Source organism: Perognathus longimembris, chromosome 17 (genome assembly GCF_023159225.1).
Source record: "Perognathus longimembris pacificus isolate PPM17 chromosome 17, ASM2315922v1, whole genome shotgun sequence".
Lineage (NCBI taxonomy): Eukaryota > Metazoa > Chordata > Mammalia > Rodentia > Heteromyidae > Perognathus > Perognathus longimembris.
Window position 1 is genome coordinate 35,137,726 of NC_063177.1, and position 71,788 is coordinate 35,209,513.

Here is a 71,788-nt window from a genome sequence, read left to right on the forward strand (position 1 = left end):
CCTGAGGTTCAGATAACTGAAACACACTGTGAAAAACTTTACTGAGTTTTACCCATTTGTGTGTGTGGGGGGGGGGGGTTGGCACCCCTCTATTGAGCCATGGCACCAAGCAGACTTTCTGCTGATTATTCTGGATATGGAATCTCACTAACTTTCTACTTAGGCTGGCTTCAAACCATGATCCTCAAGATTTCAGCTTCTTTCACCAGCTAAGAGTATATGATTCAGCTACCTATGTCCAGCTATCCAATTTTCTTCAAAGGAGTGACTCTGCTATGGTATGTCATTGCACAGTGAACAGGGGACTAGATCAGGAGCCTAGAAACCTAGATTCCAGTCTTTGTTCTACCACTACATAACCTGAGGTCCTGGCCAAGTCACACAACCTTTTAGGCCTCAGTAAAATGCATGGGTCAGGCTAGAAAATCTTTATATTATTCCAGCTATAACGATGATCATTTAAGTGAAAGGGGAAATATGAAGTGAAAGAAAAAGTGTTCATTTTAACTGCTGTTCTTTCCATCTAAGAAAATAAGGTAGGGGCTGGGAATATGGCTTAGCGGTAGAGTGCTTGCTTAGCATGCACAAAGTCCTGGGTTCGATTCCTTAGCACCACATAAACAGAAAAAGCCAGAAGTGGTGCTATGGTCAAGTGGTAGAGTGCTAACCTTAAACAAAAAGAAGCCAGGGACAGTGCTTAGGCCCTGAGTCCAAAAGCCCTAAGACTGGCAAAAAAAAAAAAAAGGTAGAAAATAAGGTATAATGGTATTATACTAAAGTACAGACTTATTTATTTTGCAATACCATATTTTAACTCAGGGCCTTGCTTGCTTTTGTTTGGCTGGCACTCTACTAGAGCCACACATCCAGAGTTGCCCTTTACTGTTCTTTCTTCCTTTCACCAGTCCTGGAACTTGAACTCAGGGCTTGGGCACTGTCCCTGAGCTTCTTTTGCTCAAAGCAAACACTGTACCACTTGAGCCACAGCTCTACTTCTGGCTTTTTGGCAGTTTATTGGAAGAAAGAGTCTCATGGACTTTCCTGTCCAGACTGGCTTCGAACTGCAATCCTCATGTCTCAGCTTCCCAAGTAGCTTGGATTCAAGTATATTTTAATGAGATATACCAATATATCTATATCAAGTATAGTTCTTATTAAGTGATAAATTTTGATCAATACTATTTATCTGGGTAGTTAATTCAAGATAAGGTTCTCATGGAGCTGGCTTCAAACTATAATCCTCAGATCTCAGTCTCCTGAGTAGCTAGCTAGGATTACGGCAGTAAGCCACCGGCACCCGGCTTCTTTCTTTTTCCTTTATTTATTTATTTTGGCCAGTCCTGGGCATTGGACTCAGGGCCTGAGCACTGTCCCTGGCTTCCTTTTGCTCAAGGCTAGCACTCTGCCACTTGAGCCACAGCACCACTTCTGGCCATTTTCTGTATATGTGGTGCTGGGGAATCGAACCCAGGGCCTCATGTATACGAGGCAAGCTCTCTTGCCACTAGGCCATATCCCCAGCCCTTTCTTTTTCCTTTATAGTCTCTCTCAGACTTTTTCTGCCTGGGCTGGCTTCCAGCCCTGATCCTCGGGACCTCAGCCTCCTAACAGGTTTGAACCACCAACACCTAGCTTTTTTTTTTTTTTTTTTTTTGAGACAAGGTTTCATTTTTGTATTCCAGTCTGGCCTCAAATTCCAGATTGTACAGCCTCAGCCCTTTATTACCCTCCCAGATGCTAGGATTATAAAGTGCGCACCATACACCTGGCAGTCTTTTTTTTTTTTTTTTTTTTTTTTTGCCAGTACTGGGGTTTGGACTCAGAGCCTGACCACTGTCCTTGGCTTCTTTTTATTCAAGGCTAGCACTCTGCCACTTGAGCCACAGCACCACTTCTGGCCATTTTCTATGTATGTGGCTTCCTGTATACGAGGAAGCACTCTTGCCACTAGGCTATATTCCCAGCCTGGCAGTCATTTTTTTTAAGCTTACCAATAATTTTAGTAAAACAAGGCTAACAAGGTTCCATAAGGTTATTTTAGTAAAACAGGGTAGGGAGAAATGGAGAAGAGAAACGGTTCCTGTTCCCAATGCAAGTGGGGATTATAGACTGCATGCCAATTTTTTAAAACGCCTCCCATATATACTGTATGACTTGAAAACAAGCCACAGGTGCCAGGTAACTCAGGATTATTGACTACCCTTTTGAAGGTCCTTTCTGTTCCACAGCTGTCATGCCTGCTAAAAGATAAAGTTTCAAGTGTCCCTGAAAATACCTGCGAAAGTAAGCTATCTGGGACACTCCTATGTGCTATGTAAGTTACAAAGGGGCTGAGGTGTGGCTCAGCGAGAGGGGGTTCGCCTACTAGGCACTGCAAAACATTACAAAGACCCACTGCTTCATAAAGTCCTTTGTTTTACATGGTTTCCCAAACCCTAAGAGGTGAGAGTTACATTTCTAAATCAGCTCCAACTAAGGCCAATCGTTTTGCATGTGGAGCAAGGAATCTAAGCCATGGGAAGAAGCAGGCATGTGGGTGGGGTGGTCCTCGGGAGTAATGGAGAGGAGAGCCTTAGAGTATTAGCGAACGTAAGAACATTAGAACTCCCGCAGGCCAAGCGGGGGAGGGGCGATGGGCGATCAGGTGTAAAGAAGCGGATCAAATGGAAAGCGGTTCCAGGGATCAAAGGGGCGGGAGGGGCGGGGGGAGAGTAGAGAGACACTGCGACCCAAAGAGAAAGTAACTTTCCCGGGGTGACGTAGGAGGGCCTGCCCGTGTTCGGAAAGCCTACTGCAGCAAGGTCGAGGCCAGGCTAGGGATTTAGAACCTCCACGACCCCGGGTGGAAGGGGAGGCGGGAAGGGGGGCCGGTGAGAGGTGGGGTGACGCCGAGACGCGGCGGGGGGCTGGGACCCCACATCCAGACCCTTGCTCCCGGTCTCTCTCTGGCCCCAGGAGCCTCCCCGCAAAAACGCGGAAGCCCCGGTCCAGCTCAGGATAAAACAGCCTCGGAACAGCCCAAGGCCGAGGTAGGTGCTCCGGGCCTTCCAGGAGGCAACTCCCACGGACTGACGCCCTAGAAGTTGGACTGAGGCGAAAGCCTAAGCCGACCGCATCTTCGCCCGCCCAAAGCAATTTCTCAGGGCAGGAAGCATGAATTTGGGGAGCTCGAAGGCCCAACTGCCCCTTTCCACTCCAGGGACTCACCAGGGGGGGAGCAGCCAGCAGCGCCGCAGCAGCACCAGGGCAGGGAGCGCGGCGGGGGCGGGGCTAAGACCCGGGGGAGCCAGAGTCTGGGCGGAACACGTTCTTAGCGTCATAACGGTCATCTGGCCACGCCCCCTTGCCGTGGGGTCTTCTGGGAGTTGTAGTCCTTGGGTGGGCCAGCTCTAGGGTGGTCAGCTACCCTGTGTGGTTTTCTTGGTCTGGAGTGGTGATCTCACCCCAAAGAGCCTATTTCGTTCCCGTTCCCTTACATCGACGAATTGTTTACTTTCCTTTCAACTTTTTTTTTTCAGTCCTGGCCGAAAAAGCTCCATATCTTCGAAGGACCATTGGAAATTCTTTTTCCTCCAGACCCAAAGGAGCACTTCATTGATTCGTGATCCTATAAATGGGAATCTGGCCTTTAATTTTATTCCTCACATGGTCCATAAAGGAGATCCAAAAATCTTCACAGGTTTCCTAGTTTTATCATTTTTTTTGAGACAGTTTTATTAGTTTACTTAGATTGCCCATTTAATTGGTTGTAGGAAGAATCCTACCTTGATTTCTTTTAAAATTTATTAATTGAACACAAATTTTTTTGACAAGGTGTTGTGCAAAAAGGGTACAGTTACATAGTAGGGCAGTGTGTACATTTCTTGTGCTACCTTGATTTCTGATGTCCTTAGTAATTTTCTATTAATGCCTCATTCTGCTTGTTATAAATCTCCAATTGTTCATATAATATTCAGAAATTAAACACAGTATCTCTGACCTTTGATTTCCCCAGTTCTTGTGTACTTGCCTCACTCCCTTTGGTTTTGAATAAAACTAAATTTTTGCAACAAATGCAAAAATTTTTTTTTTGTGCTTGAACTCAGTTTCTCATTGTGTGTGTGTGTGTGTGTGTGTGTGTGTGTGTTGGTATAGGTACTATGCCTTGAAATTAGTGCTTGGGTACTATCCCTTAGTTGTTTCTCTCAAGGCTGGTGCTCACTTGAGCCACGCTTCCATCTCTGGCTTTTTGGCCATCCTGAACTACATATCAAGACCCTGTCTCAAAAAAAATGAAGTAACACAAAACAAAGCAAAGATTATTTATTTAGGAACATTCTAATAAGGAAGAGAGATTAACTTCAACTCTGAATACATAAAAGATAAGTGAAAATTTGCAGTCTAACAGAATGAGGTGTCAGAGGATGAAAAATTACTAAGAGGAAAGATAAGAGTAGGCTAGGGAAAACATCAAGAGAGAGGAACGAATTTCACCAAATAAAGTGATCAGATGCCACGTTAAGACTTTTTTATATGAACTTGAGATTCTTAGACTGGTAAAGACACAGAAAAATCATGTTTAAGGCCTCCTTGACAAAAGTTCTCAAAGGAGCATAAAGTTTAATAAAAGAGAGAGGCTTTGTCAGAGGTGATAACTTTATTTACTTATTTAGGCCATCCTGGGGTTTGCACTCAGGACCTTGAGTTTGGTAGGCTGATCTGATATCTCTGAGCCAAGCCTACAGACTATTTTACTGGTAATTTTTTAGATGGGCTCTCCTTTCCTACTTAGGTGCATTTCTGAACCATGACTTGCATACTTTAGGCTTACCATGTTGCTGGAATAATAGACATATTCCATCACATCCAACAATCCTTTAGTAGAAATGGAATCTCACAGACTTTTCTGCCCTGGCTGGCCTGCAACCACAGTCCTGTTCTCAGCTTTCCATATAACTTGGAATAACAGGCATATACCACTGTTATCTACTATAGGTTGAGAAGAGATCTAATGAACTTTTCTGTGCCATGTGGCCATGAACTATGATCATCTTGTTCTCAGCCTACCAAGTAACTAGGAGTATTACAGGTGTGAGCTGCCAGCACCCAGCTAGCCACTGAATATTGAAGCAACAGTCTTGGCATGCAGGAAAAAAAGGTGAAAGAGAAATTCAGGTGGTTGGAGGGGGCTGTTGTAAAATTACCTGTGCCTATGGAAATGTTTGAGATCTGTACTATCTGATCCAGTCACCATTAAGTAAATGCTACTGTTGAATACTTGAAATGTGTCTAGTGAGATTGAGGAACTGAATTTTTATGTAACTTATATTACCTATGCAGATCTGCAAATCTGACACAGTTGTGGACTACAGGAAAGAGAAAGTGGGAAGCCAGCCAGAGGCAACTGGACTACTACTGATTGTCTAGTAACAACCAATTTCACCTTTACTTGAGCCCAGAAGCAATTACTCTGACTTTTGGACTCTCAGTTCCATGGGAAAAGAGGTTGAGAGAGAGATTTGTCCCTGAAGCTTGCTATCTCTGTAATAACATAGGCCTTGCAAAGTGCAGATTGTTTTGATACCAAAGTTTGAAGGTGGCTGGGAATATGTCTTGTATACATGAAGCCATGGGTTCGATTCCTCAGCACCACATATATAGAAAATGGCCAGGCATTTGTACTTCCATGTTTATCGTGGCACAATTCACAATAGCCAAAATATGGAAACAACCCAGATGCCCCTCCACAGACGAATGGATCCAAAAAATATGGTACTTATACACAATGGAATACTACATAGCGATTAGGAATGGTGAAATACTGTTATTCGCAGGGAAATGGTCAGAACTTGAACAAATAATGTTGAGTGAGACAAGCCTAGAACACAGAAAACAAAGGGGCATGATCTCCCTGATATATGACTGTTAACAAAGGGAGACGGAGAGACAGTAGAGACCAAGTCTGTGATCACTGTATATGTTCTTGATACATTGTATATTGAATATATGTCAACCTGACCTAGACAAGGGATAGAAAAACAGGTCGTAAGATATCACAAGAAATGTACACACTGCCCTACTATGTAACTGCACCCTTTTTGCACAACACCTTGTAAAAAAATTTATGTCCAATTAATAAAAAAAAAAAAAAAAAACGGCCAGAAGTGGCACTGTGGCTCAAGTGGTAGAGCACTAGCCTTGAGCAAAAAGAAGCCAGGGACAGTGCTCAGGCCCTGAGTTCAAGCCCCAGGACTGGCAAAAAAAAAAGAAAGAAGAACCAAGTTTGAAGGTGACTGGTTATCATAGTAAGAAGAAACATGCCAAATAGAGATGAAGAACAGTAAAGGAGGAGGGAAAGGAGATTTATTATGTGACATGCACCCTAACCCATCTTTAGAGTATATAGACATCAGCATTTGGCTCAAACAAAGAATTAGGGTAGGGGGAAAGAGGTATAAATGTCAAAGAATAGCCTGGTTGAGCATTACCTCAGTTCTGAGGTAAATTACTTCCTATGGGGTGATTACCCCTGCTTCAGGGTACAGCTTACCATCATAGGTAGTTATCTTTGTTTGGTGTGTGTGTGTGTGTGTGTGTGTGTGTGTGTGTGTGTGTGTGTGTGTGTGTGTGTGGTGTCTGTCTGTTGCAGCAATGCTAATCATTTCCTTGGGTGCAGTTTCTGCCCTTATGGTAAAGATGCTACCCATCAGTCCTATCTTTCCTCAATTCCAACATGGCTGCAAGGTGACTTCAGAGAGAAATGCCAAGAGCCATAAACAAAATGGTGTTAAAGATGCCATTTTCTTGCCCTTAGTTTCTTTTGTGTGCTGAAATAGGAAGCTAGTGCTTTTTAGCAAAAGTAGTTTCTAAGCCCTTTACTTTGGTTTTTTGCTGCTACTAGGGCTTGAGTTCAGGGCTTTAAGCTCTGACTTAACTTTTTCCACTCAAGGCTTGTGTTCTACCATTGAAGTCTCAGCTCCATGTCCAGCTTTTCGTGTGTGTGTGTCGTGTGTGTGTGTGCACATGCATGCGCGCATGCACACACGTGTACATAGGAGTCCTGAGGCTTGAACTTAGGGCCTGGGTACTGTCCCTGAGCTTTTGTGCTCAAGGCTAACACTACCACTTGAGCCACAGCTTCACTTCCACTTTTTTGGTAGTTAATTGGAGATGAGTCTCACATACATTCCTGACCAAGCTGGCTTTGAACCAAGATTCTAAGATCTGAGTCTCCTGAGTAGGTAGGATTATAGGTGTTAGTTATCAGTGCCTGGCTTCTTTCTTGTTATAAGTGATTCCACTGTAATTTACTTCACTGTTATCTAACCATGGAATAATTTTAAGTTGTTCCTTAAGTAATTTTCAGAAAGCAGATATTCTGCATGTAGTTAACTGCTTTTGGACACTACTGCAAACTTTTATCATCAGATGAAATGTTACCAATGTGTAAGTAGAAGACTGTACCCTATCAGCTACATATACCAAGTGACATAACAAAATGTTAGTGAAAATGGATGCTACAAACACTTTGAAGAAAAATAAAAGGGCAGCTTTAGAGGGCTGGAGATGTGGCTCAATGGTAGCATACTTGACTTAGGATGAGGCTATGAGTTCCATCTCCAGCTTTGAGAAAAAGAAAAAACAAAAAGGAGGAAAGAAACAGGAAAGAATAAGAAAAATAAGGAATACACTTGCTATTTCTCTTGAAGTATAATTTCTTGTTTGGTTTTGGGTTGTTGTTTTTTTGTTTTGTTTTGTTTTTTTGCCAGTTCTGGAGTGCTGAAGCCTATAGACTTTGGTTGGGTTTGTGTGCTGTTGTATTCTCAGTCACCACCCTAGTCTCCAACACAGAATGGGGACAAATAAGTACTTGTTCAATGAGCAGTGGGACTCTCTACTGTTGAACGGAATTAGTCCCAATGAACTCCCAGATAATCCCTCGATGATGGAGCTGCTTGTGACAGGAAGAGGTCAACTGCCTTTGGAGACAGTCTGTGAAAATGACTCCCTAAGTACCAAGAATAGTCTCAAATGCCACAAGAAGTGAGACTACTGAGCTGATCCTTTAAGGACTGGGGAATTGCCTTTAAAAAAAAAAACCCCATCATAACTAACTGATGTGTCTGTCCACCAGCTTTTTTTTTTTTTTTTTTTTGCCAGTCCTGGAGCTTGAACTCAGGGCCTGAGCACTGTCCCTGGCTTCTTTTTGCTCAAGGCTAACACTCTACCACTTGAGCCACAGCACCACTTCTGGCCGTTTTCTATATATGGGGTGCTGAGGAATTGAACCCAGGGCTTCATGTATACAAGACGAGCACTTTACCACTAGGCCATATTCCCAGCCCTTGAAGTGTAATTTCTATGAGATTGTTTTTAGGCACCATCCTCACCAAGGAAAAGTCACCTTAAGAAATTATGAACAGCTCCTTTCAGGGAAACGTGTTTCCCTAGATGACAAAGGAAGATGGAGAAGACAGGAAAGATGAAGACAGAAGCCTGGAAGCCTGGCTCATGCCTGTCATCCTAACTCCTCAGGAGGCTGAGATCAGAGGACCACCTTCCAAAGCCAGCTGGGGCAAGAAAGTCCAGGACACTCATCTCCAATTAACGACCCAAAAGCCAGAATTGGAGCTGGTAGAGTGCCAGCCTGTATCACATTTTTTTAGCCAGCAAAAAAAGCTAAGGGACAGGTCTGTCACAAAACAAAAACTAAAAAAACAAAAACCACATGCTTCTGACTTAGCAAAGTTCCTGATTCTGTGATTGTACCCATGGCTACAACATCCTCATGTGCATCACAGACTTAAAGAAACAAAATTCTGGAACATGCAAAAATTCATATTTTTTCAGTTTCCTTGCATCATTACTACTCTCTACGCTTAGCCTATCTCCAGAACAAATACCAAGAGTTTAACTGGCATAGGAAGGAAAGGTTTCCAAAATGGAGCTTGTTTCCAAGATGGATCTCTTATAATTACTTAAAAGACTCTCAAGCTGAGAAAAGCACTTGTGTCAACTGCCACACAAACAAGCTTGTGAGGGTGTGTGATTGTCTTGCTATGTACTTATTGAATCAGGTGGGTATATGAGGAACAAAGCAACAGTCTTGGGCCTGATGTCTTTTTTCTTTGCTTTTTTTCCCCTCTATTTTCTCACACATTCTTGCTTGAGTTAAAGCTCAGAGGTGGGGATAAAGTCCAAATATTTTGACAACTGGAAAAGCCTTCTAACACCCTGCTTCATCTTTTCCATGCCAAGCCTCAGAAATTCCCTCCGTGTTTGCCAATTGGGTTTTTCTGTTTTGCTTTGTTTTGTTATAAAGACTTTGCTATGCAAAGCTTGAAACTCTTTATGGGGCTGGCCTGGAACTTTCTATCCTCCTGCCTCAGCTCCCTGAGTGTTGGGAGTACAGGCTTGTCACACCACATCCAGCTGCGTTTTTCTGTCTCTGGTTTGCCTAGTACAAATCTGTTTTCTGATTTCCTGGCTGTTAGTCTCTGGCCCTGAAGGGTGTGCCTGACCATTGAAGCCTGCTTTGGGCTATAGTGACAGGAACTCACCATTCACTTGGTTTGCTCTTGTCATCTTCCCCTCCCCCAAGGACAGCAGTGCCAGGCTGTAGCCTATTAGCTCCGGTTGCACCAACTCTGTCATAAATAGCCAGTTGTCAGGGATTTTAATGGGGACCCTCTGAAAGCTGTAAATCTTGGCTGCTCCCCCCAGCATCCTCTCCCTCATTTCCATCACAATGTCCCTCTAGAGGGACAGAAACTGAAGCGACAGCCTGGTGGAGCAGATTGGTAGTACACTGGGGAAAGAAAGGAGTGTTGGAGGAGGGGAAGAGTGGGACATTTGGTCATAGGGAAGCATCTGCTAGGTGACCAGTTGATAGTGGTCACCTGGGCCTTGAGGGCACTCAAGGGGGGAGGGTGTACAGCCTGGGCCACCTGCAGGGACGAGGATTGGATGGCAGGGAAGTTTTTGGACGAGCAGCAGATGGACTGCCAATTCTACCTTGATCTTCTATTCACTCCGGGATGAAAGCAAGCGGCCTCAGACATAGCCTGTGGCTGTCTGCCAGTGTCCTAAGGGCTATGCCTTTGCCTCTAGTTGCCTGCCTGCATGGATCAGCTGGTGAAGAAGCTGAGCAGTTTCCTTTCTTTGGGAGTAACTTAAATTTTCTAGCTCAGTTAGTGACTATCTCTCTAGACAGCTTTATGGAGGAAGGTTCTGATGAAGCCATTCACACACACACACACACACACACACACACACTTTATTTCTGCAGCTTTTGTGATCAAACCCAGGGCCTATGCACGTAAGTGCTCTGCCACTGAGCTACATCTTAAGTTGGCACAATCTTTGTGTGTGTGTTTCTGGAGGAAATGTGAAAGACTTACCTTCCCTCACAGGGTTTGTTGCAGCTGCTTTATTCAGATGAGGGAAATTCAAGTTAAGATTTCTTTGTGTATCTGCCTGCTGTAGTTCACTTGTTTTCACTTGGTGTCCTCCCCCCAACCCTTCACTTGCCATTTTTTTTCTATTACAGCACAGCATGAAGTCCTGGACACACGTGGGCACAATGTTCTGTTAAGATCCTGCAGGAACCTTAAACTCCTTTAACCTCAACAGACACCAAATTAAGACATGTGGCTACTTAACTGTAGTGAGAAACTCAAAGCCCTGACCTCTGAAGTCTGACTCTTCTGTCAGTTGGACGGCTCAATTTTACCGATCAGTTCAGGGGAAGCTAAAGACCTCCCAAATTCTTGCTGTTTATGATCGCCCAAGGGGCCTAAAATCAAAGTGCTCCGGGACTTAGATGTTCCGACTGCGCCTGCGCCCAGCGACCCAGCTCGAGTCGGGAGGACTTCAGCTTCTTCTGGGGGGCGGAGCGCGGCGAGACGCGGCCAGAGGGCGCGGGCTGGGGACGCAAGTAGGGCGGGGCAGCGCTGCCTGGGGGACGCGGGTAAGGCGGGGCCGGGCGGAGCGGCTAGGCCTGGGGTACTGGGAAAGACCTGGGCGAGCGGTCAGCCGGCCTCGCGCCAGGGAGTGTGTGGCCAGTGCGTCCTACACGTCTCCCAGGACGACCCCTGGCGCTTAGGTCTCGGAGCCCAAGGGCGGTTAGTAAGATTCAAGAGGGAGGGGCCATGGCCTGCGCCGCGGGCCAATCGCAGGCCTGGGAGGCCCTGTATGCAAATGTACGGGGTAGGACGGGCCCAAAGTTGGGAGCAGCGCGGGCGGGACTGTCAGGCAGCCAATGGGAGGTAGGCTCCTCGGTCCTCGTCCGTGGGGGTCCACAGGTGTGGTAGCGAGCGATTGGAGCCGCAGCAGCGTCGGGGCGAGACGGGGCGGTCGGAAGTTCGGGTAAGAACGCGCCCAAGTCCGGTGCTGGCCTCAAAACCGCAGTCTCCAGGTGCTCCCCACACCACCGCCAACCTGACACATCCCCTAGCTCCCCGGGGCCACCCCCACCTGTCATCCCGAAGGGTCCGGAGCTCATTCTCATCCTAACTAGCCCCGGTGACACTCGGGAGCTGTCCCTTAGATACCAGCCATCCCCGGGCCTCAGAACAGCGCTTCACCTTCTTCCCCAGCCTGGCTTCTTCGGTTTACCACTTTTCTTCCTTGGTTGTAAGAAACCTTCCGAAAAAGACACTTTTCGGGTTTTTGCCCTGGGGCTTGAACTCAGGGCCCCTAGCTTTTTGTGCTGAAGGCTGGTGTTCTACCACTTGAGCCACAGCTCCACTTGTTTTTATGGTAGTTAATTGGAGGTAAGAGTCTCGTGAACTTTCCTGATAGGGCTGGCTTCGAACTTGGATCCTCGGATCCTCCTGAGTAGCTAGGATTGTAGGCATGAGTTACCGATGCCTGCCTATTTGTCTTTCATGTCCAAGGTGATCCTGTGTCCCTGCCACATTTCCAGCGTCCTTTACACTTCGATTTCCAGTTTTCATACTTACCGACGCAATACTTACCTAGCTTTGAGAAAAGGGTTGGGACCCTAGAGAAATATATCATTTGGGAATGAAGTGGGAAGGGAGCTTTTATTAAGCACCGGTATGTGCCAGGCACAGCAGAAAATTACATGGTATTTGTACTAATCCTATTACTGTTTATTTCATGGCTCTGTGTATTGAACCCAGGGCATTGGGCAGATATTCTTAACACAAGTCACATCCCCACCCCCTCTAGTCTCAGTTCATAATGTAGCATCTAGGTCGAACCAAGAGCTACTTTAAGAGCATTCGTTTTTTTTTGTTTGTTTTTTGCCCTTTTTTTTTTTTTTTTTTTTTTTTTTTTTGCCAGTCCTGGGGCTTGGACTCAGGGCCTGAGCACTGTCCCTGGCTTCTTTTTTGCTCAAGGCTAGCACTCTGCCACTTGAGCCACAGCGCCACTTCTGGCTTTTTCTATATATGTGGTGCTGAGGAATCGAACCCAGGGCCTTCATGTATATGAGGTGAGTACCTTACCATTAGGTCATATTCCCAGCCCTGCTTTAAGAACATTAGAAATACTAATTCAACCTATAAATGAATACGATTATCCTCATCTGAATGCATAATTAGCACATATCAATCAATATATGCTAATTGGCTGAATGTACAATAATTAACATTTGCTTGCTTAGCATATACTAATTGTACAAAGGAGAGTCATTATATTTCCATATATGCATATGATACACTTTGAGGAACTTTACTTCATTATTCTATTTCGTCCCTTTTTCCCTTTTATCTTTATTTTACCTAAGTTACCCAGACTCACCATCTCAGAAAGTAGCAACAGTGTAGAGTATGGTGTTCTTTACCTGTATTCCCAGCTACTTGAAGGTGAGAAGAGAGGATCACAAGTTCGAGGTCCACGTGGAATACAGAATGAGATCCTGTTGTTAAAAAAAAAGGGGGGGCGGGGAAGGAGTAGGGCTGGAATTTGGATCTAACTTTGTCTTTGCTAGAAGTGCCCTGAATATTGTGGAGGAAATGGCTGAGCTTGAACCTGACTTTAAAATTCAATCTTCCAATCTTGCAGAATTCTTCGATTTCTAGCAGAATCAAGATAGCTTCTGAGTGGGCAAGAATCTATTGTTTTTAATGAACGTGACCTGTCTTTCTTAGCACTTCTTATTGGTAAATACTTGAAGAAATGAAGTGCCCCACTCTTTCTCCCTTGTTAGCCAGTATTTTGCAAAAATTCAAAAGGTATCTCAAATGAAAGGCAAAGAGCCCATAAAGGGCATCTTATTTTATTTTCTAGATCAAAACTCAACGTTTCTGGTGGTTCTGTAACCACAGGAAGTGTAGGGAATGAGGGAATAACAATTCTACATCTCATGCCCTTCTGAATCAGAAGGGCAAAGCTCCATCCAGAGCTCACAGCTCCATTCTGTGTCTCTCACCCATTTTTCTAATAGCTGGCATTGCAGGCTTTCGGAGGAAAGCTTCTCATAGGGAATGTTGGCCAAAAATGAAAGAAGAAGTTCATGAGGGGAAACCTGTTATTTGGGGGGGGGGAAGGAGGAAGTCACAGGCAGCAGAGTAGGAGAGCCTTTGGTGCCGTATATATATTTCTGTAGTCTAGAAGAAAAGTCCAGGCTGGGAAAGGTTGGGAGGAAAATTTTGCTAATCTTTGAATAACCATCCCCTTTCATTCTTATGGCAATCAACCATCAAGTTGTTTTCCTCCCACTTATAGGTCATCTCTATTCCTTCAAGCTTGCAATAGAAAGTACTAAACATTTTCTCACCCACTGGAATACTGCAGGGGAAGGAGGTTTATGGTCCTTTAGAAATGAGACATGAACTCTTCTCTTCTTTCTCCTCACATCGTAGTTGTCAACCTCTTTTGTTCTTTTTGAAACTGTCCTCCACATGCTGGGATTACAGGTGCATACCTAGTCGGACCAGATTTTTTTTCCTAAATAATTTACAATGTATTTGTGTAGAGCAATCATAACACTCATTCTCTCCCTCTAGTGGCCAATAAAGGGCATTGTTATGTCATCTAAGATTTGGTTTGAGCTGAGCACTGGTGGCTCACACCTTTAAATCCTGGCTACTCAGGAGGCTGAGATCTGAGGTTTGAAGCCAGCTGGGGCAGGGAAGTCTGTGAGATTCTTATCTCCAATTAACTACCAGAAAACAGGAAGCGGAGCTGTGGCTCAAAGTAATAGAGCAGTGCCCAGGCCCTGACTACAAGCCCCATGACCACCACCACCACCAAACAACAAACAAGAAAACCTCTTCTCAAAGTAAATGGATAAACTTTGAAGGCATTCTTCAAGGTCCCTTCCATGTAATTATAATACTTAGGAATCCCATAAAAGGTCAGGAAATGTTCTAACACATCCTTAATGAGATAACATGGACCTTGGTGAAGAGAAAGGAAAGAAAGAATTAAGAATAAGTACAACTCAGAAGACAGAGCTGCTCCCAGTTTACAGCAAATCTGAGGAGATCTAAGCCCCTCGTAGGAGGTGGGAATTTAGAAGCTGTTGGCTTTAAGAAAAATGATGTAGGACCAATTATTTTTGTTTTGTTTTTTGCCAGTCCTGGGGTTCGAACTCAGGGACTGAGCACTGCCCTGGCTTCTTTTGCTCAAGGCTAGTGCTCTACCACTTGAGCCACAGTGCCACTACTGGCTATTTCTATAAATATGCTGCTGAGAAATTGAATCCAGGGCTTCATATATACAAGGTGAGCACTTTACCACTAGGCCATATTCCCAGACCCCAATTAATTTATTTTTGTACTGAGAACCCAAGACCTAGCCCTTGCCAGGCTGAACTCCACCACTTGTGGGACTCATCCAGCTTTTCTTTTCCCTTCCTCTTTCCTTTTTTTTTTTTTTTTTTTTTTTTTTGCCTGTTCTGGGGCTTGAACTCACAGCCTGGGCACTCACTGTCCCTGAGCCTTTTTGTGCTCAAGGCTCATGCTCTACCACGCGAGCCACAGCACCACGTGACTTTTTCTGAGTAGTTTATTGGAGATAAGAGTCTCACACACTTTTCTGCCAGGGCTGGCTTCGAACAGCAATCCTCAGACTGCAGCCTCCTAAATAGCTAGGGTTACAGCTGTGAGCCACTGATGTCCAGGGAGCATTGCTTTTACTAGTCAATTGGAGATGGAGTCTAGCACACTTCCTCTGGCTTTGCTATCTTTGAATGGTAATATTCCAGGTCTCAATCTTCTGAGTAGGATTACAGACATGAACTACCAGCACACAATTGGTTGATGTTTTTAAAATCGTTGTATAGTGCTCATAATAATACTATTATTATAGATGAAGAAAAACAGTCTTGGAGGAGCTTAAATTTGTTCATTCTCCCAGTCCATTAATTCAAGAAGCATACAAAGCTAAGCATTAATGGCTCACACCTGTAATTCTAGCTATTCATAAGGCTGAGAGCTGAGGGTTGAGGTTCTATGCCAGTCAGGGAAGACAACTTGAAGAGACTCTTATCTCCAATTAAGTAGTAAAAAGTGGAAGTATGACTCATGTGGTTGAACCCAGCCCTACACAGAAGAGTCAAGCAAGAACTCAAGATCCTGAGCTCAAGCCTCAGTGCTGGTGTGTGTGTGTGTGCATGCGCGTGTGCATGTGTGCACATATACACCAAGAAGCAAAATATCATCTATCTGCCAGACACTGACCTAGTTGCCGAGAATGCACAGATCTGACCTATTCTTTCACATGAGCACCTACTGTGTGTGAACCATAGTTCTAAGAACTTTGTGTTATATTACCGCACATGATAGAAAGTTAATTAAAAAACTTCCCCAAGTCAGTCAACTAGGAAGTGACAGAGCTGTAATTTCAATCCAGGCAGACTCTAGAGTCACTATTTCTAACCATCTCATTGCATCTGCCTTTTTAACAAGTGACTTGAAGTCATCTCTGGACTACTGGGGACAGGGCTGGCTGGGGGTTAATACCATGATGTGGGCTGGGGATATGGCCTAGTGGCAAGAGAGCTTGCCTTGTATACATGAGGCCCTGGGTTCGATTCCCCAGCACCACCTATACAGAAAACGGCCAGAAGTGGCGCTGTGGCTCAAGTGGCAGAGTGCTGGCCTTGAGCAAAAGGAAGCCAGGGACAGTGCTCAGGCCCTGAGTCCAAGGCCCAGGACTGGCCAAAAAAAAAATACCATGATGTGTGTGTACATGTATCTGAGGATGCCTCTGCAGCTCCCAACATTCACGTTCTTAGGCCTTGACCTTTGAATCTATTGCCTCTCATCCTTTTAGTCCTCATGACTACAAGACTGCTTTTGATATTGACACCAACCAAACTGTTAGGTATGGGCTGGGAATATGGCCTAGTGGTAGAGTGTTCGCCTCGTATACACGAAGCCCTAGGTTCAATTCCTCAGTACCACATATATAGAAAAAGCCGGAAGTGGCGCTGTGGCTCAAGTAGTAGAGTGTTAGCCTTGAGCAAAAAGAAGCCAGGGACAGTGCTCAGGCCCTGAGTTCAAGCCCCAGGACTGGCAAGAAACAAAACAAACTGTGAGGTACAACAGTGGGTAAGACCCCCAAGTTCACAGGGAATCTTTGTTGAGGGTGAATGAGAGAAGTCTGTTGTGTCAAATAAAGCCCATTTCTCCAATAATGAGGGGTCTGGCTTCAACTGAGTTGAAGTTTGAATTATTGTTTTGGAAAACAAGGAAATTAAAATGCTATTTGGGGCTGGGTGCCTGTGGCTTATGTTTGATTTGATTATAATCCAAGCTACTCAGGAGGCTGAGATCTGAAAATCAGGATTTGAAACCAGCCTAAGCAGACCAGTTAACCAGCAAAATGCTAAAAATGGAGTGGCTCAAATGGTAGGGCTCCAACCTTGGATGAAAGAGCCAGAATGTGAAACCAAAGCCCTAAGTTCAAGTCCCAGTACTGGCACACATGAAAAAATGCTATTTGGGGACATGGGTGTGGCTTGGGTGTAAGTGCTTGTGTAGCATACTTAAGGTCTGGCTTAAACCCCAACACAATAAAATAAACAAACAAATAAATAAAATTTTAACGTGCTTTTCATTCAGCTCTGGGGAAAACTCAGAAGCTGCTTGCAAAACAATAATAAAAACCTGGGAGGAGGGTATTGAAGATATAACTCAGCAGAAGAGTTTTTGCCTGGTAAGTGCAATGCATAGGAATTGATCCTCAGCTTTATAAAATGAAAGCAAAAATAGAAACCTGTAAGCCACCTACTTGCAGGCCAACAATATACTGAAACAATTTATAAATTGAGATGACTATGGGGTCAAGCAGGTACCACAAATGAGAAGAACAGGCTGGTTAAGAAAGTGTCACTTCTGGGCACTGGTGGCACATGCCCACAATCCAACTATTCAGGAGGCTGAGAGCTGAGGATCGATAAGCCAGTCCAAATAGGAAGTATATAAGACTCTTATCTTCATTTAAACAGCAAAAAACCTAAAAACAAAATTAAAAATTACAAAAAAAACAAAAAACTGGAAGTGGAACTGTAGCTGAAGTAGAAGAGTGCTAGCTTTGAGCAAAACAGCTCAGGGACATCCAGGTCCTGAGTTCAAACCTCAGTACCAGCAAAAAAAGGGGGGTGGTTTAGTGGTACAGTGCTTATCTAGCATGCATGAGCCCTGGGTTCAATTCCTCAGTACCACATAAACAGAAAAAGTCAGAAGTGGCGCTGTGGCTCAAGTGGTAGAGTGCTAGCCTTGAGCAAAAGAAGCTTAAGGACAGTGCCCAGGCCCCGAGTCCAATCCCCAGGACTGGCAAAAAAAAAAAAGAAAGAAAGAAAGAAAGAAAAGGAAAGGTAATATATGTCATTTGTAATCTTAACTACTATGGAGTCAGCGATAGGGAGGATCAAAGTCCAAGGCCAATTTGGACAAATAAGATTAGCGAGATTCCATCTCCATCAATAAAAGCTGGACGTGCTACTGCACATCTGTCATCTTACCTAGCAGGAAGCACAAATGGGTGGATCAAAGTCCAGGCATAAATGCAAAACTCTATGCAAAAATAAAGCAGCTGGGCACCAGTGGCTCATGTCTGTCATCCTAGCTACTCAGGAGGTTGAGATCTGAGGATTGAGGTTCAAAGCCAGCCCAGGCAGGAAAGTTTGTGAGACTCTTAGCTCCATTTAACCACCCAAAAGCCAAAAGTAGAGCTGTAGCTCCAGTGGCAGAGCAGCAGCCTTGAATAATGAAGCTCATGGACAGTGTCTAGACAGATGTACATGTGTGTACACACACACCACACACACAAGTAAAAAGGGCTAGGAGTGTGGTTCAAGTCATAGTCATAGACCTAGCAAGGTCAAGACCCCTGAGTTCAAACCCCAGTAATGGCCGGGTGAGGGGTGGGGAGAGCCCCTTCACTCCTCGCTACTATAAGAAAGAGAATAATACACATTTACTGCTATGTCAGGGTGACCAAAGGGAATGTGAGGGGAAATGTTAAAGAGGAATGGATTACCCAGTTCCATTTGGTAGCTACAATGGAGGAATGGAGACCTACTTTTCCAAAAGAAATGGGAATCTGGGTTTTTATGAGTTGTCTAGTTATTGGCAACTACTTCTATTGAGCAACATGAGTGATGATAACTCAGTACTGTGGGCCAAGGGAGAGTTTCTTTGGGACACATCATGCAAATCCCTGGCAGGCAACCTTTGAACGAAATAGTCTCTTCCAGGAGCCTTTGGAGCTAAGCCAGCAGCATTCAGCCCAGGGGATTAAAACACAAAGCAGGGACTGGGGAGAAAGAAAACCAGGGAATAAATGACAGCCAAAGTTGGCAAGGGATGCTGTCTGCCATCATAGCACCATCCATATAGGCCAGAACATAGGAGATGATACGCTAGGAAGCCATAGTTAGCCAGTTATCCATTCAGATAAGAGCAGACAGAGTTGGACTTTTGGTGTGTGTGCCAGTACTGGGACTTGAACTCAGGGCCATGAGCTATCACGTGGCTCTGCTCCTGACACCCCATAGCTGGTACACTTCTACACTTACACTTCTAGCTTTTTGCTGATAAATTGGAAATATGAGTCTCATGGACTTGTTTGCCCAGGCTGGTTTGAGCTGCTATTGGTGCCAGCTTGACCTTTTTTTTTTTTCTCCTTTCGGTGCCAGTTCTGGGGCTTGAACTCAGGACCCTAGTGCTGTCTGTGAGCTTTTTCACTCAAGGCTGGTGTTCTACCCCTTGAATCACAGATCTACTTTTGGCTTTTGGGTGGTTAATTGGAGATAATAGTCTCACAAACTTTCCTGCCTGGGCTGGCTTTGAATCCTGATCCTCAGATCTCAGTCCCCTGAGTAGCAAGGATTACAGACATGAGCCACTGATGCTTGGCTCTTTAACATTTTTTTTTGAGGCCAGGCCTCACTAGGTCGTTTAGACTGGCCTCAGACTAACCATCCTCCTACCTCAGCCTCCCATATGCTTATTTTCTTTTTGTAGAATACAAATATAAGCAGCCATGACTTGTTCTTACCACTTGCACAAGGACTCGGAAAAGGGCGAAGACAGCCCACATCTCTAAAGGTGGAATTCTGTGTCAGTTTCTCTCCAAGTTAACATTAACCTTTATGTCAACGAGCCACTCCTCAAGGAGGGCTGGGTAAACAGGAGGCATTGTGGAGGGATTGGGGAGTGGAGGTAGCCGTTTTCCTTTCCTTGAAAGGAAACAGAATAGTCCAAGGTCAAGATTACATTTTCCTTCATTTTCTTGAACTTTGCCAGGTACATGCCTGGGGAAAATAGATTCCCAGGGCCCAGGTTTTATCCATCCATTTCCCTGAGCACAATTCTTTCTCCCTCTGCTCTGTATCACCATAAAGAGACTTGGGTCTAATCCTCGATCAGTGTAATAATTCTGTCCTCTCCCCTCAGTGTTTGTTGATGGAGAGCATTCAATGAGAGCATGTGTATGAAAATTCTTTGCAAAGAACTATCCTATGGAAGGGGTTATTAAATAATTCATAGTGAGAGGGCTGGGGATATGGCCTAGTGGCAAGAGTGTTTGCCTCGTATGCATGAGGCCCTGGGTTCAATTCCCCAGCACCACATATATAGAAAATGGCCAGAAGTGGTGCTGTGGCTCAAGTGGCAGAGTGCTAGCCTTGAGCAAAAGGAAGCCAGGGACAGTGCTCAGGCCCTGAGTCCAAGGCCCAGGATTGGCAAAAAAAAAAAAAAAAAAAAAAGTAATAATAATAATAATTCATAGTGAGAACCTAACCACTACCATCATATTATGTTTGGGAAAAGGACAGTGTGAAGTAGAAGGGTGCAGTAATGTTAAAGACATGGTTATAGACTACAGACATTGTGCATCATGAACAAGTTTGGGTACCAAGAAGAAGTGATTCCCAAGAGATTGTGAAGCTCATATGAACCTACTACAGTTGCATCTTGATGGAAGTAGTCCACATTGTTGAAGCCCCTCTGGTAAATATGGTGATTTTATATATACCAAAAGCTGTAGCTGGGCACCGGTGGCTTATGCCTATAATCCTAGCTACTCAGGGGGCTAAGATCTAAGGATTGCAGTTCAAAGCCAGCCTAGGAAGGAAAGTCTGTGAGATTCTTATTTCCAATTAATCACAGAAAAAGCCAGAAGTGGTGCTGTAGATCAAGTGGTAGAGTACTAGCCTTGAGTAAAAGGAGCTCAGGGACAGCGCCTAGGCCCAGAATTCAAGCCCTAAAACCCCCCTCCCAAAAGTTGTATAATTTTCATTCATTCTATATTCCCTGGCTGTTATCTTAAGGAAAGAATCCCAAAGAAGTAAAAACACAACAACAACAAAAAACCCTGCACACATGAAAGTATACTAAAGCAGTAGAACAGTTGCCTAGTAAGCATGAAGTACTAAGTTCAAACCCTAGTGTGTGTGTGTGTATATGGGGAGAGTGTATTTTCTATTAAGGAGATAAGGTGTGAGCCAGGTGTTACTGGCTCATGTCTGTAATCCTAGCTACTCAGAAAGCTGAACTCTGAGGAGCTCAACTTGCACCTCACTCAGGCAGAAAAGTCTATGAGACTATCATCTTCAATTAAATAGCAAAACTCCAGAAGTGGGGGTATGGTACAAATTCTAAAGTTCCAGTCTTGAGTGGAAAAAACCAAGTGAGAGCACAAGGCCCTGAGTTCAAGCCCTACTACTGACACAAAGAAAGGAGGGATGGTTTGTTGCTGAGGCTGGCCCCAAACTTCTGAGTTTAAGCAATCCTTCTGCCTCAGCTTACCTAGTAGCTGGGATCACAGGCTCATACCACGGCACCACACTCAGCTTGAAAGTATGTTTAAAGATACTTAGATCGGTCTGGGAATGTGGCTTAGTAGCAGAGTGCTTGCCTTCCATGCATGAAGTTCTGGGTTCAATTCCACAGTACCACATTAAAAAACCAGAAGTGGCACTGTGGCTCAAGTGGTAGAGTGCCAGCCTTGAGCCAAAGCTCAGGGACAGTGCTCAGGTCCTGAGTTCAAGTCCATGGACTGGAAAAAAAAAGAAAAAAACTTAGATTATCTCAAAGTTGGAAGGAACTTAGATTTTCATCAATAAGGTAATGATTGGTTTAATTTTTAAATTCAGGAATATTCTTGCCACAGAACTAACAACTAGGAACTTTCGAACTTTGACACTATAAAGGGATATTTATCTGTAGACCAGTGGGTCACCTCATATATATAAGAGCTGTGAGATATATATAGTACATTTCTCTACTGTGTAAATGTTCCTGAATACAACTGTTGCTGTGCTTTTATAAGCTGAGAGTACTTTGTTGTTTTACAATAACAAGGTTTATTGCAAGATGCCAGATGGGACGGGTGACTCAAGTGGTAGATACCAGCTGTGTGCGAGAAAGCCAAGAAGAGGCCCTGAGTTCAAGCCTCAGTATGGGCACAAAAATAACAACAAAAATTATGTTTGCTGGGTTTTATTCCTATAACTCTAGTTAATTAGGAGGCTGAGATTTGAGGATCATTGTTCAAAGCCAACCCAGATAGATAAATCCAAAAAACCCTTACCTTCAATTAACCAGCAAAAAGCCAGAGTGGACATGAGGCTTAAGTGGTAAAGTGGCAGCCTTGAGCAACAAAGTTTAGCTCACCTCTATGATTCTACTTAAGAGGCTGAGATTTGGGGATTATGGTTCAAAGCCAGCCTAGGCAGGAAAGTCTTATCTTCAAATAACCATAAAAAGCCAGAAGTGGCGCTGTGGCTCAAGAGGTAGAGCACTAGCCTTGAGCAAAAAAGCTCGGGGACAATGCTCAAGCCCTGAGTCCAGGCCCTAGTATTGGTGCATTCACACATAAATATTGCATTTAAAATGATTTTTATGCTATAGAGGTCATGCAAAGTAGTCAAGGATTTCAAGTAGACATATAAGCCAGGCACCAATGGTTCATGCCTGTAATCCTAGCTACTCAGGTGGCTGAAAAATGAGGATTGCAGTTCAAAGCCAGCCATGGCAGAAAAGTCTGTGAGAATCTTATCTCCAATAAACTACTCAGAAAAAGCTGAAAGTGGCACTGTGGCTCACATGGTAGAGCATTAACTTTGCATGAAGAGGCTCAGGAACAGCACCCAGGCTCTGAGTTCAAGCCCCAGGACCAGCAAAAATAAAATAGACACATGATTTATGTATATGTGCAAACTCAGAAGGAAATATATCTAACCAATTTCAAATAAAAAAGGATGTTTATGATATTAAGTGTGGAATAAGCAGGTGAAATTGGTTAAAATGATGTCAGAATACTTTTGCTTTCCTATTGTGAAGCAGAGACATTAAAGTCTAGTTGATATTTGAACTGGGTGCCAGTGGTGTACTTATAATCCTGTAACTCAGGAGCCTGAGGCCAGTTCAACCTGAGCTACATACTGAGAATCTACATTAAAAAAATGAGGGAAGTGGGGAGACAATATGGGCACTTGAACTCAGGGCTTCTTGATCACAGTTGGCATGCTGCCACTTGAGCCATGCCTTCAATCTAGCATTTACCTAGTTAATTGGAAATAGAGTCTCATGGACTTTTCTGCTCCAGCTAGCTTTGAACTGAGATTTTCCAAGTCTCAACCTGCTGAGTAGCTAGGATTATAGGCTTGAACTCAGGGCCTGAGCACTGTCCCTGGCTTCTTTTTGCTCAAGGCTAGCACTCTGCCACTTGAGCCACAGCGCCACTTCTGGCCGTTTTCTGTATATGTGGTGCTGGGGAATTGAACCCAGGGCCTCATGCATACGAAGCAAACACTCTTGCCACTAGGCCATATCCCCAGCCCTCATTTTTTTTTTTTTAATATTTGAAATTTTGAGCAAACATCAAAGAAATTTAATGGGACAAAGAAGATGAGAACTTTGCTAGGTTTCCACATATGTATGTATACATATATATGTACACACAGAGAGAGAGAGAGAGATTGATTTGGTCTTGTTTTTAATTTGGAGTTGATGGTGGATGAAATATTGTAAACTTTTCCATGATTGGAGTCCCTGCAGGATTCGATTTGTTCCTGGGCTTGGTTCTTACTGTTCAGTCAGTTACAAGTTAGCCATGTACTCCCTGAGTGGCCGTTGCAGTATTGCTAAGTGAGAGGTTGGATGAGCACTGAAACAGTTAACAGACCTCTCTGTACCTCCACTGTTCCCTCTGGGACTCATCAGCCCTCAGCTAGGAAGGTTTGGGGCCTGGTTTTGAGGCTGTCTCCAGACACTCACTTTAATAATAAGATTGTTTACTTGGTGGTGCCATGCATAGCATCTCAGCTAGCTCCTGAAAACCCCAGCAGGAAAAAACCAATGCCAGGGTTGGCTGAACAAGTCCCCAAGGTCATTGTCAATGGCAAAAGATGGAATCTGCTCCCTCCCTGAGCTTGCACCAAAGGTTAGAGACCTGGTAGTATTCTATAAACTGCAACTGGTTGCCTTGTCTTGGAACCCTGGTTCACTACCTGCATGAGCAAGGGTGGAGGTCCCCCTACAGGTGGATTCATGTAACTGCATCTCCCTCTGCTCTTCCCTTTAGGGAGGGCTGGTATTTCCCCAGGGACTCCTGCCAGGCCAGGAAGATGCTACAGTGCCTGACTTCAGAGAGTGAAGAAGAGGCAGATTCTGAAGAAAGAGAAGACAGTTCCACAGAAGATCTAAAAGAAATCGCTGACCTGGATTTTGTGAACGAGGACATAGACAAAGGGCTGCAGAATGCCCAGCAGCAATCCAAGAAGAAGAAGAAGAAAAAGAGGTTAGGATTGAAAGCTGTTGGGAATGGGAATCCACATTGGTTAGACCAGGAAAGATCAGGAGGGAATGGGGCCTAAGCTGATAAGGCCAGGGGAAAAGACATTGTGTGCTTAGACTGTCACAAGTATGCCACTTTTTTGGGTCACTTTTGGTTCACATTAGAAGCCATTTTAATGATCTGTTTTGTAAAATTAAATAATGGTGTGTGTAATTGGATATCTTTCTACTTGTGTTTAGAATACCTTGTGAAGAATGAGTGAGGCAAGAAAGTTTCCTTGCATAAGAACCAAGAAAGATTTCCTTGCTAAATGGAAGAAAGTACTTATTTGTCCCAGGAGTTTAGTCCACTTTAACTGTAACAGAACCATGCTTACCTACTGTCTACAGCTTGTCCATTTCAGTTCTTATTTAGTATTTCCTTAGGCTCTAGTCAAGCCTGATTAACGTCTAAAAGTTTGTCTACTTTCTAACTTACAGCTTCCCTTAATAGGGAGAAGGTGATGATGATATTTTGGACAAAGAGATTTTGGTGGGGGGCGGGGTGGGAAATCCTGAGGCTTGAACTCAGGGCCTGAGCACTGTCCCTGGCTTCTCTGCCACTTGAGCCACAGCGCCACTTCTGGCCATTTTCTGTATATGTGGTGCTGGGGAATCGAACCCAGGGCTTCATGTATACGAGGCAAGTGCTCTTGCCACTAGGCTATATCCCCAGCCCGAGGCACTGATATTAATACGATGCTGTAAACGAAAGTAAGTGTAACTGAAATGTAGAAGTACCGTCCTCAGCCATGAGAACAGTTTGAGGCTTAGGGTAGCCTCTCTACCTGGGACAGGATGTTTCTGGATGCAGCCCATTGTTCTTGCCAGTGTGTCTGCCTCTGTCTTGCTGCTTTCCTTCTTCTCTTTTCCAGATGATTGGTGATCAATCTTTCCAGCTGCCGGTATGAGAGTGGTGAGCATCTGCCTTCAATGGTTCTCTTCCCGCAAAGGGCCAGGGAAAGGTCATTTTTGTTTATGCTCAGGGGGTAAAAATGAGTCTCTCTACACCCTAGTCTTTGGCTCTGTGGGCTCCATGAACTATTTGAGGAAGTTGGGAATCTCATCCAAAGAATCACTGGGTTTGACCGTAATGCTATGTACTTCAACTATCTATAATTCTGGGCTGTGGTGATTTGGGGATTTGATGATAGAAGAGGCAGCTGTCACTGCAGCCTGTGGTCCTGTTTTCGAACACGAGTTACAAACCAGCAGTCTCTGGACAGGAACCTGACCTACAGGCTTATTTTGTACTACCGAGCAGAATACTGTGGTTGTATTTTGAGTTCAAATGGAAATACCTTGGGTTGTTCTCGGCCTCTCCTGGTTACCACAGACACTTCTGCCTTGCTAGGCTCTTCAAGGCATTTGGGTTTGTGTTGGAGTCAGCTCCCAGTTAGTAATACTAACAGGAGCAGAGGAAGAAGGATGTAATAGCCTGTATGTGGTTTTGAAATGCATTGTTTAATTTTTTTCCCACCAATTGGCTTCACTAATTAAGCTTGGCTCTGGTTAGCTTGGCTCTGGTTAACATTAAGGATTGGTTTACATTCTCTGAACATTTAGGGCTTTAGTATTTGGATGCAAGCCAGAGAGAGGCCTGCTTTCTGGCAAGGGGAAGCTGAGACAAGTCAAACATTCATCCCAGATAAACCTCTGTGGCAATCACTGAGTACCGACTGTATTCATCAGCTTTCAACTCTGCATGTTTTTCCCTGGAGCTTCAACTCAGGGCGGTGGTACTCTCCATTAACTTTTTTATTGTTCAAGGCTGGCACTGTACCACTTGAGCCACACTTCTGGCTTTTTGCTGGTTAGTTGGAAATAAAGAATCTCATGGACTTTTCTGCCCAGGCTGGCTTTGCACTGCAGTTCTCAGATTTCAGCCTATTGAATAAATAGGATTTTAGGTGCAAGCTATTATTGTCCAGCTTCCATGTTGTTTCCTTTGCATGGGGTAGCTACATGGTAAGATGGCTTCCAGTCCCAAGGAGCCAGCTCTTTTGGACCAGGCATGCCTAGGAAAGGAACTTCCCCATCCCATGTTCTCTTATTGGGCTAACAAACCCTTCTTTGGACTCCACCTCAGTGCGCAGGGCTGCCCAGCTGTATGGCCTTCGAGAGGGAGGTGAAAATGAGGACTGGACTCTCTACTGGACCGACTATTCAGTGTCACTGGAGCGAGTGATGGAGATGAGGAGTTATCAGGTATTTTCCTCCTTTTAAATGGGACATCTGCCCGGTGAGATCCCCATGTTTATCAGTCTCCTGAGGGAAGTTCATGGTGCTCCCATCTCCTCTCATTGCTCCTGCATCCCGGCTTCTATTGCAGAAAATCAATCACTTCCCTGGGATGACTGAAATCTGCCGCAAGGACTTGCTGGCCAGGAATATGAGCCGCATGTTAAAGATGTTCCCTAAGGATTTCCATTTTTTCCCCAGGACCTGGTGTCTTCCTGCTGAGTGAGTGCCTTCCTTTCTTCTCACCCCTCACCCTGCAATTACCTGATTGGCCTGATTCCCAGGTGGCTACTTTCCCTTCCCAGAAGGTCTCCTATCTTTCTAGCTGCGGCTTAGGAAGAGAGACAGGATAAAGGGTGTGTCCAAGGTTGAGGAAACTGAGCACTGCCTATAAAATGCAGTGACAATTAAGGGCTGGGTGCCTTGGAGCCTATATCTGCAGCTGGGATGAGACTTTGTCCTCACCCTGGGTTTGATCTTGTTCCAATCATTTAACTGTGTATTTTCTGAAATTTTAAGGCCCCGGATGCCTCTAGAGAGAGTTAGTACCCAAGTTAGGCAGTCAGAACTGCTTGCCTGGCCTTTATCCCTACTGTGCCCTGGATGGCATCAGTCTCTCCCCTTCTTGGGTTGAATTTTACCCATTTGTAACTAGTACTCTGTGGTGTGTGTGTGTGTGTGTGTGTGTGTGTGTGTTGGTACTGGGGCTTGAACTCAGGGCATGGACACTGTCCTTTGGCTTTCACCACTTGAGCTCTACTTTGTGACTTTCGCTGGTTAATTGGAGATAAGAATCTCTCGGACTTTTCTGCCTGGGCTGGCTTTGAACTGGGAGCCTCGGACCTCAATCTCCTGAGTGGCTATGCTTTAGAGGTATGAGCCACCAGTGTCTGGCCATAGCCATCTGTTCCTGATATATGAAATGTTCTGGGTCCTACCACCAAGTAGCATAAACACTAGGTACAACCCAGTGATCAAGACAGGGCTGAGTTAGAGAAGTGTCACCATCAGGATTATACTCACATGGCTGAGGAATCCCCCCGGCCCCTCACTACCAAGCACTTCCCCAAAGCAAGAACCCAAGGGTTCCCAGCCTTGGCCACTAAGAAACATGGTGGTTAAATGATCTCTCCTATGGTTACCAGATTCCTTTGAGTTAAAACATAAAATGAGAAATAGCAAGACTGAAACAAATTAATCCATTAATTTGGACTCACATATACATATATATACATATTATATGTATATACGCATACATATGTGTATATAATTTAATTTTTTAAATTGGTCATTGGGCTTGAACTCAGGGCCTGGCAGTCCTTGAGCTTTTTCACTCAAGGCTAGTGAGTGCTACATTGAGCCACAGCTCCACTTCTGGTTTTCTGATGGTTAATTGGATATAAGAATCTCACGGACTTTCCTGCCTGGGCTGGCTTTGAACAGGGATCCTCAGATCTCAGTCTCCTGAGTAGCTAGGGTTACAGGCATGAGTCATTGGCACCTGGCTAATTTGGATATATTTTTGTGATATTATCTTATTATATAACCCAGGGAGGCCATGAGCTTGAGATCCTCCTGCCTCAGCCTCCTGAGTGCTAGCACTTTAATTTGGTTTCTTTCTACGGAATATAGTTTCTTCAAAGTATATCCAAAGGCATTTTTTACCCTCCCATGTTCTGGCTGAAGTGGCGGTGTCAAGGTGAGATACTGAGGCCCATAGTGGGGAGTATGAGAGTGATCCACCTAAAGTCATAGCACTTGTCAGGGCTTGAGTCAGGTGCAGAACTCTAAATCTTCCATCTGCAAACCGGGATAGCCAAACTACCTGGGTCATGGGCCACTTTTCTGAGGCACAGAGCATGGATCATCACGCATAGTGTCATGAAACCTAAACACAGCTGGCGCTGCGCTGTTGGCTCACATCTGTAATCTTAGCTACTCAGGAGGCTGAGAGCTGAAGATCCTGGCATAAAACTAGTTCAGCAGGAAAATCTATGATATTCTTATCTTCAATTAACTACTAAAAAGCCAGAAATGAAGCACCAGGAAACAGATACTCAGAGAGGCAGGATGGGGCCAAGGGAAGAGGAATAAATGAATGACAAGGAGAAGGGGGAGAATACAGTCAATAATTCATTGTGCATACTACAAAATTAAGAAAAGTTAGGGAAGAGATGGGTGGGGAGGTGACAATGTTAAAAGGCATAACATTGATCAAGATGTATTGTCCACCTAGTCAGGAGGCTAAGATCTGAGGATTGTGGTTCGAAGCCAACCCAGGCAGGAAAGTCTGTGAGATTCTTATCTCCAATTAATCTCCAGAAAATCAGAAGGGAGCTGTGGCTCAAAGTGGAAAAGTGTTAGCCTTGAGAGAAAAAGCTCAGGGACAGAGCCCAGGCCCTGAGTTCAAGCCCCTTGACTGCATTGTATTCATAAACAGCTTTGTAAAATGACAACTCCTTTGTACAACTATTTAAAGATAATTAAAATTTCAAATCTAATGAAAAAAAAAACCCCAGAGGTAGCTCAAAGTAGTAGAGCACCAGCCTTGTGTGAAAAGGCAAAGGGACAGCTAAGAGTTCAAGCTCCAGTACAGGCACAAAAACCAAACCAAAGCAAACAAACAAAACCAAAACTTAATCACTACCTGAAATGGGCTTCATTATCCACATTGTGTAGACAATAAAGTTGAGGCTTAGAGAGGTCCTTTCAAAGGGTTACATAGCCTGGTAATGGTATTGCCTGGGTTTGAATCTAGGCCTGAATTCTTTCTTGAGCCTGCCCTCATTTGTCTCCACTGTGTGGACTCTGCTGACTTGCCCATTGCTGGGCGGCTGGGCATATCTGTTGATTGACACTAGGGCTTTGTCACCTCAGCTAGCTTTTCTTTTCTGTGTGTGTGTGTGTGTGTGTGTGTGTGTGTGTGTGTGTGTGTGTGTGTGTGTGTGTTTTGTCTTGTCTTTTTGTAAAAAGGTAGACTTCTTTCTCATTGTTTCCCCAACTAAAGATATCTCTTGTTCCCTCCATGCCCTGGCAGCTGGGGAGATTTGCAAAGGTACAGCAGGTCAAGAAAAAATAAGACTTATATTTGTAAGCCGGATTCAGGCTGCCAAGGGAAAGGTATATTTGTCACTCGGACGGTGAAAGAAATCAAACCAGGGGAAGATATGATCTGTCAGCTCTATATTACAAAGGTACTTTGTCATTGTGATCATTGATTTATTTATTGCCCACTGCAGCCCAGGACTCTATAGGACAATGTAATGAAGTCGATGGTGGGCAGAGATAGGGATGGAGTTGAGCCTGCTGCTGTGACCAGTGGTGCAACATCTGCCTGGGCCACCTTTGACTCTTGTCTGCTAGTTCTGGCTCACAGGGCTGCCCTGTGGGAGTTTGGGGCATACCTTCATTTGTGGAGGCCTGGAGAGAGTCATGGCAATCAGCTTCCCTTCCTGACTGGTGGCTCCAGGTCACAGTGCAGCAAATGGTGTAGCAAGGAGGGAACCCTTGTGTGGGTGAGGGGAAAGCACTGGCTCCTCAGGAAAAGAATGTTTAGGAGACTATTGCAGGAAGACCTCTTGGAGAACCATGACTGTACTTCAGCCTTGGTTGGAAACCATGTGTCCTTCTGTCAAAGGACTTTTTTTTTTTTTTTTTTAGTGCCAGTTTGGGGGCTTGAACTCAGGGCCTGGGCACTGTCTCTGAGCTTTTTTGCTCAAGGCTAGCATTCTACCACTTGAGTGGCAGCTTTAGTTACAGTTTTCTGGTGGTTAATTGGAGAGAGGAGTCTCTGGGACTTTCCTGCCCAGGCTGGCTTTGAACCTTGGTCCTCAGATCTCAGCTTTCTGAGTAGCTAGGATTCTAGGCATGAACCATTGGTGCCCAACTCTATCAAAGGACTTTTAATGTTACTTTGCTTGGTTGCCAGGAGATCTCTTGCAATGGTTGTGTTATTCAGTAGACCAGGAAACCTAAGCACAGTGTAGCTTGTTGACTTCTCTCAGGTCACATGTGTAAGGCCACAAAGCCCAAGTCTCTTTTTCCTTCCAAGCCTACATGTTACCCCACACTGTTGGAGCTGACCACTCAAACAAGATGGGAGCTAGTGATCTTTATGTATGGATTTATCTTTTGATGCTTATTGTTCTTATGCTTCTTTCCTCTCCTCCCAGCCCCTTATCATCGATGGGTTTAAGTTTGACCTACGGATTTATGTGCTGCTAACATCCTGTGACCCTCTCAGGATTTTTGTGTACAATGAAGGACTGGCTCGCTTTGCTACCACATCTTATTCTAATCCCTGTGTAGACAACCTGGTGAGCTAAAAGGACACACTGCCTCCCCCGACCACTAATCCTGGGTACCACCATCCTTCATACATTGTGGATCTGGCTGTCATTGTGGAACCTGTGGGCCAGGTTCCACAAGGTTGTTCATTTAGCCCTCTTAGGAACCCTCAGAGCTAGGACCTACGACTTCCATTTTATACACAAGGATATTAAAACCCAGAGAAAGGTTACACCACTATAAAGAGGTGAGTCTGGGACTTGTGGCTAGGTCTGTCCAATTCCAAAGCCAGACCCCTCAGTTCAGGGATCCTTAAGGAGAAAGACTGTGGGTGAGCTTCCATATTAGCCCCTCATTCTCAGACCCCCCCCCCCACCCAGGACTCCTGAAGTTTGTGCCAGATAGGGCACTTCTGATCTCAGGAGGAGTTGGAATGGCTTATACTCCAGGCACTACGATACCCCTCCTTACCTCCTCTATTTTCCCTGTTTAAGTATGCCCTAAGACTTTCTTTTTTATCCCTTTAGAGAGGATACAGGAAGCCTGACTCCATTGTCTTATGTGTGTGTGTGTGTGTGTATGTGTTTTCCTTCCCAGGATGATATCTGTATGCACCTGACTAATTATTCCATTAATAAACATAGTTCAAACTTCATTGAAGATGGGAACTGTGGCAGCAAGAGGTAAGAGAACAGCTCTGCTTGTCTTTCTGGGATTTTACCATGTCTCCCTTCAGTCCCTGCCAGTGTTTCCATCTTGGATCATATGGTCTCAGCAAAAACTACTTTGCCTCTCAGTCTCCCACGTACTCCTTGCTCTCAGTCCTCTAAGCTGTTAATCATTAAAATGAGGCCACATCGTAAACCCTAGGAGGCTGGGAGGAGGAGAGATAAACATGAACGTTTCCCCAGCAGAATACATACACACACCAAAACATACCCTTGTTACAGTTGCCCTTTCTGACATTTCCAGATCAACAGACGTTTATTGATTGCTAGTCTGCCACGTGAAAAGGACGTGGCCAGCCATGGCTCCTTGGCCTACGGTTCCCTGGGGTGTTGCTCCATTTCAGATTCTCAACCGATGTGTCACGATGTCCTGGTGTCATATGATGTGTGGCTAGCTGGCCTTAAGATTCTCCCAGCGGGGGAAATGAGGAATTCATGAGTCTCTTCACGAGCAGCTTTTTCATTTATGTTATTTCCTAATCTACTTTCATTGGAATTATAAGAAAAAAGGTAGACTGAGGAGTGTGAATGTGTTGAGCAAAAGGGGGAAGGAAAAGGGAGCCTTGGGGTGCTGAGGCCCATGATGAATGTTTGTGTTTGTTTTTATCCATCTCTCCTCAGCAAGAGAATTTCCAGAGAATTTTCTTTTATAACAAGGCCACCTCTCCAGTAACCCCTTCATGCATGAGTGGATTAATCCATTGGTGAGCCCTCCTGAAGGTCCCACTGCTCAACCTTACAGCATTTTACAGCGTTAGGGCTGTCATTTCCAACATAAACTTTTGGGGAACACATCTAGACCATAGTGTACCCTGGCCTTCAGTGTGCTTTTCATATTACAGGGTAGAGTTCCTCCTTTCCTCTTTTCTCCCCTTTCCTTTCTTTCTTCCTTCCCTGACCTGACCCCCCTCCCCCAATTCCCTTCTCATTTTCTTTTCTTTTCTTTTTTTTGTTTTTTCAATACTGTGGTTTCAACTCAGGACTTTGGGCTTGCTAGACAGGTGCTGTGCTGATTGAGGCACACCTCCAAGTCTACATACATACATACATACATACACACACACATACACAGATTTATTTTCAGGTCTAGGCTTTTTTTTTTTGTCAGTTATGGGGCTTGAACTCACAGTCTGGGCCCTGAGCTCTTTTGCTCAAGGCTAGCACTCTTCCACTTTGAGCTACAAATCCACTTCTAGTTTTCTGGTGGGTAATTGGAAATGAGTCTCCTAGAGTTTTCTGCCTGGGCTGGCTTCAAACTACAATCCTCAGATGTCAGCCTCCTGAGTAGCTAGGATTACAGGTCTGAGCCATCAGTACCTGGCTTTTATTTTCAGTTTTGATACTTGGCTTTACTCTGTAGACCAGGCTGACTTGGAACTTAAGATCTTCTTGCTTCAGCTTCCTAAATTTCTGGGATTACAGGTGTGCAGCACTGTACCTAGCCCTCCTCCTAAATCTTCTGAAACAATCTTATGCTGTCTTGTTGCTCCAATAGAAGTTGGCAAATGAGGCCAAGTACACTCTCAGTCAGCAGAGTGAGAGAGAAAACCTCAAAGTTGCTGTGACTCTGGCATAGACACCAGTCATCTTCAGCTACCAGTGTGCTTGGCAGGTGGCTAGTGTTAAAGTGAATTGAGTTATCATGGGGCATAACAGAATTACACAATAATGTGTACTATTTGTAATAGGCCTTGAATCATCAAGAAAATGTTACCTTCTGTTTTGAAACATTGGTTCAAAGTCAAGGAAATGTATGAACTATTTCAAGAAAAGATTTCCTAACTAGACAAATTAAATACAGGGTGTTTTTTTTTTCCACTTGGAAGGATTGGCTTTGACCCATCCTCTTATGAAAAACCACTGTAATGGGTGAAGAAGGTGGTAGCTATGAAGATGGTCTCTTATCTTTACTTATAGAAATACATCCCTGGGCTGGGAATGTGGCTTAGCGGTAGAGTGCTTGCCTAGCATGCATGAAGCCCTGAGTTCGCTTCCTCAGCACCACATAAACAGAAAAGGCCAGAAGGGGCGCTGTGGCTCAAGTGGTAGAGTGCTGGCTTTGAGCAAAAAGAAGCCAGGGACAGAGCTCAGGCCCTGAGTTCAAGCCCCAGGACTGGCAAAAAAATAAAATAAAATAAAGAGGTATGTTCCTACCTGGGCACCAGTGGCTCAAACCTGTAATCCTAGCTGCGGAGGAGGCTGAGATCTGAGGATGGTAGTTCCAAGTCAGCCTGGGTAGGAAAGTCTGTGAGACTCTTAATTCCAACTAGCAACCACAAAGCTGGAAGTGAAGAAGTGGTTCAGGTGGTAGCTAAGGGGCAGCACTCAGGGCCTTAGTTCAAGCCCATTACTGGCACAAACAAGAACAAAAATGAAAAAAAAAACCCACAATTGCTTCATGTGTGTGGACTCCCCAAGTCCTTCAGCTGCCCATGACAGAGGCAGTGGTTTCTCAATGTCTTGTTGCCTGAAAGCTCTGATTGCACACCAGACCCTTAGCTAAAGCTCACTGGTTGACTGGCCAACTTGTTTCCTCCTCTTTTGACCCTTTGGCCTGGGGTCTACTGAATTTTATGAACTCCTTCGTCCGCGTCATCACCTTCCTCTTCCTCCCCTTTGCCTCCTCCTCCTCCCCTTTGCCTCCTCTTCCTCTTCCTCCTCCTCTTCTTCCTTCTGTTTTCCATCTTTCTTCTTTCTTCTTTTTTCAGCCAGTCCTGGGGCTTGAACTCAGGGCCTGGGCTCTGTCCCTGAGCTTCTTTTGCTCAAGGCTAGCACTCTTCTACTTGAGCCCCAGCACTATTTCTGGCCTTTTCTGTTTATGTGGTACTGAGAAATTGAATCCAGCGCTTCATGCATGCAAGGCAAGCACCCTAAGCCAACTTCCCAGCCGCCTTGTCTTCTTCTCCTCTCCTTCACTCTCCTCTCCCAAATTTCCTCCTTCTGTATTTCTACTGTGTGTGTGTGTGTGTGTGTGTGTGTGTGTGTGTGTGTGTGTGACTACTGTGGCTTGAACTCAGAGACCTTCGCTCTCATTTGGCTTTCTTTACTCACTGTTGGTGCTCTGCCACTTGAGCCACACTTCTAGTTCTGGCTCTTTGCTAGTTTATTGGTGATAAGAGTCAGAGCTGCCCATCTGGGGCTAGTTTCGAACCATGATCTCAATGATGTAAGGATGTGTTTGTTTTTTCCATCCATTGAGCTTTCCACTCAGATACCTAATCCTTTCCCTAGCCCACAGATTATTTCTAGAAATTGCTCAAGCCATGTTTTATGTGATTATGTACCTGTACCCTCCTACCCCAGGGCTTTGAAGGCCTGATCAGTGTCACTGGCTCATAGGTGTTCATTGCCACTGGCTCTAGTATCTTGTCTGCTACAGAAGTTTCGGTTTTCACCATGGCCTCAGATGGCCACGAGCAGCTGCTGTGCTTCATGGCCTGTGGTTCACTTCTAGGAAACTTTCTACCTTCAACATGCACATGGTGAACGAAGGCTATGACGTGGAGCAGATATGGAAATCTATTGAGGACGTCATCATTAAGACACTCATCTCAGCTCACCCTGTCATTAAGCATAACTACCATAGTTGCTTCCCTAGCCACACACTCAACAGCGCCTGCTTTGAAATCCTGGGCTTCGACATCTTGTTGGATCGCAAACTCAAACCCTGGCTACTGGAGGTAGGGAAGTTTGGAGGTGATGGGGTGATAACCGCTCCCTCTTACTGGGTCTCCCCTCCTGGCTCATCTGGATTGCTTTGAGCAAGTTCCCTTGCCACTCCCTTCCAGGTTGTTTGCTGCTTGGGCAGACCTACCTTCTTCATTTGAGAAGTGGCCACCAGAGGGGGCTAGACAGCTGGGAATTAGAGAATTCCTTGTGCCTTCTTCAGGTCCAACCAGACTTGTAGAGTGCCACCGATCTCATGCGCAGTGTGATTCTAAAGTCACCTCTGCCACAAAAGGGGGTCCTCAAAGCGGAACTGAGAATGTGACGGTCAGTACCAGACCAGCTAGGGGCCTGGACTACTCAGTTCCAAGTCTCTCTTGTCATAGAGGTGGGGAGAGCCACTCAGTGAGTTTCATGCTTTCCACCCACAGGGTAGAAGAGAGAAGGTTTTGGAATGGCTGCCTCTCTTCCTCCCTATTTGGAGGAAGAGAATCCTATTTGGAGCCCTCTCAAGCAGCTATTTAGCATGCATCAAGGAGCAATCAATGCCAGAGGAAGTCAGATATGCTAGTACCAGGTGCCAGTGTGTGTGTGTGTGTGTGTGTGTGTGTGTGTGTGTGTGTGTGTACACCCATTTGGGGGCTTTAAACTCAAGGCCTGGACACTGTCCTTTAGCTTTTTCTGCTCAAGACTGATGCTCTGTCACTTGAGCCAAAGCTCCACTTCCAGGTGTTTGCTGGTTCATTGGAGATAAAGTCTCTCAGGTTTATCTGTCTGGGCTGGCTTTGAACCCGGATCCTCAGATTTCAGCCTCCTGAGTAGCTAGGATTATAGGTGTGAGCCACCAGTGCCCAGCTTTGGAAGCACCCATGAGTGGAAAACCCAGAACTGTAGATAGAAGTCCTAGGAATTCACCTTTCCTTCATCCATCTCTGGCACTCCTAACACAAGAGCAGAATGAGCACTAGCAGCAAGCCTTCAGAAATCTATGAAATGTCATTTAGCGCTTCTGTACAATACAGATTTGTCTGTGGGCAGGAATGAGTCCCGCTTTCCTTTTGTCTCCCCCTCGATCCTAGTTAAACTCCAGAAAGTGTCCCTCTTTTCTTCTTTCTGCCCCCAAGCCTGTCCTTTTGGATTGCCCTTCCCATTCTGCTCTGTGGAATGCACGGTGCACGTGCGGGAACGCTCGCACTCCAGATGGGGGAAACCAGAGACAGGCAGGCACCTCTGCTGCTTCCAGAGGGGAACCAGGTGGGTGGAGAGAAAAGCTGCTGACACTACAGGGAGTTCCGCTTCCTGCTTTCCTCCCTGTGGCTGTGGTCCTGAACCTCTCTTGGCTCCCTTCCACTCCCCTTGGTAGCCAGGGCCCTGGGGTAGGCATTGACAGCACCTAGACATGGCATCTTGGCCTCATTTCTGCTTCCCCTCTGAACAGCTCCCTCCCCAGCTACCATCTTGCCCTCACAGGTCAACCATTCTCCAAGCTTCTCCACTGACTCCAGGTTGGACAGAGAGGTGAAAGACAGTTTGCTGTATGATACCTTGGTCCTGATCAACCTGGGAAGTTGTGACAAAAAGAAAGTCTTGGAAGAGGAGAAACAGCGGGGCCGGTTTCTGCAGCAATGTCCTTCCCGGGAGATAAGGTATAATGGCACTTCCCACTCAGAGGCCTTGTTCTCTGACTGCTCTTTTCTCAGTGAGACTGGCTATATGGCCTGCTAACTCAACATCCAGCTACTACTTAGGTGGCCTTTCTATTACTCTGTGAGCCTCAGTGACAGGTCTCTGAAATAGAGCTAATGATATGTAAGATTGTTAGGGGCACTGAGATCAACTATAGATAGTCTTGGTCCTAGTACCTGACACCATAATTTGTTACAGGCTATTAAGAACCTTGAAGTGGCTAGGGGTGTTAGTTCAGTAGTAAAGCACTTTTCTAGCAAGTATGAGGCCCTGCGTTCAGTTCCAAGCACTGCAGAGAGAAACAGAGACAGAGACAGATAGATGAGAAAGAGGAGAGAGGGGAATTGAATTTCTAGAGTTGGTGAGAAGGGACAGGTCATTTCTATGGGAGGCAAGCTCTCTTGCCACTAGGCTATATCCCCAGCCCAGGGACAGGTCATTTCTAATAAGTGAGAATCCTATTTGGAAAGTGAGTTTATAGTCGTAGCATTTTGAACAGTCTTACTATAAAGATTCCTTTATTTCTAGAAATAGATTAAGTCACAGATGTGTAACTATACATAGTAGATGTGAATTGGTTAATATATGCATATCCAGAAATTATGGATATAAAAATAAAGTCATTCTATTTTTCTGTGCTGGTACTGGAGCTTGAACCCAGGGCTGTGTGCTCTTCTTTTAGCTTTCCCCACCCCCCAATCCTTGCAAGGTTTGTGCTTTACCCCTTTCAACTTTCTGCTGGTTGATTGGAGATGAGAGTCTTTGGATTTGGATTTGTCTGCCTGGGCTCACTTCAAACTAGGATCCTCATATTTCAGCCTCCTGAGTAGCTAGGATTACAGGGGTGAGTCACCAGCACCTAGCCAAAAAACATTATTTTGATTTTAAAAAGGAGAGAGAGATTGTTAGTTCTGTTCCATGTTAGTGGTTTTTTTTGGCCAGTCCTGGTCCTTGGACTCAGGGCCTGAGCACTGTCCCTGGCTTCTTCCCGCTCAAGGTTAGCACTCTGCCACTTGAGCCACAGCACCGCTTCTGGCCATTTTCTGTATATGTGGTGCTGGGGAATTGAACCTAGGGCCTCGTGTATTGGAGGCAGGCACTCTTGCCACTAGGCTATATCCCCAGCAAATTAACTGGTTTGTTTTTTTTTGGCCAGTCCTGGGCCTTGGACTCAGGGCCTGAGCACTGTCCCTGGCTTCTTCCCGCTCAAGACTAGCACTCTGCCACTTGAGCCACAGCGCCGCTTCTGGCCGTTTTCTGTATATGTGGTGCTGGGGAATCGAACCTAGGGCCTCGTGTATCCGAGGCAGGCACTCTTGCCACTAGGCTATATCCCCAGCCCCTCTGTTCCATGTTAGTATACTCAGTATACTGATCAGAGCTCAAACCCCACTGCTTCCTGCTGAGTAGCATTTGCTGCAGATCTTAGTTGATGTCAGAAGACTGGGAACCTGGTTCAGGAGATGCCCCTTGTTGCTTTGCAGATCCCACTAAGACCCTGGCCTCCTCAGGAACAGAGAGCCAGCCTGATCGTTCAGGACTGAGCTTCTGAACCCTGGGCCAGAGGTGCACTCATTCCGAGCTAGCATGGTGCCTCTCAGGCACGTTTTCCTGTGTCCCGTCCGCAGGTGGGAGAGAGGTAAAATGGGGTATTGTGTGTTCCTGTCCTTGAAGAGGAGACTAAGATTCCAGAAGAGGAACCACTTTGCATCACAAGGTCACCTTGCTGGGACTCCAGGGTACCTTCTATTTGGGAAGCAGGCTACATGGTGTTCAAGAGCAGCCAGCACACTAAGGATTTCCTTTATATTCTTTGGCCACGAGATAGCTTAGTGGCTCTCGGTTTCCGTGTCCTAAAGGGGGCTTATTCTACCTCCCTACCTGACCTCCGCCTCCCCAGAGGGCCCTGAAGAAGAGTGAGATCATTCCAGCTCATAAAAGCTCATTAAGCTCATCCAAAAAGGCCTCAAATTTAGCAAAAACCCAAGCTGCCGTTCTCCAGAGAAGGGTAATAAGGGCTGTGAATGGGAAGGTGGCGACAGTCTGCCTGGTCAGACTATGCCAAGGGGGAAATGGGTTTTACTTCTAACGGGAGAAAATTTGGTGAGCTGTCAGAAAGACTCCGGCTAACCAGCTCTGAGTGCATTGTGACACTGGCTGTCCCAGGAGAGCTAGAATCTTTCAAGGAAACATTCTTGCTTTTATTTAACAATACTGATGGACCACTATTATGTTCAAGGCCTCCATCTGGCCCTAGATGACACTGTGCCTGGACATGTCCCTTCCAAGAAAACTTAACTGAAGCTCCAAGTTTTGCTTCCCAACAGGATGGAGGAAGCCAAGGGGTTTCAGGCAATGCGGTTACAGAAAACCGAGAAATATGAGATGGAAAACTGTGGAGGGTTCCGGCTGATTTATCCCTGTGAGAATATGGAGAAGTATGAGAAGTTTTTCCAGGATAATAGCTCTCTGTTCCAGAACACTGTGACCTCCAGGGCTCGGGAGCAGTACGCCCGGTAGGATGCTGGGATCTGGTGGGCATAGGTGTTGTGGGGATTGTGCTTGACCTGTAAAAGGGGCAGGCAGAGTCTCAGTCTTCCATCTGTGTGTGTGTGCGCGTGCACATACACGCGTGTGTGCTGGTACTCGAACTCAGGGCCTGAGCTCTGTGCATTAGTGTTGTCACTCAAGGTTGGCATTCTAACACTTGAGCCACAGCTCTCCTTGCAGGTTTTTGTTGTTGTTTTTGTGGGGGGGCGGGGTTGGTGGTTAATTGTAGATAAGACGTCTCTTGGGCTTTCCTGCCTAGACTAGCTTTGAATTTCACTTCTTAGCTCTCAGCCTCTTGCATAGTCTATGAGCCACAGACATCTAGCTTCAATTCCCAATCTTTCTGGAGGAGGACTTGTCCTGGTCTCACAAAGACAATGCAGCAGAAGATTCCATAGTACTGGGCATCTTTAAACAGATGGGTAGCTGTGTGTAGACCCTTGGTCTCTGAGACAGACACCCCTCCCATTCCACAAGGCACTCTGAGACTGCCTCATGGGTTAAAGAGCCTGGAAGGGCCTCAGTCCATTGAATCTAGTCCCTGCCAATCACCTTATTTTATGGAAGGGAAACAGAGAAGAAAGAGGAAACACACAAGCAAGGTATGTTAGATGTACCAGGACTACCCTGTGTCCTGATCCCAGAGACTAAGTAAATTCACTATATTATACTCTTTTTGTCTGCTCCAAGGATCCATTGCTCATAGAGCCCAACATGGAAGATTGTAGCTTTAGCCTCCTATTCAGCCCGTCTTTGCAGCACCTGCCATGGCTAGGGACTGGCCACCTGGAAGGTGGGGGAAGAGACGGGGTATGGTGAAGTGGGGTATAACTCCCTTTACAGCCCCAACTGTGGGGGCAGGGAAGTGGGGCACACCATCTCGCTACTCCTTCTTGCCCTTCCCTCTAGGGGAATGGCTTACAGCTCCTGACACTCATTTATTCCCACGGGCAGGCAATTGATCGAGGAGCTGAGACTGAAAAAGGAGAGAAAATACTTCCATAAAAAAGAGAAGAAAGTGGAGCTGCAGGGCGAGTCTGCAGGCGAGCAAGCAAGAGGCAGAGGCATGGGGAACTGGCAGCAGAAACAGAAATACAAGACCATTGGCCAAGCCCCCAGACAAGTAAACCTGAATGGGAGGGGAGTGTTCATGCCCAGCACCCTTCCCCGGCTGGGACCAATGCGTGGGGGCCTGCTGAGGAAACCACTACTCCGGGCTCAGACACACTGATGGGCTGGCTGCACAGAGGGCTGGGCCACAGGAGAGGGTGGGGAACTTCCCTGAAACATGGAGCCCAGCGCCCATCAGCGGACCCCTCCATCTGGGCAGCAGAACACTCTCATTGGTTCTCCCTTGCCAAGCTGGGAAGTGGGCATGATTCTATGTAGGGAGCAAGCGTCAAGACAACCAGCATATACAAACCTTCAACTCCAATCTGGGTGGGAAGGCCCACTCCAGCAGACCACGGGGAATTGTTTCTGGAAGGCAGGACCCTCAGAACATTACAGGGGAATGACAGACCAAGATTGCTCCTTCTGTCCTGATTCTCTGCTTGGAGTGGCCCAGCCCCCAGACTGTGGACAGCTGTCCATGATCTAAATCTTTAGCCTTCATCTTCTGTATCTGGTGCTCTCTTCTAGCTCAGTAGAAAGATGCAGTTGCTTTTTCAGTACATCTACTTTATCTTAAAGACTTGCCTGAAAGACAGGATTGAAACAGGGTTTTTGTTTTAACTTTACTAAAGGTCATAGATCCATGGAGGGTCTGATGAAAACTATGGACTCTCTTGCTATAAAATACACAGTATACTTTTTTTTTAAGGCAGTGACTTACTATATAGCCATGCTGGTCTCAAAGTCTCTCTGTAATCCACACTGGTCTTGAACTCATGATTCTACTACCTCAGTCTCCTAAGTACTGGATTACAAACATGTGTCACCATGCCTGGCTCAGATTACACCTTTTAAAAAAAAATTGGGAGGTGTTAAAGCCACTCATGAACACTCTAAGGGTCCTGGAACCCCAGGCAAGGAGGGGTAGAGGGACTTTACTACTGGCTGTTTTCCGTCTCATTATCACCTTTGCACCTACTCTTGGGTGCAGATGTAGTTGGATGTAGATAATGCTGGGTTCCCACAGGCTCTGTTTGGTCTCCTCCTTCCTAGTACTTCCAGCCATTGGCATTGGTGTCCGGCACACCTGACTTGTTATTGAGTGTCAAAGATGTGAAGAAAAATGTGACGGACAGTAGCCTGGACCAGGAAGTCCCCAAGAAGGAGGCTGATCCCGCACTCTACCACTCTGAATCTGTGAAGCACTCCAGCTCTGTCCCTGACCTGAGGAGCTCAAATCATAGCTGCTTTGGGATAGAGCCCTGTAAACCCAATCCCAAAGTCACAGAAACCAAGTCCTCTTTTGCCATGAACATGTTTGACAGCCCTGTGGTAAGTAGTGGGGCTGAGCTTTTGGAGGGAGCTATAAAAGTCTTGCTTTCTGGTCCCTTCTCTATCTCTCACTTGCTGTAACCCTGTGAATAAGCTTCTGACCTTTCCTGGCCTCAGTTTCCCCATTCCAAATTGTGGAATATCTACTGGGAGGATGGGTCTGGAAAGGCTTTTAGGAGGGCTATCATGTCTGTGCATTCTCCCTTCTTGTGGCAAATTGCCACAAACCTGGTGACTTATAACAACATGATTTCTTCTCTCACAGCTCTAGAGGCTAGCAGTCTGTAACCAAGGTGTCAGCAGGGCTAGTCTCCACCTGTAAGCCCTAGACCCAAGACTTTCCCTTGCTTATTGCTGCAGTCTGGTGGTTGCTAGTGATCCTTGGCATTCCTTAACTTGTGGTCCAGTAACTCTGTCTCTGTTCCTGTGTTTCTTCTCTGTGTGTTGTCGCAATAGGACATTCTTAGGAGGACACCAGTCACTGGATTTATTGACCATTGTAATCTAGTGTGACTTCATCTTAACTTGATTAATTATATCTTCAAAGAATCTGTTTCCAAAATAGGTCATAGACTGAGGTTGCAGGAGCGTGGGAATTTTGAGGAACACTTTTTAACTCAGATTACCACCTAAACAGGGTTTCTCAAACTCCACTGATGTGTAAACTGTGAACACCTATTGAAGGAAAGAAAATGCTCTTAGACTCCCAATGTAGATTTAAATTATTTGTATAAGGCAGACTTGGTGAGGCCTGCATAGAATCCCAGCTACTTGGAAGCTGAAGCAGGAGGATTGCTTGAGCCTAGGACTTCACAGCCAGCCAGGCCCATCTGAAAACCTATTTTTATAAGTATTTGAAGATCTGGGCACTGATGGCTCATAACTGTAATCCTAGCTACTTAGGAGGCTGAGATCTGAGGATCACAGTTCAAAGCCAGCCTGGCTGAGAAAGACTGTAAAATTCATCTCCAATTAACCACCAGAAGGCTGGAAGTGAAGCTGTGGCTCAAATGGTAGAGTGTCAGCTTTGAGAGAGAGGGGGAAAAAAAGCTTGAGGACAGTGCCCAGAGTCTAAGTTCAAGCCTCAGGACCAGGATAAGCCCTAAAATAAATTAATCAATAAATGCAGACACAAAATTAGATATAAATGTTTATATAACCAGCCCTTACATATTCACTGATCAAAAATTATTTTTTAAAGCTGGGTACTGGTGGCTCATGCCTGTAATCCTAGCTACTCAGAAGGCTGGGATCTGAAGATTGAGGTTCAAAGTCAGCCCAGGCAGGAAATTCTGTGAGACTCTTATCTCCAATTAACCACCAGAAAAAGCCAAAAGCAGTGCTATGTGCTGATGCTCAAGTGGTAGAGGGCTAGCCTTGAGCAAAAGGAGCTCAAGGACAGTGCCCAAGCTCAGAGTTCAAGCCCCAGGACCAGCAAAAAAAAAAGTACATATTTTTTAAAATAAATAGTATCTGTACTCAACATACAGACTTTTTCTTACAACTATCCCCTAGACAATATAGCATAACTATTATATAGCCTTTGTATTCCATTAAGTATTGTAAATAATCCAAAGGTGATTTGAAGTATATGGGAGATGAATGTAGCTACATGTGAATATGACTCCATTTTATATAAGGGACTTGAGCATCCTTGAGTTTAGATATCCATAGAGGATCCAGGAATCAGTCCTCCTCTGACATGGGAAGACAACTAGAGATCTTCTGCAGCTACAGAACCAAGCCAAAACTGTACCAACACAGGAGTAGGAGCTGATTTTCTTATTTTCTTTGCTCCTGTCCCTAAGCTTTTTTTTTTTTTTTCTCAAGGCTAACACTCTACCACTGGAGGCACAGCTCCATTTCTGGCCTTTTTGGTAGTTAGTTGGAGATAAGAGTCATATGAGTGTTGCTACCTAGGCTGGCTTCAAACTGTGATCCTCAGATCCCAGTCTCCTGAGGCATGAGCCACTGGTGCCCAGCTGTAGTCATAAATTTAAAAAAAATTCTCAGTTTATTTTTTAATTCCTTGACTATATTTATAATGTTTGCTTTTAAATCTTTGTACAACCTAATGGCCAAATATTTGGGTCATCTCAGAGTCAATTTCTATTGGGTATTTTTTTTTCATGAGTCTCTATTATGTTTTCTTTTCATATGCAGTGTTATTATGTTTGGATTCTGGACTTTATGAATGATATATGATGCAGTGTGATTCTCTAGAGAGTCTCTGGATTTTGTTTATTTCTCTAAACTGTGGGTTTTGTGGTTTTTTTCTGGTCCTTGAACTCAGGGCCTGAGCACTGTCCCTGGCCTCTTTTTGCTCAAAGCTAGCACTCTATCACTTGAGCCACAGCGCCACTTCCGGCTTTTTCTATATATGTAGTGCTGAGGAATTGAACCTAGGGCTTCATGTATATGAGGCAGGCGAGTGCTTTACCAGTAGGCCATATTCCCAGCCCTTGTTTGTTTGTTTTGCTAGTTCTGGGGCTTGAGCTTAGGGCCTGAGCATTGCTCCTGGCTTCTTTTTGCTCAAGTCTAACACTCTACCACTTGAGCCATAGCTTCATTTCTGGCTTTTTTCTGTATATATGGTGCTGAGAATTGAACTCAGGGCTTTGTGCATGCTAGGCAAGTACTCTACTGCTAGGCCACATTCCCAGCCCTTGTTTGTTTGGTTTTTTGTTTGCCAGTTCTAGGCCTTAAACTCTGGGCCTAGGCGCTGTCCCTAAGCTCCTTTTTTGCTCAAGTCTAGTACTCTACCACTTGAGCTATAGCACCACTTTTAACTTTTTCTGTGATGAACTGGAGATAAAAGGCTCACAGATTTTCCTATCTAGGCTAGCTGTGATCTTTAGATCACAGCCTCCTGAGTAAAGTGCCAGCTTTGAGTGAAAAAGCCAAGTGAGTGCACGAGGCCCTGAATTCAAGCCCCAGTACTGATGTAAAAAAAAAAAAAAATGTCTTTAAAGGATACAAAGAATGGCAGATAACAAATACATTCTCACCTTTGGCCACCTTCAGTGCATTTCTTCGTTTTACCCATGCCGTTGTCAGGTGTCATTTCCGTATGCTGTCCCTACTGGACTCTGCCACCAGAAAAATCTCTCAGCTTTGAGGATCTCTAGAGGAAGCTGCAGACTGCCCCTCCACCATCATTTATCTTCTGCCCTAGTGCTCAGCCAATTCATTGCTTGGAAAATATTCTAGCCCAATCTTTTTTGTTTCTGATGAAACCAGGTCCTAACTTAGTTTCTGCTTGTCTTATTCAAGAATAGCACAAGAGCTGGGTGCTGGTGGCTCCTGCCTGTAATTCTAACTACTCAGGAGGTTGAGATCTGAAGATTGCGACTTGAAGCTAGGCTGAGTAGGAAAGTCCATGAGATTCTTATCTCCTATAAACTACTCAGAAAAAGCTGGAAGTGGCGCATTTGGTCAAGTGGTAGAGTACTAGTCTTGAGCAAAAAGAAGCTCAGGGACAGAACTCAGGCCCTGAGTTCAAGCCTCCTGACCAACACAAAACAAAACAAAAGAATAGCACAAGAAGACTATCTTTGTATTCCACAATCTCATTTTAGGCTGTTTTCTCTTCTAGCCCTATACCCCAGTAGAAATTTCTCCAGAATCCGCCACCCAGGTCTCAGCCTCTCCAGAGTCTCTACCAAACATGAAGGAGTCTCTACCAAACATGATGGAGTCTCTACCAAACATGAAGGAGTCTCTATCAAACATGAAGGAGTCTCTATCAAACATGAAGGAGTCTCTACCAAACATGAAGGAGTCTCTACCAAACATGAATCTGCCTACCAAGTCTGAATGCAGTAGTCCAGATATGGTTAGAGTGGTCTCTGTTAAGTGCAAGGAACAGAAGATAACCCAGCATTTCATCCCAGAGAAAATACCAAAACCTTCTATGCCTACAAAACCCCAGAGCCTCTCACGGAGTTTGAACCCAAACTGGACTTTGCTAAAGAAGAATATGAAAAAACATCATCATCTGATGTCAGAGATTTTGACCAAGGTTCAGCTGAAGGGCTTGTTCCCACCTCACTGCAACTCAGAGCTGACTGGCCGGTCACGTGAGTGCTGGTGTATGGAGTGATGTGTCTGAAGCTTAGATGTGGTAGTCAGCTTTCCATTCATATGACAAATACCTGAGATTAGTAACTTATAAAGAGAAAATGTTTATTTGGGCTCATGATTGGGCAGACTCATTGCTTTGAGGCCTCTAGTGGGTGTGGCAGGAAGCATGTGATGAGCAAACCACTGATTTTGTGGCTGAGAAGCAAAAGAGGAAGAGGAAGGTGTCAGGGTCCTATACTTCTTTTTGAGGATATGCCTCTATAGACCTAAGAATTTGCCATTGGACACCATTTCCTAAAGATTCCACACTTCACTGAGAACCAAGGCTTCATGAGCCATTGGGAAACACTCAACATTCAGTTGATAACACTAGGCCAGGTTCTGGTAGCTCATGCTTGTAATCCTAGCTCCTCAGGAGGCTGAGATCTGAGGATCACAGTTCAAAGTCAGCCAGGGCAGAAAAGTCCATGAGACTCTTTTCTCTAATTAAGCAGTAAAAAAGCTGGAAGTGGAGGTGTGTCTCATGTAATAGAGAACCAGTCTTGAAGGAAAAGGCCAAGCAAGAGAGTGTGAGGCCCTGAGTTCAAGCCCCAGTATTGACACCAAAACAAAACAGTGGTTGGGAGTTTAGCTCAATGGAAGAGCACTTGTCTAGCGAGTGGGAGGCCTGAGTTTGGTCCTCAGCTTCAAAAACCAAAAAGACACTATTACAGTAGGGCACTGTAGTTGGGAGGCTGAGCAGTAGGAACATGAGTTGGAAGCTAGCATGGGTTATATAGCACACTCTGTCTTGACAAAACAAAAACCCTGAAATACAACACAACAACATAAGGACTCAAATTATATCATTAGAAGAGAGTAACCAGGAGGACTAGGCCTAGTCTTTGGGCATACCCAGTCAGTGAGGAGGGAGGGTTGCATAGACACTGCCCTCAGAGAGACGCATCTGATGGTGGAGACATAGTCCATGATCTTCAGGACTCTGAGAAGACAAAAAGAAAGTAATAGAATTTCAGGAGCCTACAAAATCCTAGAGTTCTGGTCTTCATTCAGATAAGGCCCATCAGCTGAGTCTGTCCCAATTGTAAGGAAAGTCAATTACTTACAAGAATGGAGCAAATGGCTGATTCTGGTTCTGAGAGCTTCAGTCAGTTTTAGGCCCTGGGGACCCTGGTGGGAGGTGGCTTTCTCCGGGGATTTGTGATGAGTTCAACAGCACAAAGTGATGATGCCGATGCCTTTGCCTTTCCAGAAAACCCCTCCCTGCCAAGGGAGTACTGCTCCCACAGTCACGGCTCTAGCAAGAAGAGACATCTGGATATACCCTCCCTCCTCCTCTTGCAGAGATCTCACAGCCAGGACAATTCTCTCAGTGACCTTCTGGTGGTTGCCACTCAAGCTCGACTGGATCCAAGGCCTATCAGAAGCCATCTAGGTGCATTAAGGGACCCAGGTATACAGGATCAGGAAGCAGAAAGCCACTGCCTGGTCTCTGACCAAAAAGAATATGAGAGGAATTAGGTAGGTACCTACCCAGAATCCCTTGATGTGCTGGGGCATTGGCAGGTACATGCTCCACTACTCCAGAGTGATGAGTATGTGGGAAAATGGATAGATTGATAAAGACATGGAAGTAAATCAACAACTGAGACTTGCCTCAGTCAAAACGTGACCCTTACTCTTTGTCAATTCCCTCTCCCCACCCTAAGACTTGGTATCTGATGCTTTTGCTCATTGACTCATTCTACCACCAGAGCCTTACCTCCAACACCATTGATTGATTGATTGATTGATTGATTGTGTGTGTGTGTGTGTGTGTGTGTGTGTGTGTAATGGAGCTTGAACTCAGGGATTTTTACTTTTTCTGTTTTTTTGCTCACTGGCTGGTGCTCTACCATTTGAGCCACATTTCCATTTCTAGCTTTTTTGCTGGTTAATTGGAGTTAAAGTCTCATGAATTTTTTGACCCAAGCTGGCTTTGACTCTCAATTCTCAGTTCTCAGCCTCCTGAATAGCTAGGATTATAGGCATGAGCTGTCAGTGCGGGGCTTTTAGTGCTTTATAACTTTTTTTTTTAAGTTTCTCTCTCTCTCTCTCTTTCTCTTTTAGATCATGGTCTTGCTATATAGTCTCAGCCTCACTATGAAGTTCACACTGGCTTCAAAATTGCCATCCTCTTGCCTCAGCTTTTCTTTTTGGCCAGTCCTGGGGCTTGAACTCAAGGCCTGAGCACTGTCCCTGGCTTCTTTTTTTTTTTTGCTCAAGGTTAGCACTCTGCCACTTGAGCCACAGTGCCACTTCTGGCCATTTTCTATATATATGGTGCTGAGGAATCGAACCCAGGGCTTTCAAGTATATGAGGCAAGCACTCTTGCCACTAGGCCATAGTCCCAGCCCTTGCCTCAGCTTCTTGAGTGCTGAGATTATAAGTGTGTATCACCATGCCTTACTCCAATCTTTAGTGCTTCTGAATTAAGGTTATATGTAGAATCTCAGGAGAACCCTGTGACATGGTGTTGCATGAAGAAGGAAGCTCCTGCCTGGCTGCCTACAGAAGAAAGCTCACCATTGCCTTAAACGGTTGTGACTAAACTCTGTTACCTGGCCCCCTGGTGACCAGAAGCTCACACAGCAAGAGGGCCTGTGACTTAACAGCAGCACATTGGCATCATTTAGATACTTGTAAACATGTATACATATCTTAGTGATAGTGGCGCATACTTGTAATCTTAGCATTTAGAAGGCTGAGACAGAAGAGTCAGGAGAATTGTGTAGCCAGGCTGGGCTACATAAGGGGACCCTGTCTCAAAAAAATCCAAATAACAACCAAGTCTTTATTCTTTATAGAGCACCAACACATCCTTACTACATTCAACAGGGGTTCACAATTTTCTAACACTAGGATTAAGTAAAAATGGCTATGTCTTTATTGCTATTTAATTTATATTCCTGTTACAGATTGAGTAGCCTGCACCAGAAATGCTTGGGAACAGAAGTGTTTCAGATCTCAGATATTTTGCATTTTAGAATATATGCATTTACATAATGAAATATCTTGGGAATGTAACTCAAAGCTATACAATGTTCCTTAAATGAATATATTTGAATACAGTGAATACAATGACTCTTCAGTGAGTACATTTCCTTGGGAGGTAGGGATCACAAAGGCCATAGAACACCATGTGGGGGTCACTAGATATGAGCTGACCCTCTGCTTTCAGGACCAATAATGGCTTCCAGAAATTCTCTCCAAATTCAACAGATCATAAAGGACTGACATATAAAAAGTGAGCTCAGTAGAGTACTTAGTAGTGCATGCCTGTAATCTTAGCTACTCAGGAGGCTGAAATCTGAGGATTGTGGTTTAAAGCCAGCCCCTGCAGAGAAAGCTCTTATCTCCAATGAAACTACTCAGAAAAAGCCAGAAGTGGCTACGTGGCTCAAGGGCTAGAGTGCTAGCCTTGAGCAAAGAAAGCTTGGGACAGCATCCAGGCCTGAGTTCAAGCCCCATGATTGGCAAAAAAAAAATTTTTAAAGCCTGATTGTATTTAGCATAACGTTCAGCTCTCATGCATTAATTCACAAATGGAACAAGATGGTATGAGAAAAATCTTCCGTATAATAAATGATGGTTGAATGAAAGAAGGAAGAGCAGTACAGGAGTTCAGATGGCATATCAGGGTTTTCTTGGCACATTTCATAATGATACATCTTCACATATCAGGATTATATACCACGTCTCATGGAATCCTCACGGAAGTACTGTGAAATTGGCAAGGCAGATAGATGTTGTTATGGGGGTCCCCTGTTTACAGATGAAGGAAACCCAGGTATGAAGATACTAAATGCACTTGCCCAAGCTTATGCAAATGGTGGACTCAGGACAGACAGCCCTGCATTTTGTCTTGCCACAAACTTGAAACCTATGCTGACCCAAAGGAGGAAAGGAGTCCTGATAAATTCTTGTGGGTTTTTGTTGTTGTTGTTGTTTTGTTTTGTCTTTCTGCTGACGTTGCTATTATGATCCTTCCTCTGGATTTTTTTTGGGGGGGGAGGTCAGATATGGGGCTTGAACTCTGGGCCTGGGCGCTGTCCCTGAGCTCTTCAGCTCAAGGCTAGTGCTTTACCACTTGAACCACAGCACCACTTCTGGTTTTCTGGTGGTTACTTGGAGATAAGACCCTCACAGCCTTTCCTGCCCAGGCTGGCTCTGAACCTCAGTCCTCAGATCTCAGCCTCCTGAGTAGCTAGGATTACAGGCGTGAGCTACCAGCGCCTGGCTTAGATGTATTTTTATAGGGGGCTGGTCACTGAGCCTAGGGTGCAGATCTTTTCGACAGCTGAATCTCAAGGTTAAATAACCCATTTTATAGGATTTTAATGATATGTAAAGCTTGAAAAAGTCGGTAGCTTTAATAATGTCATGATAGGAATGATGATGGTGGTAATGGTGGAGATGGTGGTGGTGGAGGTGGTGATAATGATGATGGTGACAATCATAATAAATGACAATATTTTGTTGTTGCTGCTAAGCCTTGAATGAACTAGATAACCAAGACACATTTGCTATGGGCATTCTAAAAGCTTGGCATACTTACCTCAGTCTTCAAGGCATCGTTATTCCTTCTTTTCAAATAGGGAAACCAAGGCTTAAAGATGTTAAGTAGGCTGGGAATATGGCCTAGTGGTAGAGTGCTTGCCTCATATACATGAAGCCCTGGGTTCGATTCCTCAGCACCACATATATAGAAAAAGCCAGAAGGGGCACTGTGGCTCAAGTGGTAGAGTGCTAGCATTGAGCAAAAAGAAGCCAGAGACAGTGCTCAGGCCTGAGTTTAAGCGCCAGGACTGGCAATAAATAAATAAATAAATAAATAAATTAAACAAACAAACAAATAAATAAATAAATATGTTAAGTAGCTCGTCTAAGGACAAGTGAACTTTCTTACCCACTACCATTTTCTCTAGGCAGCCAGATGCCCCATATAAAAGATTTGGATGGTAGGGCTGCAGGAAGTTGAATGCTGTGTAGGTAAAATAAGTTTCTGATGATTGGATGTGAATCACCATTGTACTTATTAGTCTACTAGGCAGGATTGATCATAGGGAGTTATTTGACTTTTAGGCTGCGGATGTACCTCAGTATTGGAACACTGGGTGAGTCCCTGAGCTTACTCTCCAGGATCACAAAAACAGAAACAAGAACAAAAAAACAAACAAAATAAAAATGACCGATTTGGACATTCTGGATGATGCTTTAAAAGAAAAACCTAAGAAAAATCTTTTAATTCTTTTTGTCCCCCAGAATCAGACCGGATCGTGGCCATTTTCCCCCCTTGTCTATCTATCCCTTACTCCAAGAAATAATTTATCTATTCCCACAGTGGCTACAATGTCTACAAACTCAACTAAAAGTTTCATACCCCCATCTAGAAATGGTGGTCTGATAAATACCTCCCATAAGTACCACCAGGGCCAAGAAACTTGCCTCCCACGCCCTCCCAGGTAGCTCACAGCGCTGAGGAGCCCTGGCTTGTAGGGGTTGACAGGTGCTGTGCTGGGACACATTCCAGTTGCCTCAGCAGTGGCCTTTCTTTGGGTCCCTCGAGTGGCACCATCAGCCAGAGCACATCCCCAGGTGCAGCAACTTGAAGGAGTGATTCAGGGAGACTCATCATTTCTAGGAGCCCGAAGCCCTCAGTCCACCAACAGGCCTGTGACACTTGGTCTTCCTCTCTAAAGGAAGAAAACGGGGACAAGATGGATGGTGGATACCTCTTGTGTCCTGAGTAAGAGAACTGGGGATAGATCAGACCTCCTCCTGCCATAGTCAGCCCAAAGGACAGCTACCACCATACCCCACCTCCTCTGCATGGAGTGGAAATACAGAAGAAGGAGATGCTGGAGAATGGAGGAGTAAGGGGAGAATGAAGAAGACAAGGGTCTGAGAAGGTGGCTTAGTGGTAGAGTGCTTGCCTAGCATGCATGAAGCCCTGGGTTCTATTCCTCAGTACCACATAAACAGAAAAAGTTGGAAGTGGCGCTGTGGCTCAAGTGATAAGAATGCTAGCCTTGAGCAAAAGAAGCTTAGAGATAGTGCCTAGGCCCTGAGTTCAAGCCCCAGGACTGGCAAAATTTTTTTAAAAATAATAGATAGGGCTAGCTTCATCAGCACGCCATTTGGACAGTGGCTCAGCTCCCTGCTTCCATTACCCCTACTACTTCTATCACTTAATAATATGCCATGGTGTAAAGCACCATTGTCACTATCTTGAAATTCAGAATGAATATGCATTTTGCAATTGGCCTTCCAGATTATTTACCAGGTCCTACCTGAGATTTTAATAGCTCTGGGTTCAAATCTGAGATGTCCAATAAGAAAGTAAATTCTCAGGCTGCCTTCCTAGCCCTGCCTGCTTCCTGACTGTCCAGAATACTTCTGGGGGACAAAGGATGCTTGCAGCAGTCAAGTCTTCACTCTTGCACAGTGTGTGGCTGAGTAGGGCAGGTCTGCAGGCAACGAGCCTGTCAAGTTCAACTCAGTAGATAAGAAGGAAATACGTTCATGCTCGGCTGGGAATCAAATCCAGCTCATTGAAGGAAGTGGGGTTTGAGATCCCAGGAAAGGATGAGTTGAATATGGGTTTAGTGAGCTGGGCACCTGTGGCCTATGCCTATAATCCTAGCTACTTAGGAGGCTGAGATCTAAAGATCATGTAACCAGCAAAAGGCCAGAACTAGAGGCATGACTCAAGGGGCAGAAAACCAGCCATATTGAAAAAGCTGGGTGAGAGTATAAGGCCCTGAGTTCAAGCCCCAGTATTGGCATGCATACATATATGCATGCATGCGCGTGCCCATGAGTGTGCATACACCACACACACACACACAAGGTGGGGTATATGAGATGTGGACTACAGTATAAAAGCTTGAAAGAAAATGAAATAACCTGAACACGATAAACTCTAAGCATTTTGGCTGAATCAGCAAGGAATATTGAGAAAGGATGGATGGAAATACAGTTTGAGACCACACTGGAGTCCTAGAGGCCTTTTATTCCTATCACCATGATCGCATTCCTCATGACGAATTGGTTTGTATGGTCAATGTCTTTACATAGTTGTTTGTGTAGGTGGTTCTGGGCTTTGAATTCAGAGCTTCATATTGGTTAGGCAGGCGGGAGTCATACCTTCCACACCATGTCTTTACATCTTTTATTCCTTACTTTTAGCTCAGTAACTAGGACATAGAAGTTCAGCCAGGCACTGGTGGCTCATGTCTGTAATCCTATCTACTCAGGAGGCTGAGATCCAAGGATCATGGTTCAAAGCCAGCCTGGGCAGGAAAGTCTGTTGAGATTCTTATCTCCAGTTAACCATCAGAAAACCAGAAGTGGTACTGTGGCTCAAAATGGTAGTGTTAGCCTTGAGCAACAGAGTTCAAGGACAACACCCAGGCCCTGAGTTCAAACTTTACAACTGACAAAGAAGAAAAGAAATTCAATAAATGTTTCTCCAACGAACTGGGATTGCAAAGGGTCTAAAATATTATCCTGGGAAGTGTTTCCCTAATCCATGGACAGTGGGAAAGAATGCAAGGGGTTGAATGGAGAGAGATCTTATTTGGTGCTAGTAGAGGTAGAATGATTGATTGGCCCAAGTTGGGCCTCTCCCCTTGGCAATATAGGAGCTGGTGGGAGCCTCCTACCATGGTCCTGTCTTCAAGCACTTACAGAACTAAACAGTGGCTGACTATGGGCAAGAAAAGGAGACAGATGTACCTCAATAAATCAGAAGTAAAAGGAAGAAGTGGCATGTGACAAAAATAGAGCTGGGGTCCTGGCAGCTGGAATGAAAAGGAGAAGGAAAGAGGAATAACACAAAGGGCTCCAGAAGAAGAGTCCTCTGAACATAAGAATTTTGGAAGAAGGAATCTTGGAGAGTGTAGGGATCATAAAGTAGTCTAATGAGTTCCTGTCCCCAGGCAAATTTTAAACAAACAACACTGTTAGAAAGAAGAAACATTTCCAAATACAAAAGTGATGTCCTTGAAGACCAAGTTGTTAAAAACGGCTCTCCTAGACTAGGATGGTCGTCTTGGTCCCCAGGGTCTCAGAACTATCTGAGCAGCTTACAAAATGAGGCTCTTTGTAGGCAGGATAATCCAAGTGTGTGTGTGGGGGAGGAGGGGGTGATTTGGAATTCCAAAGCGTAGCTCAGTGTTGGACTAGGTGCTTAGCCTGTGTAAGGCACTGGTTCAATCCTTAGCCCAGAAATAATAAACAAATAAATACACTTGGGCTCATGCTTATAGCCCTAACTACTCAAAAGGCTAAGATCCAAGGAGCATAGTTCAAAGCTAGCTTGGGCAAGAAAGTCCAGTGAGACTCTTCTCTCCAATTAACCACCAAAACCTGTGGCTCAAATGGTAGAGTGGCCTTGAGCAAAAAGGCTCAGGGACAATACCCAGGTCCTGAGTTGAAGCTCCAGGACCAGTGCATGCGTGTACCACCCCTCCCCCGCAAAATACAAAGCTCTCCAGAGAGTTCTGATGCCCAGCCAATCATTTGCCTTACTCTGCGTTGGATAATGCCTAATCCACTTCAAATAGGCTGGGTAACTTGCTAGCCTTAAAAGGGTGATTGTAGATTTCATTTTTCTTTCCACCCTGGCAGTGAGTTTCAGTCAGGCAGATTGGCAGCTGTTCTAAGCATCTCCCCCAACCCGGCCCCCATACTGGATGATTATATGAGCTGAATATAATCACTCACTACCATTGTCTTTACAGCTGCATGTCACTTAGCTTAATTACAGCACACAGTGGTATTTCAACTTGAGGAATCTAAAAAAGCAATAAAATGGGTTTTGCAAATTGTTAGGAAGGCAATGAAGGCCTTGAAAGTGCAATTTACAAAGCATTGCTTTCAATTATTTTTTTTCTCTCTTGCTCCAGTTCTGTCTCTAAGTTATTAACTAACAGCCTGTAAAAGCCCAACAGACAATGTGTCACGTGGAGGGTATTTCATGTATCTTGAGTGAACACTGTTTGGGGGAAATGGCTGGAGGATCTAGGAGTACTTTGTGTTGGGAGGGATGAGATTATTTTAAGCTATGTTCTTTCTACTACCTGCTAATCAAGTTCCTAACATGACTCTCCCAATCATAGATTCTGAATGGTCTAGGTTAAACTTTGATAAGGGTCTCCCTTCTCTCTCTACACCTTTCTATCTCCCCAATACATTACTGTCCCCAGAAAGTATAAGGAAAGAAATAGTGGAAAGAAAGACCTCTTTTCAAGGTCTAGGGTTGATCCCTGGTTTCTCGGATTCATTTTTCTTTTCCTGCTTTATTTCTTGATTCGTCTTAGTTCTTATGTTTATACTTCTTGGACAATTATTTTGTTTTTTATTTATATTTTTATTTTTTGTCAGTTGTAAGACTTGAACTCAGGTGTTGTCCCTGGGGTCTTTTGCTCAAGGCAAGCCACTTCTAGTATTCTGGTGGTTAATTGGAGATGAGAATCTCATGGACTTTCCTGCCTTATCTGGCTTTTGAACCACAATCCTCAGATCTCAGCCTCCTGAATAGGTAGGAATTGCAAGTAGAGCCACCAGTGCCCAGCTTGGACAGTTTTTTTTCTGCCAGTCCTACGGCTTGAACTCAGGGCCTGAGCACTCTCCCTGGCTTCTTTCTGCTCAAGGCTGGCACTCTACCACTTGAGCCACAGTGCCACTTCTGGCTTTTTCTATACATGTGGTGCTGAGGAATCAAACCCAGAGCTTCATGTATACAAGGCAAGCACTCTACCACCAGGCCATATTCCCAGCCTGGATAATGGTTTTAAAGGGAAAAACTGTGGTAGCCCTCCACCATCCTACTTTCAAAGGCCTAGGAGTCTTGAGATGACAATACTTACAAAATGAGATAGACCCATCTGAGAGAGGGGCAGAGGCAGCAGGAAGTTGGCAGGAGCAAGCCGCATGGACACAGATTCCTCTAGCCTGGAGCAACATTAGCTAGCATGATAACCAGGAACAGAATGCCAGCTGCCTCAGCAGCCATGCCAGGAGGGAGAGCAAACACCAAAATCCTGTTGGCAAAGCCAGTAAGACCATGACAACGTGGCCAAAGCAAACAGGAGCTGAGATAGGCCTGCAGCAGTGAACTCTCACTTCCCCTTCCATTTTGCTGTGGGTTAAGAATGAGCCAGCTGAACTCATATGTCGGGACATCTAGTTGCCATCCCAGAGCTGGGACTCAAGCTAGACTCTCAGTCTTCCTGCTTTGGTCTCCTTTCAAGGAGAAGTTAGTAATGGGAAAAAAAAAAACAAACAAAACCAAAACATTTTCACATCTATTATTTTGTTTACTCTTCTCAACAGTTCTGTGAGATTGGTATCATTCCCATTCTTCAGAGGCAGAAACTGAGGCTGGGGGACAGCAAGGACACAGAGCCAGGCCTTACTCTCAGGACTCTGACTTCTGATCTGCTGCATTTCTTATTGCCTCCACCCTTCCCACCTCTCTACCCCAACCTCCCCCTTGTCAATTCCTGCAGCCCCTTCACGAATGGGGCTCCCACGGACTAAACAGGACTTTAAATCTTTTTTTCTTCTTCCATTTTATAGCAGAGAAGCAGAAACTCAAGAGGGGTGGGGACAATTATTTTTGTTTTTAACCAGGAAATAGCTAGTTGACATCCGTGATTCTGTCTACCACACCCACCAACACAGATGGAATCCCAGTGAGATGAATATGTTTACAGATATTTTAATTATTTGGATATTTCAACGGTATTTCTCTCTCCCCCTCCCAATTTATTTATTTAAACGTGAGCGACTGGAATCAAGACCTCTGGATTTCGAGTCATAGTTTGGTTGTGTATGGACTTAACTTGAATAAGCTCCCTTTCGACCTGCAGCCCCTGGGTGTCTCTAGAGCCCAATGTACCTATGAAAATTTCCCACTCACTAAGCCGCCTGCTTAGGAAATATGTATTTCATGGGGGAGATGCACAGTAGCTATATTCATATCCAATGGAAAGACTGGGTTCCTATTGAGAGAATTTTTTTTTAAGCTGCTGGATCGGTAGTCCCTTCTGAATCCCTATTTCAGCACATTTCCTGATGATTTGCGAATCAGTTTGAAGAGAGGGCAGACTTAAGTATTTTCATTGGCTCTACTTGGGGAACCGTGCTGGTGAGGGGCGTGCTGGGAGTGGGATCTCTGTTTATCTGTGAAGGTAAGCGCTCTCGGGGGACCGATGGAGTGAGGGCTGGGGAGAAGGGAGAGGGCTCCCTTGGAGGATCTGTTGGAAGAGGCACTCTGAAGAAGGGAGCTGGAGATAAGAACACACAGAAGAAAACCTCTGTCAGAACCACCCAGGTCCCAGTTGCTGTTCCAAGCGACCTGAAGGAGTTTGGCTCACCCAGGACACTGAACCTTCGTGCGTACTCCTCCGTGGAGACAGATCCCGGGTGGGCAGCTACCTGGGGTGCTTTCACCCACTGTCCCTGCTTAGCTCTCAGGCCCCCTTGGCTGCGGTGTGCTCCAGGCAGAGCTGCTCTTCGCCCTAGGAGGGTCGGAGGAACAGCTACCCCAGCTTAGAAGGAAGACAGGGGAGGTGGGGGTATCCCTGTACAAATGCTCCAGGCAGGACTGAATAGCCAGCCCATCTCCCAGCGCGTCCCTCTCCTCTCGCACCTCGGTGCTTTTCGCCCCAGTGGCCCACGCTTGGTTGCCCCCAAGCACCAGAGAGCGGAAAACGGGCTTCCTCGCGTTTGCCTTTCAGCACTGGGGCGACGCGCTTGATGAGCTTTTATGATCCCCCAAACCACCTTAGGACCCGGATCCTAGCTCCATTTACAGATGTGAAAAGTGCACCCAAGAGAGGAGAGAGGCGGTGTAAACCAGTATGTGTTAGCCCCAGGAGACCTAGGCCAGGCCCTTCCAACCACACTTGTTTGAACTTGACCTACTTGAACAGAATTCGTTTCCACTGCGGAAGTCTCTGTACCACACGCGGGGACACGGCTGCACGTTCCAGCGTGGTCACCTCCATTCTCTCACTGATAGCTCCTTCGGTTTTACAAGGAAGGAAACTGAGGCTCAGGGATGGCCAGAGAATAGCTCCAAGGCAAGGTCTTTGAGTACCTTCAAATCCGGAGACATCCTAGTTTTCTGCCAGGCTGCTCTCCTGATTTTCGGTTTTTTCCCCCATGAGGGAGAGGTATTGGAGTTTGAACTCAGGGCCTGGTGTCCTTTCGAATTTCTTATCTGTAAAGTAAATGTGCTGAAAAACAGACTTGGGAGGGTTGCTGCCCTTGCAAAGGGGGGTTGCTCTAACCTACCTCTGCTCAGAAAGTTAAATGTATGGAGAGCTACAGTCTGAACATCAGAAAAAAGGCAATGGAGTTCCTTCCTTTTCTCCTGCTTTCCTTTCTTGTACTGGGGGGAAGAGGGTGTTGAGGAAAAGAGGGGACTGGTTTACTTTGGGGCTCACCTTTCAGTCTCTCTAGTCATTTGACTGGGACTTGGCAGAGGCCCCAAGTGACTATGTTTTCTCTGGGTCACATGCAGTTTGGCCTTGGCTAGGTCCAAGAGGAAGGCAGGACTTTTTTTTTTTTTTGTCACTAAGGTCTGGGCTGGACAATCTCTGCATTGATTTTGTTCCAGTGTCAACACTATAGTTATTATTGTCCATGAAGAAAGATTCTGCTCAGGAAGATGAAGAGGCCTGCTGGGCCCTGAAGCTGATGGGATGTGGGGTTAGGGGCCCATGCTAAGTATGTCTTTTACTTTCTTATCCCCTCCAAACCACCTATGACTGAGGTACTAGCTCCATTCACAAATGAGAAACTGTGCCTGAGAGACAGAATAGCAGTGTGAAGAAGAAAAAAGCTTTTCCTGGCTGCTGGGCTTATAGCTCAAAAATGGCTTGGAAATTGGGGTCTAACTAGCTCCCTTCACACCGTCTTCAACATCAAGAATAGCGTAGTTGCTGGGTGCTGACGGCTCATGCTTGTGATCCTAGCTGTTTCAGAGGCTGAGATCACAGTTCCAAGCCAACCCCAGGCAGGAAAGTCCACGAAACTCTTATCTCCAGTTAACCAGCAAAAAGCCAGAAATGTAACAGTGACTCAAGTGGTGGAGCTCCAGCTTGAGCAAAAAAAGCTAGGATAGAGTGTCCAGGCCCTGAATTCAAGCCCTAGTACAGACACAAAATAAAACCCCCACAGGTTCCCTTCTCATTAAGTGTAGTGACAGGTGCCTTTAAGGAAGGGACTCTGGTCTACTCTTGTCCTGGGGCAAGTTGCCTGCTCCTGCTCTGAGCTCTCCCTTTATGCCAGCCTCTCTCTCTAGAGAAGCATCCTTCAGGTGATTCTGAACAAATGGGAATCTGATCCTGCCCCTTCCTGCTTCCTTCGCCCCGTATTCTTCTAACCCACCTCCCAGTATCGAGTCACTTCCTGAGGCCCAGAGTCTGTTTCTATACAGTTGGGGAAGAAACGAAGCCCCCATGGGGGCAGCTTCTTTTTCTTGGCAGAGAGAGAGAGAGAGAGAGAGAGAGAGAGAGAGAGAGAGAGAGAGAGAGAGAGAGAAGAGGAGAGAGGAGAGAGGGAGGGAGGGAGGGAGAGTGCGAGAGCTGAATTTATTTCAGAACATCTCCTCTACGAAGCCCTCCTTTCCCCCCTCCCTCCCCTCCCTGCCACCCCTGGACTTTCTCGTCTCACCAGTTTCCGAAGCGGGAGGATGTTTACCCTGCCGAGAGAGGCTGCGACGGTGCTGAGGTCAGAAGCCTGATTCACCGCTGGGAGACTTCCAAACTCGTCCCCCACCCAGCGGGGGAGATCCAGGCCTAGAAACTTCACCGGACCCAGCCAAGAGACTCCCCCCTCGAACCCCCCCCAGCCTCCCCGGCATCCCAACAGTGACCAGCCCTTCCTCCCCAAAGTGCGGGCCGGCCCGGATGCGCTGAACCGTGGGAGGACTCCGAGGGGACCTGGCCGCTCCCTTAACCCCACCCGGTCACCGCCGCCCGCTGGCCAGGGTTGAGGTTTTGGGCTAGAGAGAATGGTTCCCACAAAGAGCTTCACCCCACCCTCAATTCTGTTTAAGGCTCTTGTAAACTTGCTTGGGGACAATCCCTGCCCCCGAAGAGGTTTCCCCTCACCCATCCCCTCCACCTCCCCAAGTGACATCTTTTTTTTGGGGGGTGGGGGGAGGCAGGAGGATCAAGCGATAGGAAGCAGAAGGAATCCTGAAAACTTGCCACAGGCCTAGGGAGGAGGGGAGGGTCCAAGGGGGTTGGCTGTGAATCCGGGACAGGGAAGTGAATGAAACAGGTTCTGTCCATCCTTGTCTAGCATCGGAAAAAGCGTTAATCATTCACCACCCCCACCCCCGTCTTTCCTTCCACCTGGGGTCTCGAAAAAGGTGCATCCAGGAATCAAGCCACAGCGGCGGCGGCGTCCCCGACGGGGTCAGCGCCGCCCCACCTGCGCGCTCCAGCGTCCGTCCCAGCGCGACGCCTCGGCCCGCGCCTGACCCCGAGCCACTGATAAGCCCCCAGACGGCCAAACATCGTTAACTTCTTTGCCTTTCTAGACTTCTCGGCCTGTCCTTTCTCCGACCCTTAGGACTGAGGGGAGGGGGGTCTCCCGGGATGTAACCTGTGCCTCCTTAGGCAGATGGACTCCCAGTTCTGTCTCTATATCTTTGTCCCTAATTCCCCACCCTACCCCTGCCGGCCCTTTACCTCCCACCTCTACCTGACCCTTCAGGTTTCTGGTTGGGAACAGAATCTTCTGTAGCGGCACAAGTGGAAAACAGTGTCCCCTCAGCCTCCCACTACAAACCACTACCTCCAAAGCACTCCAGGAAACGGGGTTGATGTCAGAGAATGCCAATAATGATTTCAGAAATAACTTAAAATCTCTCAGCCTAACCTCAATATGAGGGAGAGCAGACAGATGGGTTATGGGACTGAATAAACCGATGGGACTCCTCAATGTTTTCATGCTTCCCTTTGCTTCTTTTGACCTTGCTCACAAGCCAAAACAGAGCTGGTGGTAGTTGGTGTGGCTGGGAACTATCAGGAGGATGGTGACTTTCCTCTGGTATCAGGGAGTGTAGACAAAGCCCATCTTGGTCAAGGCCCCAGGATGGCAGACTCATGTCCAGGGGAGAGGGAGCTGCCATTGGAAATTAGAAATTTAGTGGCTCACAGCTGTAATCCTAACTACCCAAGAGGCTGAGACTTGAGCACAGCTGGATCTTATCTCCAATTAACCAAGGCGTAACTCAGGTGGTAGAGCGCAAGCCTGGGGTGGAAAAGCTAAACAACAGTATGAAGCCCCCAAATTCAAGCCCCTCCCCACCCTTCCGGGCATGTACACACTGAGCAATCTGGTCTTTCTCAATTCTATGCTCCTGCTTGTTTCAGGTACCCAAGCTCCTCCCGTGGTCTCTTACCAGCTCTCCCTCCCCCATCCTTTAAGGAAAAAAAAAAAGGCTTTTGGGAAAGGGAAGGACTGCTTCCCCGCCCCCCCCCCCCCAAACACACACTCTGTTTGGTGTGTGGTGTGTGGGGGATGGTGGAGGGAATGGGGAGTTTTCCTTCCTGGGAAGACCATCTCCCTTTCTACACCAGAGCTGGGTCTTTAGCCCAAGTGTGTGGTTTTGTAGTCATTCAAGCAATTGTTTCACTAGATTGGAACATGTTCTCATTTGAAAGAACAACAACATCAAAAACAAACAAACAAACAGGTAAGTGTCATTTGGTTTGAAATTGCCCCCCTCTGGCCACTCCTGGGAGAGGTCTTTTAAGCAATAATAATTATAATCATGATCCAAATAATTTTTAAACAAAAACTTCAAAATTTGATTTATCAAAGCTATCATCACACCCAACAATTCTAAAGGGGAAAACTTCACAAAACCCTTAGGGAACAAAACATAATTGGATTCCACACTTCAAATCCTGCCCAGAAGCATTTAAGCCAGACTGAATCTTTGGCACCATGAACGGTTAGCAAGTACTCACTACTTGCTCTTACATAATCGCATGGCAAGAACGGGCTCAGAACTGTGCAACTCTGCCAGGCCAGAATTCTCTCCTAGTGTTTTTCCCTAAAGTCTTGCCTTTGTTTATCTACTGTTTTCTTGTCTGACGATGTGGCAGGAAGAGATGAAAGCCATTTTTCTCTTCCCAAGAATTCCTAAAAGTGTTGAGAATGCAGAGCGGAGGCATAAACCTCCCAGCAAAGCACTGGACTACAGCCCCTGGGCAGCCAGAGAAGACTGAGACAGTTGCAGTTGCAAAGGCCTGGGATGGTGGGAGGGGGAGGGGGGTTGGAGTTAGGGGATTCCTCCTCAGATGGTGTCCCCACAACCCGTTGATTTCCCAGCTCATCCCAACTGCAGCCCCCTGGAACACCATCTGCAGGCAGATGGCTGGAGGTTTCAAGACCTAGGGGAGGTGAGTTGAGTTTGCTCTGGGCTGCAACTTAAAGCAGCCGCTGTGGGTGGGTGCGGAGACTGATACCTGGGTGGTAGTCCAACTTGGGACTTTTCCATGTCTTCTAACCTTAAGGAGTCAGAACAGATGAACATTGGTAAGAGAAAAAAGCCTCCCTCGTTTTCCAGTATGTCAGAATTCTATAGAATAAAAATCTCCTTCACTTCTCAAGAACAATTATCAGAAAAAATCCCAATATGTAATAAATTCCCCAGTAAATGGGGGAATTTACATATATCACACATGTAGTGATTACTGACTCGACCAAATCACAATCGCTTTAGCAAAATAGCCTAAAAACAAATTAGCAACAAACAGGATCACCCCAAACAAGAGAAAAACTAGGCAACCACAAACACAATTCTCTGGGAAAGGGCATATGAATCACATTTAACACCATGCAAATATTGTATGTTCAGCCTTGATGGTTATTTAGTTTTTTACTTATTTTGGTGCCCATCCTGGGGGCATGAACTCAGGGTCTGGGCACTGTCCCTGGACTTTTGTGTTCAAGGCTAATTCCACTGGCTTTTTTCTTTTGTGTGTGTGATTCAGTAAAGAGTCACAGATTTTCCTGCCTGGGATGGCTTTGAGCCCCAGTCCTCAGATCTCAGCCTCCTGAGTAGCTAGGATTACAGGCATGAGCCACCATTACCTGTTCTTGATGGCAATTTAAAATGTACGAATCCTTCCTTTGATTACATGCATTTCCAGGAATATGTCATTCAGATATACTTGCCCATACACACAGAATAGTATATACTATGTGTACTAGCCCCCAAATAAAGAAAAGAACATTGGCAACACTCTAAATAGCTCTCAGTAGTCTCTCACTGAAATGCTTTCAGGTTCACCTGTATAAGAAAAACTGAGCTATTAACAAGAAGGATGTGTTGTTTCAAACACATTGAATATTTTAAAACAAAAGTCAAACAAAGTTTTGTACATAGAAAGATACCATTTGGGATTATTTTTAAGGCTTGTAATTATATACTTTTGTGAAGACATTCTGAGAATTGTAGCCCCTTCTGGGAAGGAGACTAACATAAAAAGGAGGAACCTCTACTTTCCTTTTTTAATGTAGTCCTGGCTCAAATGGTTTAACTTCTGAATCCTTTCCTTTAACAAATGCTATCCATTTCTAAAACATAGATTAAAATTGGGAAATTATTACTTTAGTAGTGTCTGTTTTTAGTGTATAGATAATAAAAACTTATTGTGGACAACTCTGAAAATACAGAACGTTTTTAAATTAATGACATTTCTACTGATTAATGTCTATGTACAGAATCTATACGACTAATACATCAACTTGTCCTCAGATAATTAGAACTAACAAAATCAAGCTGCTAGCTTGAGAATTCGTTTTTTAAAAAAAATAAAACAAGATAATTTCCTGAAGAGAGTTCGCAGAGCTTAATTCTATGCGAAAAAACTACTTAAATTGGTAGTCCAGGTTAAAAAGATTTAGGGGGAGTAAATAGATACCAATTGTGGTTTCACTGCCTGACTAAGTCTATACAGTTTGAGAGCTCAGACTGAAGAATGGAAGAGAAAATTATTTCCACCATTCAGGCCAACAATTCAGCCAGAATCTAAGTTTCTTTACAAGCTGAAATCTGTTGCTGGGCGTCCCCAGATCTGCAGTTGGCTCTCCTGTTCGGAGTAGATCGATCTTCAGAACCTTTCGCCCTGGATTCCTGGCAGACTAGCAGACACTCGTCAGGGAGTGAGGGTCAACTGTAGGGAAGGCTGGTGCGGGGCTGGGGGTGGGGTGGCCGGGAGGAATCTAGGCCGTCCCGGGAAAAGAGAGTGGGCCACGAAGGCGCTCACCTCACCACATCCCCGGTCGGAAGAAATAGTCCTTGCAGGCGATACCTCCTCCTGCGCCCTCTCCAAGACCCCCCGGCACGAGGCCAGAGGCAGAGCCTCTAATCCACTTCTTCCCGCGGAGACTCCACTGGGGCCCGCATTTCTCCCGGTTGGACTGGCTCCCAAGCAGTATTCAAAAGAAAGCCGGCCCTGTGTGCAAGCTCGCAGAGGATTTGCAGAGGACCCCAAGCGTCCCGCAAGGAATCTGGTGCTTTGCTTAAGAACCCAGGGGGAACACGTGGGGTGCGAGTGAGGGTTGTCAGTGGGTCCAGCTTGTAAAAAGTGACTCCTGGTGCTTGCTGTCAGCATCCCTGGAGCCACTAGAGACGGACCCCATTGCAGGCAGGCAGGCAGGAGAAACAGGAATCCAGGATCTAACCTTCTCTCCACAACGTGATATCAATATTCCCCCCTTTCCTGCCTACACTCTCTAGCTAAAAAACGTAAGGAAACTGAGGCATGGAAGATAAAAGAGACAGGCTGAACATGTTAGGGAGGGCGCTTGGCGATGGTTTTTTGGACCCCCAGGAATCCTGGAGCATGAATTCTGTGAGGGTTATGGACCAAGTTGAAGTAAGCATTGGGGACCAGGAAAGCAGTGGGAGGAGGGACAGGGGGGCCCTTCCAAGGCTCCCAGCTGCGTTTACCCCCAAAGCAGGAGCTTCTCTCCTTCCCTTCTTTCTCCTAGCCTAGGCATTGATGCCAGTTCTCCACCTCCCCCACACGCCCTCCCCAGAGTTTCGGCTCCCCCTTCTTAGTTCCCTGAAAAGAAACTACAAAATGAGGGGAAGAACAGTCAGCCACACAAAACTCTTGGAATCTTGTCCCTTCTTCCATCCTCCCCCCCAGACCTCATTCGACTGATGTGGTTAAATGGGGGAGGGTGTATGTGGAATCTCAGTCTTTACCCAAAAGCTCCAGTTTTCTTTGTTGTAAATGTGACTGTGGGTCTGAAAACACTGAGCTAGAGAAGACCAAGAATAAGACTAATCAAATGGCCGATTCAGGGGAGGGAAATGTTAGATTTTTTAGGACTTTGAAACTGTAGGTAAGGAGCTCAAGATTTAGCTTCTTGGAGATTGTTTGCCTCTTAAGGGTGAGAGGAGTTCATCCCAGTGGACTTGGGGTGGGGGGTGGGAGTAAGTAGGTCTCAACCCCTGCTTCTGGGCTTAATCTGATACAAGGTTACAATCTTAGAATTGTTAAGGCTTTACACATTTTAAGATAGTACTGGGTTGTTTTGTTTAATAAGCAACAAATCAGAGTTTCTCCCCAAATCCAAGGAATGGAGGTGAAAGCGACAGATCACACACACACACACACACACACACACACACACACACACACACACACACACAAACACGCTCTCAAGGGAGCTAACAACTCCAGGGAAAGTGAAAATTCCAGCTGATCAACTATTGTTTGTTTGAAGAAAAGCCAAGGTCTGGCTGATTTCTCCTGGAATTTGCCCAGCTGGCTGCTTATTTTGGCACCTAAGAAAGACTGACCTCTTGGGTGCTGCACTGAGCGATCTAGATCTGCTTCAAAATGGATTCCAGGCCATCCAGATCATCCATGATATCTATCCTCTGTGCTAAGAGTGCCCCTAAACTCTCTAATTGTTTTAACTGCTAATTTCCTTCCATCACTTTCATTAACCTCTCCTGTCCTTCTGTCTTGTCTATCTGCCACAGACTGAATCCAATCTCTAGATAGGTCTAGATCCGTATCTCAAGTCTGGTGAAGGTATTAACTGGCTGCTAGTTAAATGGCTGGATGTGGTCATCCACACGGAAAGATGTAAAGACATCTACTATAGATCTGTCCACTTCAGGCTCTGGTTGTGAGTCCAGTTTAGGGTGCCTTATGGAGCAGATCAATTTGTCTTCATGGGAAAGGAAACCCTCCATCACCGATTGCATTTATTGATTTCTCACTTATCTTGAAACTGCATCAAATGGATTTCTTTCTGCAGCTGAATATCCAGGTAGGTTAAGAAGCGTTAGAGGGTTTTATTTGGATTCATTTTGGAGTCTTCATCCTGGCCATGAATAGAAAAAGTTATTCCAGGCCCAACACTCCAGCTAGACACAGACTTTATCCACCACTTGGAAGGCCCCAACATTCAGAGACAGTGAGGTGGGAGGGAGGGAGAGAGGGAAGAAGATTTGGGGTCCCAAGGGAGCTGAGAGGTGGTTGGAACCAAGCCTCTTTTTTACTTTAAAAAAAATCTAGGTCAATGGAGGAAATTAAAGAAGGAAAAGAGAAAAGAAAATCAGGAAGGGCCTGGGATGTAGCTCAGTGGCAAAGCACTTGCCTAGCAAGTGCAATATGCTCTGGGTTCAATCCCCAGTACCAAAAAAGAAAAGACAAAAAGAAAAACCAGGAAGAAAAAAAAAAAAAGCTAAAAAGGCCTTCCTCAGCTCAGAACTGACTCAAAGCTGGGGCCAGACAAGGACTAAGTATCCTGCCATTCTAATTTGTCCTCCCTCCCTTCCTCCCTCCCTCCCTCCCTCCCCAAACTCCACAATCTTCTGGGGAAGGACTCTGGGTGAGTGGGGAGGGGGAGGGGGCAAGATCCCATGTACAGGGACCTATCCCCCATTCAACATTAACTTGATCCATCAGAGCTGGCAAACAGGTGATAGTGCCCAGAGTAGCCTTTCTTCATTTCCAGATTCTGTCCAAAAAGAAGCCCTCAGCTCCCGACCATCCTCTGCCATTCCCATCATCCCTTAAAGGTTTAAAAACTCGGAGACTCCTCTATGCTATAGACTCCCATGCTAATAGCTCTACAGGAAATCCCACATTCATTCTGGCAGAAGTCTGTTTTGTAGATGTGGGGCCCAGAGTAAAGGGCCTTTAAAGTTGGACAGAAAGGAGTATAAATCCCAGACAAAGCAATTGCATGCCACACAGTGCGGGCCTGGGTGTGAGGCAGGCATGGATCTTGGGTGATAAAGCCCAAATTTCAGAGGTCCCAGAAATAGGAGGAGCTGTGGCTACCAGATCAGTGGAAGCAAAACTGAGCATCAAGCTGTATTCTGTCATGTCCTTAGCAGATAACCCAAAACAAGTGATTGAAACAACATAAATGTGAATACATACAAAAATAAATGCACATATACATACACATATGTGTGCACCTAATTAGATTTTCTAAGTAAGAAACCTTATCAGAATCAACAAAAACAATCTCAGGATGAGGGCATGGCTCAATTGGTAGAGCTGCTTGTCCAGAAAGCCCAGAGTCAAGTTCAAGCCCTAGTCTGTCTGTCTGTCTGTCTCTCTCTCTCTCTCACACACACACACACACACACACGCGCGCACACACACACACACACACACACACACACCACACACACACACACACACACCTCTGAGCACCCTGATCAGGCTGAATGAGCTTTCTTTAGTCTAAAATCTCATTTATGTATCACTCCAAGACCCCCAAAGGATCAATATAAATGTTGTATGTAAGTCCCTGGAGAGACTAACCAGCAGCCTGTAGGCTGGATTATTCGAGATTCAGTTTACAAGTGCAAATTGTGTTTCACACACATGAGTCCACCTTGAATAACCCAATAATTAATTAAAACCATGTCCTGCAGGGGAGATTTTATTACATTGGCTAGCTTTTTATGAGCTAGGTGTAGTTTGGAAATGAAAGATGTGAGAGAGTGAAGATACTTCAGTGATGTCTGTACTGAATCTGTAACTCGCTCCTGGGGACATGTCTCATCAGGTTGGGAGAAAACAGACTGGCTTGGAAAGGTAGAGTGAATTTAATCTGATGTATTTATTATTATTAAGTAGCTGTACAAAGGGGCTACAATTCCATAAGTTAGGTTATGAGTACAATGCTTCTTGGTCAATGACATTCTTTTCTTCATTTCCTCCCATCTCTAACTTACTTTTTAAATGTATCTTTTCTCTACAAATCATTATGCAAAGGAGTTGCCATTTTAACCTGTCCATTTATGTGTGCAGAGCATTCTTGATCTGAATTACCCCTTCCATTCTTCTCTCTTCCCCGCCTACCTACCCCTTCCTCCACCAGCCACATCAACTCTCCCACTTCCTTTTTTCACACATGTACATTGATGATTGATTGTATCCATCCACCATTGCCTTTTTCCATAATTTATCTGATTTATTGTAGCAGGGTTTGGATCCCTTCATCTTCTGTAACCAGGGCCAGCTTGATTTTTGCTGTTCATCCCTGGGAGCTTTGGGGCATCCAAAACTGGGAGCCCTGGAAAGATGGAAGGGGGTGAGGAGTAGGAGAGAAAGGCTGAGGTAAGTGGAGACTAGACTCCTTGGTGGTGGTTCATTAGAAGAGTGGTGGGCATCTTGGCAGTCTTCTCCATTATAGGAGGTCATAACTTTCCAGGCTGGGTACCATCCAGTCCAGGACTCTAGCTTAGCGATGATACAATGGCTTCTCTATAGACAGATCAAAGCAAGGCGATGGGTCAGCCTGTTCCTCTTCCTGGAGCAGAAAATCTTTACCTTCTTCTTAGTCACCAACTAGTACCTTACAGGTACTTTATTTTTTTCCCCAATCTTCATTTTCCATATCTTGTGAGAAACATATCCATTTTAACAGCTGAGAAGACTGAGGGTCAGAGAGAGAAGATGGGCTAGCCCAAGGGACACATAGCTGGAAACCCAAGCCAGAGTGGGTATAGAAGTCATTCAATCTTCAACACCCACTCATAAAAAACATACAAAACCTTTCTTTTTTTTTTTTTTTTTTGGCCAGTCCTGGGCCTTGGACTCAGGGTCTGAGCACTGTCCCTGGCTTCTTCCAGCTCAAGGATAGCACTCTGCCACTTGAGCCACAGCGTCACTTCTGGCCGTTTTCTGTATACGTGGTGCTGGGGAATCAAACCCAGGGCTTCATGTATACGAGGCAAGTACTCTTGCCACTAGGCCATATCCCCAGCCCCACAAAACCTTTCTTGGCTTCCAGAACATAGAGAAGATACCACAACCCAAGAGCAAAATGAACCGAATGAAGTCAAGAAATAACATGGGGGTGGGCAATGGGGCAGGAGATTGCCTGACCCAGCTGCCCTTTTCTTTGGAGGGAATGGAAGAAATTGTATAGCCTTCCTATCCTCTCCTGGCAACTACAGCTATAGAAAAAGCAAGGCAGAATGCTGGAAGAATAAGTTGTTTGGGGGGGCTTTATTGGTGCAGCTTAGCAGCACCTTGCTTGTCTAGCAGATGAAAGGCGCCAGGGTTTTGATCTCCAGTATTACATAGGCAGAAGGACAGACTTTTTTTTTTTTGGGGGGGGGTGTCTATTGTGGGGCTTGAACTCAGGACCTGGGCTCAGTCTCTGAGCTCTATTTGCTCAAGGCTAGCACTCTACTACTTTGAGCCACAGTGCCACTTGTGATTTTCTGGTGGTTTAATTGGAGATAAGAGTCTCACAGCCCTTTCCTGCCCAGCCTGGCTTTGAACCACGATCCTCAGATCTCAGCCTCTTGAGTAGCTATGATTACAGGCATGAGTCACTGGTGCCTAGCCAGACAGACATTTTTGATCCATCATAGAGCAATACTATTCTCTGTGTGTGTGTGTGTATGTGTTTCCCTATCACTTGAGGTACTCTCTAGAAACGTGTGTGTGTGTGTGTGTGTGTGTGTGTGTGTGAATACTAGAACTTGAATTTAGGGTCTCCTCATGCTCTTACTTTTTCCACTCAAGGCTGATTCTAACACTTGAGCCACACCTCCACTTCCCCTAGCCACCTTTATTTTATTTATTTTTGAGAATGACCAAGGCCATTTAGAATTGGGGTTGATCCAGGTTTTTAAAACAAGTGCCTGGAATGTGAGAGGCCCTAGATTTCATCCCCAAACACAGCAGGAAAATAAAAACAAGACACTGTTATTATAGGTTATAAGGAAGTTTGGAGATAGTGCTACCAAAAGCAATATTATATAGAGGAAATGAGGGAATTCTAACATGGATACTATTCAGGAAACAGTGTTCTTTTTTTTTGTTGTTGTTCAATAGTAACATGGAGGCTAAATAAAAGGAGAGGTAAAAGAAAAAAATGGGGGGGAAAATCCTTCTTAGGCAAAGATTCATATGGAAATATTCCTGGGTAGGGAAAATGATGTCAGGAGACTCACTTTAAAAACACTTTCTCAATGGGGCTGGGGATTTAGCTCAGCAGAAGAGCACTTGCCTGGCAAGTGCAAGACCCTGAGTTTGGTCCTCAGCGCTAGAAAAAAAAAAATTGCAGTAAGTCAACTAGAATTGATGGTTCTTAATGCTGGGGATAGGGATTTCACTGTATTTTTCTGTTTACTTTTCCATATATGTGAAATTTACCATTTGAAAGTAACAAATACAACTATAAACCCCAACCTTAGAAAAATCATCATTTTCCTTTATTTTTTTGGCAGGGAGGGGGGGGTGCGGGGGGGGAGGGAGGCGGGTAGGCGGAGGGCTTTGAGAGCTATGTAGAAAATCTGGTGTAGAATCCCAAACACCCATTCTTCTCCATAGAGAAGACAGAATTTAAAAGTGTTTTGGCCCCACATTGACCCAAACAGGCTTTTCTCCCCTTCAATGTTGCAGTTGTAAGCAACAAACCCACTAGAGAAGATTAGGTCTCCTGTGATTCAACAATAAATGAAGTTTTTCAAGCACAGCCCATTTGTTGCTTACCTGGACTCAGCCTCTGGGGTAAAACAGGACAGGGAGAGAGGAGGGGGAGGTAGAGCTTAGTTTCTCACCTTTGTTGTTTTAGACATTACAGGGGGAGCCACTGGTCAAAAAAACGGCTGTAGGTCAGACCAAAAAAATACTGTATTGTACAATGTTCCTTTTCTTGGAGTCAATGTTTCAATTTTGTTTTGTAAATCCCTTATTTTTTCCTTTCCCCTTTAAACAATTTCCTCAAATAGGTTAGGCTTATTTTTAGTATCAGTTTGAGATACTAATGAGATTTATTTCCATTTAAAAAAAAATTGCCCAAGAGCTTTGTGTTTTGAATGGGGGAAGAAGCCAGGCATGCTGGGGCCACTCTATTCCCAGATACTGGAGAGGCAGAGGCAGGGAATATTCTGCCCCACCCCCACCAGTCCTGGGGCTTGAACTCAGGGCTGAGCACTGTCCCTGGCTTCTTTTTGCTCAAAGCTAGCACTCTACCACTTGAGCCACAGCACCCCTTCTGGTTTATTATGTGTATATGGTACTGAGGAATTGAACCCAGGCCTCATGCATGCTAGGCAAGCACTCTACACTAAGCTACATTCCCAGCCCTGGCGGGAGCATTCTTAAACCCAAAAGTTCAAGGTCAGCCTGGGGAACATAGGCAGACCCTATCTAAATTTAAAAAAGAAAAAAAGGAAAGGAGAGAAGGAGAGCGGGGAGAGAGGGAGAGGGAGAGGAGAGAAGAGGGATTTGGTACTATAGTTCAGGCTTCATTATTTTCTTAGCTTGTAGGAA

The 71,788-nt window shown here is 45.3% G+C and overlaps 1 protein-coding gene across 1 annotated transcript; it reads left to right on the forward strand.

Annotated features, from left to right (window-relative positions):
• Positions 1-11,223: 11,223 nt before the first annotated feature.
• Positions 11,224-47,675, forward strand: Ttll6 (tubulin tyrosine ligase like 6). Its single transcript, XM_048365874.1, is given in 16 exon segments — positions 11,224-11,346; positions 23,989-24,204; positions 25,115-25,155; positions 26,329-26,447; positions 26,572-26,702; positions 29,518-29,674; positions 30,653-30,796; positions 31,365-31,450; positions 34,950-35,175; positions 36,632-36,807; positions 39,175-39,363; positions 40,352-40,520; positions 41,564-41,842; positions 45,438-45,509; positions 45,636-45,921; positions 47,178-47,675. Coding segments are annotated over 16 exon segments (2,667 nt in total). The 5' UTR covers positions 11,224-11,239; the 3' UTR covers positions 47,447-47,675.
• The last annotated feature ends 24,113 nt before the right edge of the window (positions 47,676-71,788 follow it).